Genomic DNA, 72,089 nt, shown 5'->3' with positions numbered 1-72,089 from the left:
GCAAGCGTAAGTGATTGCATTGGGAAAATTGGAAAGAGGCCTTCGCTATCCCATGAGAACAACAAAGAACAACGTTGAAACAGCCACGTTGGGCTTATTTGTAATAGTGATGACAGTTCGGACATGAGAACTTCTCATCCTTTTGTGAGTCTGCTTGATGTGTTTCATAAGTATTGCTTCTTACCTAGAGTTGTTAGTGGATTTGTTGCCTTTCTGTGGACATTGTAAGGGCACCACATTTGCCATACATATAAAGAAAAGCCCTGCTAAGAACAACCTGTTTCTGAATATCTTGTGACTGACTAGCACTCTCATCATAAATTAAATTCAGATAGACAGGAAGCTTGTCGAGCTCTTGCATAGAGCCACATGCCTTTAATATGTAAGCGTAACATTCAAGACGAAAGTATAGGTGACTGAGTTTTGATAGATACACTTGCTTTTGCATCCGCTGAAAACAGCCTAGAGATTTTTGGCGCTGCTCTTGTTGCGCACATCCCGCAGTTAGTGCATTCCAAGAGGTGGCATTCCAGACAGGAAGCTCCTAAAGCACTTTTTGTGCTTTCTCAAGCGCACCACATTAAGCATACATATCGACCAGGACAGTGCCAAGCACGACAACTTTTTTCTTGCATAGAGCCACATGCCTTCAAGATGCATGCATAGGTGATTGCATCTAAACAGAGGCCCTCGCCTCGCATCTGCTAAAAACATACTAAAGCTTTCTCCTGTGGGGCAAATCTTGCAATCAATGCATTCCAAGAGTCCACACTCTGGATAGGAAGCTCAAAACAGCCTAGACCTCTCTAGCCCTACTCTTGTGGTGCATATCCCGCGACCAATGCATTCCAAGAGATGCCATTCCCATCACATTTCAAGCAAAATGATCATCAAGAACATGCCCAAGTCGTATTGCATCTAGGAAAAGCATTTTTCAGCATCCTCGCCTACCCTTGCTTGGCATATCTGCGTATAAAAGCACTCCAAGAGACTTTGTCTGGTGAGAAACCCTCACTTTTCATGTGGTTAAAATAGCCGAGAACTACCTTGCCACAACCATGTCGCTCGTATCCACAGCAATCAATGCGCTCCAAAAGGCGACAATTTGTAGTAAAAGCTTATCCAGAACTAGAACCACATTCAACATACATATAGATCAAAACACTATTAAGCATATCTTGCAACCAACTCACTCTAGGGGACGACATCCTTGCCACAGCCAGGTTAAGCATATCCTACAATCAACATGTCCCAAGAGACAACATTTCACACGGAAATCCCATCAAGAAAGTCCTTTGCTCTTTCATAAGGGCATCACATTTGGCATACATATCAACCAGCACATTGCCATGGACAATTTGTGTCTCCAGCAGACCTTTTATAGAGTCTGACTGGATAGATAATTGTATTTGAAGAAAGGACTTTCCTTTACATCTGATGAAAACATCTCAGTGCTTCCTTGCCACAGCCATGTTGCACATATCTGGTGAAAACATCTTAAAAGACCATATTAGGTAAAGTGGGAAAATCCCAATTCCCAGGTTGGACAACTTTCAATATATCATGTATAAAATATAGAGATTTTGTCAAAAATTTGAGTTTTCTTAAGGTCTCATTCCACTTTATGCACATACAATACACAATGAAAAAAACTAAAATATCATGGTTTCAATCAATTGGATTATTAGGAGAGGAGTATATTGCATCCATTATCGTTGTCTATGTTCTACTGTCCTACCTACAACTTATCTCAACATGGAGAGCTTGGTTTCTAGGTCCACCACTTGTCCAAGTTAATGTAAAAGTGACTCAAGGTTCACAACTTGTGAAAGCAAGGATCCATTGAGGAATACAATCCACTTGACTATTTTTCCTTAATTTATTGCATGTGACATTTAAGCAAGGTCCACTTCTAATCTATAACTTCTTAATTTGAGGCATGGGGCATACATAAAATATGTAGCATATGCTCTATTGCCTCATAGGAAGGTTGGTTTCAAGGTGCACTTATCCATGCTAGCCTATCTTGGAGAAATGATGGAGCTTGCTTCTCTCCTTGTTTCAATGGAGACTAGCTTGGACAAGTGGTGGACCTTTGCTTCTCTCTATGTTTCAATAGAGTTAGCTTGGACAAGTGGTGATCTTGGAACAAAACCCCCATGTAAAACATATCATGGGTATTCCAAGTGATTAGAAAGATTACCATTTAAGATATAACCTTATAGGTTGGACAACTAGATCTTGGCTTGGAGAAATGGTGGACCTTTGATTCTCTCCATGTTTCAATGGAGTCTATCTTGGAGAAATGGTGGAGCTTGCTTCTGTCCATGTTTCAATGGAGCCTAGCTTGAATAGTTGGTGGAACTTTGCTTCTCTCTATGTTTCAATAGAGTTAGCTTAGACACGTGGTGGATCTTCAAAATAAACCAACTACTATCAATGTTGCCTAGCTTGGACAAGTGGTGGAGTGTTTCTCTACTCCATGTTTCAATGGATCTTAGCTTGGACAAGTGTTGGACCTTAAAACAAAAACCCCATGTACAACATAGAATGGATTTTCTAGATTTCAATGGAGTCTAGATTTAACAAATGGTGGATCTTGTCTTCATCCATGTTTCAATGAAACTAGCTTGGACAAGTGGTGGACCTTGTAACAAACCCTACCATGTACAACATATCATTGGTTTTCTAAGTGATGGGAAGGAATACCATTCAAGATATAAACTTATAGCTTGGATAAGTAGTTGACTTTAAAACCAAATTCATCATAATACAATGAAATACAGGTCAACCAATTCCTAAATCTTGAGACCAAACCTCCCATGCTATTAGAGATAATATATTGGATAAGTGGTGGACCTTCTATTATTTTCCCATGCCTAGTTTAGACAACCGGTACACTTCGCAGCTATAAAGGTTGGACGAGTTGTGGAGCCTTGTTTCTATCCATGTTTTAATGGATCCTAGCTTGGACAAGTGGTGGACCTTGGAAAAAAGCTTCCATGTACAACATATATGAGGTTTTCCATGTTTTAATGGAACCTATCTTGGACAAATGGTGAAGCTTTCTTCTCTCCATGTTGATTTTGGAACTACCTTAGACAAGTGGTGGAGCTTTTCTTTTCTACTCTTCATAATACAATGAAGTATATGTTGGTTACATGGTGAATCTTAAGGCCAAACCTCCCATTTTACTAGAGATGATAGGTTGGACAAGTGGATCAACCTTCTATCATTTCTCCATGACTATATTGGACAATTAGTAGACATAACATCTCTCTATGTTGTCTAGAGATGAGCTTGGACAAGTGATGGACCCTGCTTCTCTCTTCCCTTGGTTTACTAGTTTGAAGACTCAATATATATACTTTCTTAGATCTAGCTTGAACAAGTGGTGGACCTTGCATTCACAATCTTAATTCAGTACAAAAAAGTATATGAAAAAATAACATAGGAATCTTGGTTTGAAGGTCAAGCAATTAGGTTCCAAATGCACATAATAATATATTTTCCACCCATATTAAAAGAAAGTTAAATATGTTATTACCAAATTGACAAAGGTAACGTCCAAGAATTATATCTTTCCATCTTGTCAGATCTAAATCTTCATCAAGGCGACATGCATGTATACATCAACTTTCAAGCCATTCAAGAATACATGCACTTAGATTCCATAGTTTTGTTTTCAAAGTCTTTTAGGTTCTAAAACTCTTTCACATAAAGTATGTAATGACAAAATTCTTGAAGCAAACATTTGTGCCCAAGAAAAAGATCCCTCTCACATATTTAAAGTCCATGAATTCTCTGATCCACACTTACAAGTTTTATTTTGACATCAAACATCAATTCTTTCATAGTTCCAAATAAATGCAACCTCGATATGAATTGACAAAAAATGAATTTCTTTTACTATATGACCCAACATAGGTCCCAATCAAATAAAAAATGAGTCCCCAAAAATTTGGGTGCACTCTAGCAATACATCAGAGTCCCCTTACAATAGGATGCACTCCAATAGTACATTGAAGTCCCCTTAGAGTAGGGTGCCCTCCATTCAAGTGTTCATAAAATTGACACACCTTTAAAAAAAAAAAAAAAGACTATATCAAATTATACAAATGTTGAAAGATACACACTAGAATAAAAAAAGCATCTTATAGCCATATTTATTCAATGCTTTCGTGTTGACAAGTATACACCAAGGACATAATTTGTCTTAGAATCACTATACTGATTTACAATTGTGCTGTATGTATAGACTCTCTTATCTCTTGCATACAACCATCCTACCAACCATGGAATTATGGTTCTCTGCAAGAAGTTTTGAAGTTGCTCGGAAGTTTGCCTCCACATCTTTGGAAATATAAGATATGTCCCTGGCATGTTCCACATCACCCTATATGGAGTGTCATCAACAATTAAGGTATTGTTTGCATCCAAATCCTCAAATATCTTCCAAATATCACTCAGATTTTTGTGATAAACCCTTGTAAATCCTAACATGATATTTGGATTTTGGAAATTTTTGTTACTCATAAACACCTTGAACTTGGTATACTGCTCAGGAAAACACTTTTGTGTGATGCGTTGCACCCTTGTTAAGTTATAGCAACTCCATATCCATAGCTCAAAGTATTCAGCACAAAAATCCAAAAAACTTTGTGCGTCTGGTCGCACCACATGATAAACTTCATCTTTGTCCTCCACAAGTCGCATGTGTTGAGCCCAAGATGGCATAGAATCTCCATGTTTCATTTCAACTGTCTTGAGAAGTAACCCCTCTAGATCCAAGATAAGTACTCTTTTGATGTCCTTGAAAGCAAGTGGTAGGTGATAAGGAGGTGATTCATTCCTTGGACAAGGTCTTGGAGGAGGTTGGATGGGTAATTCAATAGTTTTCTTCAATTTATGCCAGCATATAGCCAATCCATTTTTCTGTAATGGTTCTGAAATTAAAGAACAAGAACACTTAATGCAAACACAACAATAGACATGAGTTTTACATTGTCTACCCTAAGGTTTTATTAGATACCAAAATCCATCTATGATCTACTCATTAATAGAAAGACAGTCAAATCAAAATCCTGACTCTTTTTTATGCTACACTCTCTCTTAGTCTCAATACCATGGAGTTCAACTAGACTTAAGTCAACTAATAACTACTACTTGTTGTTAAAGGTATTCTTGAAGTGTATAAGGCTTAACCAATGCTCTAGTGTAGAATGGGTATTTAGGTCTCAAGGTCTACCACTTATCCAAGCAAAGATCCATTTAGATATGGAAACCCAATTTTTCTTAATATAATGATATAGAGTGGACAAGTGGTGAATCCTGAGACCAAGCCACTCATGCTACTAGGGATAATAGGTTGGACAAGTGGTGGACCTTGAATGTAAACCCCCCATGTACAAAGTATCAGGGGTTTTGGGTATTTCAATGGACTCTAGCATCTTGGAAACATGGTGGAGCTTACTTCTCTCCATGTTTCAATGGAGTCTATCTTGGATAAATGGTGGAGCATCATTCTCTCCATGTTTCAATGGAGCCTACCTTGGACAAGTGGTGCACGTTTGTTTCTCTCTATGTTTGAACAGATTTAGCTTGGACAAGTGGTGGACCTTGGAACAAAATCCCCATGTAAAACATATCATGGACATTACAAGTGGTGAGAAAAAATACCATTCAATATATAACCTTATAGGTTGGAAAAGTGGTGGACCTTAACACCCAATTATTATTAATATAATGACATAGAGTGGACAAGTGGTGAATCTTGCGACCAAACTACTAGGAAAAGTACGTTGGACAAGTGGTGGACCTTGAATGCAAACCCCCCATGTACAAAATATTACTCATGCTACTTGGAATAATTTGGTATTAAGGTCCATGTTTCAATGGAGCCTAGCTTGGAAAAGTGGTGGACCTTTGTTTCTCTCTATGTTTCAATAGAATTTGCTTGGACAAGTGGTGAACCTTGGAACAAAACCCCCATGTAAAGCATGTCATGGGCATTACAAGTGGTGAGAAAAAATACCATTCAAGGTATAACCTTATAGGCTGGACAAGTGGTGGACCTTAGCACCCAATTCCTCTTATTATAATGACATATAGTGGAAAAGTGGTGAATTGTGAGACCAAACCTACTAGGGATAATAGGTTGGAGAAATGGTTGACCTTGAATGTAAATCACCCATGTACAAAATATCATGGGTTTTGCGTATTTCAATGGAGCCTAGCATCTTGGAGACATGGTGGAACTTACTTCTCTCCATGTTTTAATGGAGCCTATCTAGGAGAAATGGTGGAGGTTCCTTCTCTCCATGTTTCAATGGAGCCTAGCTTGGACAAGTCGTGGACCTTTGTTTCTCTCTATGTTTGAATATGGTTAGCTTGGACAAGTGGTGGATCTTGGAATGAAACTCCCATGTAAAACATATCATGGGCATTTCAAGTGGCGAGAAAGGATACCATTTAAGATATAACCTTATAGGTTGGACAAGTGGTGGACCTTAACACAATAGAGTGACATAGAGTGTACAAGTGGTGAATCTTGAAACCAAACCACTCATGCTACTAGGGATAATAGGTTAAACAAGTGGTGGGCCTTGAAATAAAACCCCCTAGAGTGTTTCAATGGAGCCTAGCTTGGAAACATGGTAAAGCTTGCTTCTCTCCATGTTTCAATGCAGCCTATCTTGGATAAATGGTGCAGCATCATTCTCTCCATGTTTCAATGGAGCCTAGCTTGGACAAGTGGTGGACCTTTGTTTCTCTCTATGTTTGAATAGAGTTATCTTGGAAAAGTGGTGGACCTTGGAACAAAAACCCCATGTAAAACATATCATGGGCATTACAAGTGGTGAGAAAAAATACCATTCAATATATAACCTTATAGGTTGGACAAGTGGTGGACCTTAACACCCAATTATTCTTAATATAATGACATAGAGTGGATAAGTGGTGAAATTGGGACCAAACCTACTAGGGAAATAGGTTGGACAAGTGGTGGACCTTGAATGTAAACGCCCCATGTACAAAATATCACTCATGCTACTAGAAATAATTTGGTATTAAGGTCCATGTTTCAATGCAGCCTAGCTTGGAAAAGTGGTGGACCTTTGTTTCTCTCTATGTTTCAATAGATTTATCTTGGACAAGTGGTGTACCTTGGAACAAAACCCCCATGTAAATCATGTCATGGGCATTACAAGTGGTGAGAAAAAATACCATTCAAGCTATAACATTATAGGTTGGACAAGTGGTGGACCTTAACACCTAATTCCTCTTAATATAATGACATAGAGTGGACAAGTGGTGAATCATGAGACCAAACCTACTAGGGATAATAGGTTGGACAAGTGGTGAACCTTGAATGTAAACCCCCCATGTACAAAAAATTATGGGTATTGGGTATTTCAATGGAGCCTAGCAACTTGGAGGCATGGTGGAGCTTATTTCTCTCCATGTTTCAATGGAGCCTATCTAGGAGAAACAGTGGAGGTTCCTTCTCTCCATGTTTCAATGAGCCTAGCTTGGACAAGTGGTGGACCTTTCTTTCTCTATATGTTTTAATAGAGTTAGCTTGGACAAGTGGTGGACCTTGGAATGAAACCCCCATGTAAAACATATCATGGGCATTTCAAGTGGTGAGAAAGGATACTATTTAAAATATAACCTTATAGGCTGGACAAGTGGTGGACTTTAACACATATTTTTCTTCATATAATGACATAGAGTGTACAAGTGGTGAATCTTGAGACCAAACCACTCTTGCTACTAGGGATAATAGGTTGGACAAGTGGTGGACCTTGAATGTAAACCCCTCATGTACAAAATTATGGGTTTAGGGTATTTCAATGGAGCCTAGCTTGGAGACATGGTGGAGATTACTTCTCTCAATGTTTCAATGGAACTATCTTGGAGAAATGGTGGATCATCCTTCTCTCCATGTTTCAATGGAGCCTATCTTGGACAAGTGGTGGACCTTTGCTTCTCTCTATGTTTTAATGGAGTTAGCTTGGACAAGTGGTGGGTCTTGGAACAAAACCCCTTTGTAAAACATAGCATGGACATTACAAGTGATGAGGAAAAATATCATTCAAGATATAACCTTATAGGTTGGAAAAGTGGTGATGGACCTTGACAAGTGGTGAAGGATACCATTTAAGATATACCCTTATAGGTTGGACAAGTGGTGGACCTTAACACCCAGTTATTCTTAATATAATGACATAGAGTGGATAAGTGGTGAATCTTAAACCAAATCACTCATGCTACTAGGTATAATACGTTAGAGAAGTGGTAGACCTTGAATGTAAACACCCCATGTACAAAATATCATGGTTTTAGGGTGTTTCAATGGAGCCTAGAATCTCGGAGACATGGTAGATCTTGATTCTTTCCATGTTTGAATGGCACCTATCTTGGAAAAATGATGGAGGTTACTTCTCTCCATACTTCAACGGAGCCTAGCTTTGACAAGTGGTGAACCTTTGCTTCTCTCTATGTTTGAATAGAGTTAGCTTGGACAAGTGGTGGACCTTTGCTTCTCTCTATGTTTGAATAGAGTTAGCTTGGACAAGTGGTGGACCTTGGAATGAAACCCCCGTGTAAAACATATCATGGGCATTTCAAGTGGTGAGAAAGGATACCATTTAAGATATAACCTTATAGGTTGGACAAGTGGTGGACCTTAATACATAGTTCTTCTTAATATAATGACATAGAGTGTACAAGTGGTGTATCTTGAGACCAAACCACTCGTGCTACTAGGGATCCTAGCTTGGACAAGTGGTGGACCTTGGAAAAAAGTCCCCCTATACAACATAGATGAGTTTTTTCATGTTTTAATGGAAGAGAGATTCGACAAATGGTGGAGCTTGCTTATCTCCATGTGGATTTTAGAACTAGCTTGGACAAGTGGTGGAGCTTTGCTTTTTTACTCTTCATAATACAATGATGTATAGGTTGGTTACATGGTGAATCTTAAGGCCAAACCTCCCATCTTACTAGAGATGATAGGTTGGACAAGTGGTCAACCTTCTATCATTTCTCCATGCCTATAATTAGACAATTAGTAGAACTAGCATCTTTCTATGTTGTCTAGAGCTGAGCTTGGACAAGTAGTGGACCTTGCTACTCTCTTCCCTTGGATTATTAGTTTGAAGACTCATTATATATACTTGCTTAGATCTATATAATTACTCATTAGTTAGGTTACAAGTGGGTATGTAATTTGTTAGCCTCAAGGGACTTTGAATATTGAATAGTAAGAAAGTCAAGTGCTGGTTTGAAGATCTTTTGCTTATCTAAACTAGACTCTAACTCAATAATAAGTTTCATAAGTTCCACGAATTGTCCTATCTAGGCTCCAAAAGAGTCTTAATTGGTTTGTGCTAGATTCTAACTTCCTTGATGGGGTAGAATCCTAGAAAAATGAGGCACTATAAGTTTTACCTTAGCTCAAATGGATTTTTCACTTAAACTCGACTGCAATTTGGCTATCTAGTCTTTGTCTCGATGGAGTTTAACACTAGATACATAGTAGTGATATTTAAGCTTCATGTCTCTTCACTTGATCGAGATATGAGACCATACTTTCAAGGTCACCACTTGTCTTACCTAAAGACCAATGTGAGACATGGGAGCAAAAAGCCATCCGATATTGTTTTAAGGACTATTACATAGGCAATCAATAACTTAAGTAAAGCAAAAAGACTTGGATCTTTCACAATTAATAACTTAAGTAAAGCCAAAAAGACTTGGATCTTTGACAGTTTTTTTCAAACTAAAAAAGCACAATCTCATGCTAACAAAACTATAAATCACAATTGAAAGGTTTGAACAAGAAAAAGATCAACAATCTTAATAAGAAGGATACTTTTCATTTCATTTGATGATTACAAACTAAAATAAAGTCTCTCAAGAAATTGATAAACAAAAAATGTAGGTGACTGCTTCATTATTTTGAGCAAAAATATCAAAATCTCTATTGATTGAGCTCCATCTAGTAGTATCCTTTGTAAGATCCTGCAAGAAGGAATAAAAAGAAAGATTTGTTAGATACCATGCACATGAGTGTTCAAGCATGTGTATCAAGAATATATGACATGTCACTAGTACCTTAGGGTTGCTTTCTATCCAGCCTTAGAAGATTGTTCTCAGCTTTCACCTTATTTATATAAGCCTTTGCTGTGGTTGCCTTCAAAACTCCTTTTGTGTTACAACCCAATTGCCTAGCTAAAGTGGTCAATTGTGACGCCTTCATGCTTTCAATGGGTGTACGCTCCTTTGCCAAGATCTCTTGTATTTGGGCTCTTCTCATTTCATTGCGGTGGCTTGTGTCACTTGCATCTTCAATGATAGTTTCATCTCTGTCACCTTTTGCAGGTGGTATTCTTCTTGTAAAGAACACCTTAGCTGACCAAACATCATTTTTGCTTCCAATACTCCATGATTTGTTTGTATTCACTATCATTTGTCACTATAGGTTGTCCATAACGATTAGAAGCAATTAAATCACGCACATCCCTTCTCTCATCAAGCTGAATCAAGTATGGCAGTAGCTCCTCCAAGAGCATATTGTCAACCATCTTCTCAGCATCAAATTGTGGTGGAAAAATGCAATTGTTTGCTGGTGAAATACATCCCTTGTAAGGAGAGTCATCAATAAGCACTGTTCTTTGTGGATCACATTCAAACCCCATGGCAATTTTGGCTAGAGGCTTGAACATTGCCTCAACGTTTGGATTGTCGGGTCTAAACAATTTTTGAGTTTGAGCGGTGTAGCAAACATCTTGCGACCAAATTGCAAAGAAAGGCAATGTATCCTCAGCTAAGTTGTTTAGTGCTGCAAGGATTTGATACACATTATTCCTAGTAGCTGTCGACCAAATTGCAACATTAAACCTTTGTAAAATAGTCTTCAAGAATTGGATGCAACCTGGCCTGAGTATAATATATCTTTTTGAATCCATTTGCACTGAGTTGTGGTGTGAGGATGGTTGAGGGGAACGTTTCAACAATAGACCATTTAAATCCAATATAATTGTAAGCATGGATTTCTCAACATCTACGCTACATGACGTAGTACCAATTGGCAATAGCTCGTGAGTGGACTTTTCAGTCTCTTTTGATGTATGTTGCATTTTTGAAGCATCGATTTCTTGGTTCTCATTATTGGAAGCTTGCTCAAGTTGCACAACACTAGACTCTAGTATAGAAATATCATCCATCTTGGGCACTTTAGAAACCATAGAATCTATGGATTCTATAGTTGTTGACTGAACCATAGGAGCATTATCCATCCCAGTTTGTGAATCTAAGAAAACACACACACAAATGGTATCTCAAAACCACTAGAATTTTATTCACCATATTTATATGTAGAACTCCTAGTAAGAAATTTATTTAAGGTAAAGTCGTTGTTAGAATCCTTGCAACCATTTTCAGCATTCGTACACCAAACACCACTTGTCTAAAATACAATCTACTAACTCAACATTTTCCATCCTACACTTTATTAAAGATGAGTACTTAAAGTGAAAACTAAAAGCCACCCTTGTTGAGGAAACATGGATACAAGGTCCACCAAATGTCCAACCTAGACTACAAGAAAATAATTAGAGATTTGGCTTAGATTTGGATTCAAAGGCCACCACTTATTCAAGTAAGATAACTCCACTTGTTTAAGACAGTAATGTTTGAAGCCCCACCACTTGTCCAACCTAGACATTGATTAAATTTTGGTAAGATTTATCACAAATCTAGAGTAGAATCAAGATTCTATGGCCAAGGTAGTCAAATATGTTAGACAACACACAAAGCATAAGAGCACTCTAGATTCTCGTTGAGCATAAACTAAACAATAATCAAATGTTATATTTACTTGAGATTTCATCCATGAAAAATGAAAATGATGCATGTACTTGAGATTTCCATCCATGTACAATACTTTACAATGTCAAGTAAAGTTATAGTCAGCAAACAACTCTTCTCCTGCTTCAACTTGACAAATAGTCTCAATGCATACATGGCCATATTCTTCTGACTTGATGTGTGAAGAGGTGCATTTATGCCAAGGTGGAAAATTTGGATCAAATGTATAGCGTACGTTGGGACAGACATTTGTACTGTGAGAACTATTTATATAGCCCGACACGTTTCCTTCTTCTACACAACCAATAATGTATGATTGATCTTCCTCTTCTTCTATGTTTGGATCCTCTAGAAGAGAATATTTATAAGCTCTTGGAAATATTTTGCATATCTTTTTCCAGTCTTGAAATCTATACTTATGCCCTCCATAGTTTAGAATAGTCAAACCACTTTCCAGGGTAGTATGCACAAATAGCCCATAACCAGCTCCTTCAATACATGAAAGTCGCACTTCAAAATCCACACCGTTAATATGGAAAATTACATCTTTGGGAATAGGAAAAGTTGGTGTCCCAAAAGGATCTTCATGCCAATCATAGTGTGAAATACATCTAGTTTTTATATCACTTAACTCCTTTGTGTCTGCAAAAAGAAGAAAATATTATGCATAAAATAATGACAATATCAAAGAAAGATATCATTATTTTATAGTCCAATAGGTCCATTGTATGGAAGACTTAGAGTGCCTCTTACATGGTGCCTCCAAGGTTTCCAAAAAATAAAATCATTGGAAAAAAAAGGCCACTGTGTCTCCAATCTATTGCCCATTTGAAGCATAGAGAGAACCAAGGTCCACCACTTGTCCAAGCTAGACATGGAGCATTGACACAAGATCCAACACTTATCCAAGAACCCTATAGTATATGTGGTAACATGGGATGCATTGATGCAACAAAAGTAGTCTAGCCTCCTCATCCATCTCTTTTTTCTTGTAGCCTAGAGGGATTAGTTTCAAGGTCTATCACTAGTCAAAAACTACACATAGAACATTGATACAAGGTTCCACCACATGTGAAACCTATCATCTCTAGTAGCATGGATGGTTTGATATCAAGGTTCATCGCGTGTCCTACCTATACTCTATTGTAGCATATAGATTCTGGTTTGGTGGTACTACACTTGTCCAAACTTGGCTTGTTGTTGATATCTGGAGGTAATCAAGGGTCCTCCACTTGTCCAAGTTAGGCATATAAAACAATTGCAAGGTCCACCATGTGTACAACATATGATTGATTATAGCATGCATGGTCTTATTTCATGGGCAACCATCTTCTCTCCAACATGTGTCCAACCTCGGCTCCATTGAAGCATGGAGAGAAGCAAGGTCCACCACTTATCAAAGCTATTATTTTCTCCCAGTGCTTTCAAAACCCATAATACGTTGTACATGGGGGGGGGGGGGATTCTTGTTTCAAGGTCCACCACTTGGCTAAGATTGGATCCATTGAAACATAAAGAGAAGCAAGCTCTACCATTTGTCCAAGCTAGGAGCCATTGAAACATGAAAACCCCATAATATGTTGTATACGGGGGGTGTTTTTCAAGGTCTACCACTTGTCTAAGCTATGGTCCATTGGAACATGGAGAGAAGCAAAGCTCCACCACTTTTCTAAGCTAGGATCCATTGAAACATGGAGAGAAGCAAGCTCCATTGTTTGTCTAAGCTAGGCTCCATTGGAACATGGAGAAAACAAGCTCCACCACTTGCCTATTATTGCATAGAGATTCTGGTTTGAAGGTCCACCACTTGTCCAACCTTGCCTTCATGTATGGAGATAATCAAGAGTGCAATGCTTCTCTAAGCTAGGGACATAAAAGAGTTTCAAGGTCCACTACATATACGATCTATGATGGGTTGTAGCATGGGAGGTTTCATTTTAAGGTTGACCACTTCTCCAACTCCGCTTGTCCAACCTCAGATCCATTGAAGAATGGAGAATAAAGGTGTACCAACTCTCCAAAATAGGCAAGACAATCTCTATAAAACCCATGAATTGTTAATATATGCTATGCTGTGGAGTTTTGTTTGAAGTTCCACTCCTTATCCAAGCTACAATCCATTGAAGCATGGAACTAATTAAGATATATCTCTAGTCCAAGATAGGATCCATTGAAACATAGAGAGAATCAAGGTCCACCACTTGTCCAAGCTATGCATGGGTAATTGATATAAGGACCACTACGTTTTCACCTATACTATGCTCTATCATGGATGGTTTCATATCCCACCAATTTTCCAACCTATTTAGTAGGTTGTATTATGGGGGTTTGGTTTCAAGGTACTTCACTTGTCTAAGGTGGGTTCCATTGAACCATGGAGAGAAACTATGTCTACCACTTGTCCGAAATATGCTCCTTTGAAACATAAAAACAAGGTCCACCACTTGTCCAAGCTAAAGTTTCTCTCCATTGAAGCATGGAGAGAAACAAGGTCTACCACCTGTCCAAAATATGCTCCATTGAAACATAAAAGCAAGGTCCACCACTTGTCCAAGCTAATATAACAAATGGGTGTTGGTTACAAGGTGTACCACACTTGACTAAACTAGTCTTCATGCAAGGTCTACCACATGTCCAAGCTGTAAGGTCCACCTTTTGTCAAGCTATGCATTTAATGAGTACTAAAACTAAGTAAATTGCAGTACTTAAATACCTTTCCAAGCTCATTAAGATTTTGGTCTCTAAGGCCGGCCACCACCACATGTCTAATCTATGCTCTAATTGATTACTTATGCTAGTTCTCAAAGTCCAAACATAAGCTCCCTTCTAGCAAGGTTAGTTTAAATTTAGGCTCGAGCACCTGTCTAAGCTAGGCTCAATTTATGAAGCATCACCATTTAACCATGCTACGATCTAATGTATCATATCAAGGGGGTATTGATAAAAGGTCCAAAACTTATTGAGTTCAAGCTCTTAAGTAATTAAGTCTTTGTGAGTATTAAATGTTATAGTTTTAGTCTACAATCCACCATTCAAAAACTCAAGTAATTTACTATTTACATTCAAACCTTGAATGCTTGAGATACAAAATACAAACTCAATCAATACTATATAAAGCAAAATCTAACATTAAGAGTATCAAATCAGTAACAAGAAACACTAACATGCACAAGAAACTCAAAACATACGTGTCTCCATTTCCAAAAAGTCCTCCATTGACAGAGGATGGTGTTGTTGTTGTTCTTCTTCTCTTTGTGGAGAGCACTCCTCTGTAACAGGCACAATGTCGCCTGATTGCGAAGTGGATTGTTGAAGTCCAGCCCATTTTTCTATATCTTCATGAGACTTAACAAAGTCTAGCAGCATGGTCTCCACGCTTTTTGCCTCCTCCACACTATCAATTAAGCAGATAACTTCTTTTTTCTGTTGTATTCCTTCTTGTGCAACCAAGGAGCCATCACCAAAAACATCAACAAGCTTGCGGTCTTCAAAACAATATGTACGAATGTAGTGCTTGACCAAAGCTCTTTTTTTGGCCTCCAAATATTGCAAATCTGACATATCGTTATCTGCTACTTGAAGAAGAGAACAATCAATTGGCATGGGATGTTCCTCTAATCTTCTTCTCAGGTCTTCAAATGCATTGCCTTGTCCCAAGAAGGCAATAACTGTTAGGAATTGAATTGCTCCTTTGCAAGGAGCTGATGGAAAGTGATGCAATGCACCACAACAATGGTAGCTCAGATTATCTCCCATGGCGTCAAAGGCACATTGCAATTTTGTGAAGTTAGTGAAATCCACAAATGCAAGAAAGACAAATCCAGGATCTGTTGACCCTCCAGCAATAGCCAAGATCCCATCCAAAGCATTGTTAAATGTCTCCTCACTCCACTTCAAATTGCCTCCAACGTTTTTTGTCATATCTAAAACACATAAGCCAATAGGCACTTTATTATTGAAGTGGCGCATCAAGTAGAGATTGCCTTCCATTTGTAGGCTCACCACATAGATTGACCATGGCAAATCTCTAGGCTCAGTTTTCTCCTTTTGAAGGTGAATTGCCCATTGCATGTATTTTATTGCTCCATCTGGAAAAGCCATTTTCTTTGTTCCACGCGTCAAACTAGATCTGATCCATTCCTCGCATAGCATTAAAATTGTTTTATAAACAACATCATTGATGTTATACATTTTGACCACCTCCTCCCAGTCTTTACATGGTGAAGACTCATTCAAATTGTTGAAGCCTTCAAGAAGTGCATCTTGAATCAATTTGTCTTGCTTCAACTGCTTGATTCGATCATACATGTCAGTTGCATCACCATCCTTTGCACTCTTTGACAGTAAAATCTTCTCATCTCTAATCTCTTCTTGAATAGTCTTTACCTCTGATTCCTCAAGGCCACAAAGGTATCTAAATACAGTTGTTGGGGGTTTCTTATTCTCCTCTTCTAGATTTTCAATGATTTCTATCCAGCAATCATAAACTAAATCAGAGTACGTGACCATGTGTGCCTGTTTAGCAATCCAACTTGCTGCTGCACTCATTCTTGCCAATCGAAGAAAAGCCTAAAAAGAAATAGAGAAATAATTAAACTATTGAGCAAGATTTGTTAATTAAACACTATCAAAAAGACAAAGAAAATAACTTACATCCCATCCGGCACGAGATGCATGTCCCTCTGCAATTCCACTTGCTGCCTTTGGTGGTCGTCCTGAGAAGATCCATTGACTCCGTAAATGTCTCAATATTTGGCTGTAAGGTTGCTTGACATACAATGCCTGAGCCTCCTCATTTGCAATGGCAGATATAGCAGTTGCAACAAATGGAGGAGCATTCACAACAATGCGAGCCTTTCTAAATTTATACACGCTAATCAGTCTTTCAAAGATCTCTTTGTTGTTTTGTTCATTGTGAAGCAAAACTTTTGCAGCATAGATTGAATGCTGCCCATCAAGAATCCAATAATGATAATCTTTAATTTTTTGCTCCTCTACCTCTTCTACTGCCAAAGGAGTCCCCTTCTTTGATTTTGCATTTCGAACAGGCATCAAATATGCACATGCTGCAGGCTTGGTCGTACTCCGTGAAAATCCAAATAACACACTTTCAGCGTGTTTTTTATCCATAATACGTGCATTATAGTGATCAGGAGCAAGCCAACAATTTTGAATAGGGATATCAAATTCCCTATATTGGAAAGGAAAATAATTTATGTACTTATTCATTCCACCTGTATCTTTTTCTTGTCCTTTCATGGCCTCAGCTTCTAAAACATTGGATCCACAATTCTCATCTTTGACATTGAACCCTCTGTTGATGAGGATGCCAAAGATGCCTTGTCTACATCCAAAATGGAACTAGTTCGCTTAGCTTCTACTTTCTGCACTTTTGCTTGCTTCTTTGTGGATGGTGGTCGTGAAGCTTTCACCTTTTTTCGTTGTAGTGTGGCAATGATGGAGCTTTGAAGTTGATCTGCTGTGATATTTGGATTTGATTCTGCAAACTTCCATCCTCGAGAAAACATTGTCTCTTCTTTGTTTCTAGACATGCGCTCCAATGCATATGCTCCTGGAGATAGTTGAAATTCTAGATTCATTGGAACTAGAATGTCAATGCATTCCACCTCTGGATGACTATCAACTACAGAGACAGATGCTTCCACAACTTGTCCAACATCTTCAAACAAGCTGTCATTCTCCTTTTTGGCAATAAATAGATGCACCTTATGAAATTGTGCACCCTCTATACCATGTATGTCCAAATACCATTTCCTAAGATCATTGCAAGTATAGTCAACTGAGACAGCAACCCTTGCAACCTGTTTTTTTGGAGCCATCTTTCCTGAAACAAAAAAAACCAAATGTTATTTTAACATATACTTTTTTGTAATGGATTAAGTTTGTGTGAATACAAGTTCCACCACTTGTTCAAGCTAGATCTAAGCAAGTATACATAGTGATCATTTAAGCTAGTAAACTAAGGGAAGGGAGAAGTAAGGTCCACCACTTGTCCAAGCTCAGCTCTAGACAACATGGAGAGATTCGAGGTCTACTAATTGTCTAATATAGGCTAACTATATTGAAACATAGAGAGAAGCAAAGGTCCACCACTTGTCCAATCTAGGGTCCATTGAAACATGGAGAGAAGGATGCTCCACCATTTGTCCAAAATAGGCTCCATTGAAACATGAAGAGGAGCAAGATGCACCATGTCTTTGAGATGCTAGGCTCCATTGAAATACCTTAAACCCATGATATTTTGTATATGTGGGGTTTAAATTCAAGGTCCACCACTTGTCCAACCTATTATCCCTAGTAGCATGAGTGGTTTGGTCTCAAGATTCACCACTTTTCCACTCTATGTCATTATATTAAGAAGATCTGGGTGTTAAGGTCCACCACTTGTCCAACCTATAAGGCAATATCTTAAATGGTATTATTTACCACCGCTTGGAATGCACATGATGGGTTTTACATAGGGGTATGGTTCCAAGGTCCACCACTTGTCCAAGCTAACTCTATTGAAACATAGAGAGAATCAAAGGTCCACCACTTGTCCAATCTAGGGTCCATTGAAACATGGAGAGAAGGATGCTCCACCATTTGTCCAAAATAGGCTCCATTGAAACATGAAGAGGAGCAAGATGCACCATGTCTTTGAGATGCTAGGCTCCATTGAAATACCTTAAACCCATGATATTTTGTACATGGGGGTTTAATTCAAGGTCCACCAGTTGTCCAACCTATTATCCCTAGTAGCATGAGTGGTTTGGTCTCAAGATTCACCACTTTTCCACTCTATGTCATTATATTAAGAAGATCTGGGTGTTAAGTCCACCACTTGTCCAACCTATAAGGCAATATCTTAAAGGTATTCTTTACCACCACTTGGAATGCACATGATGGGTTTTACATGGGGGTTTGGTTCCAAGGTCCACCACTTGTCCAAGCTAACTCTATTGAAACATAGAGAGAAGCAAAGGTCCACCACTTGTCCAAGCTAGGCTCCATTGAAACATGGAGAGAAGGATGCTCCACCATTTGTCCAAGCCAGGTTTGATTGAAACATGAAGAGAAGCAAGCTGCACCATGTCTCCAAGATGCTTGGCTCCATCGAAATACATTAAACCCACGATATTTCGTAGATGAGGGGTTTACATTCATGGTCCACCACTTGTCCAAGCTATTATTGCTAGTAGCCTGAGTGGTTTGGTCTCAAGATTCACCACTTTTATTAAGAATATGTGGGTGTTAAGGTCCACCACTTGTCCAACCTATAAGGCTACATCTTAAAGGTTATTCTTTCTTACTACTTGGAGTGACCATGATAGGTTTTACATGGGGGTTTGGTTCCAAGGTCCACCACTTGTCCAAGCTAACTCTATTGAAACATAGAGAGAAGCAAAGTTCCACCCCTTGTCTAAGCTAGGGTCCATTGAAACATGGAGAGAAGGATGCTCCACCATTTGTCCACGGTAGGCTCCATTGAAACATGAGGAGAAGCAAGGTGCACCATGTCTCCAAGATGCTAGGCTCCATCGAAAAACATTAAACCCACGATATGTCGTAGATGAGGGGTGTACATTCAAGGTCCACCACTTGTCCAAGCTATTATTGCTAGTGTCCTGAGTGGTTTGGTCTCAAGATTCACCACTTTTCCACTCTATGTCATTATATTAAGAATATGCGCGTGTTAAGGTCCACCACTTGTCCAACCTATAAGGCTACATCTTAAAGGTTATTCTTTATTACCACTTGGAGTGACCATGATAGGTTTTACATGGGGGTTTGGTTCCGAGGTCCACCACTTGTCCAAGCTAACTCTATTGAAACATAGAGAGAAACAAAGGTCCACCACTTGTCCAAGCTAGGGTCCATTGAACCATGGAGAGAAGGATGCTCCACCATTTGTCCAAGCCAGGTTTGATTGAAACATGAAGAGAAGCAAGCTGCACCATGTCTCCAAGATGCTAGGCTCCATCGAAATACATTAAACCCACGATATTTTGTAGATGAGGGGTTTACATTCAAGGTCCACCACCTGTCCAAGCTATTATTGCTAGTAGCCTGAGTGGTTTGGTCTCAAGATTCACCACTTTTATTAAGAATATGTGGGTGTTAAGGTCCACCACTTGTCCAACCTATAAGGCTACATCTTAAAGGTTATTCTTTCTTACTACTTGGAGTGACCATGATAGGTTTTACATGGGGGTTTGGTTCCAAGGTCCACCACTTGTCCAAGCTAACTCTATTGAAACATAGAGAGAAGCAAAGTTCCACCCCTTGTCTAAGCTAGGGTCCATTGAAACATGGAGAGAAGGATGCTCCACCATTTGTCCAAGGTAGGCTCCATTGAAACATGAGGAGAAGCAAGGTGCACCATGTCTCCAAGATGCTAGGCTCCATCGAAAAACATTAAACCCACGATATGTCGTAGATGAGGGGTATACATTCAAGGTCCACCATTTGTCCAAGCTATTATTGCTAGTAGCCTGAGTCGTTTGGTCTCAAGATTCACCACTTTTCCACTCTATGTCATTATATTAAGAATATGCGCGTGTTAAGGTCCACCACTTGTCCAACCTATAAGGCTACATCTTAAAGGTTATTCTTTATTACCACTTGGAGTGACCATGATATTTTACATGGGGGTTTGGTTCCAAGGTCCACCACTTGTCCAAGCTAACTCCATTGAAACATTGAGAGAAGGATGTCCACCATTTGTGGAAGATAGGCTCCATTGAAACATGACGAGAAGCAAGCTGCACCATGTTTCCAAGATGCTAGGCTCCATCGAAATACATTAAACCCACGATATTTCGTAGATGAGGGGTTTACATTCAAGGTCCACCACTTGTCCAAGCTATTATTGCTAGTAGCCTGAGTGGTTTGGTCTCAAGATTCACCACTTTTATTAAGAATATGTGGGTGTTAAGGTCCACCACTTGTCCAACCTATAAGGCTACATCTTAAAGGTTATTCTTTCTTACTACTTGGAGTGACCATGATAGGTTTTACATGGGGGTTTGGTTCCAAGGTCCACCACTTGTCCAAGCTAACTCTGTTGAAACATAGAGAGAAGCAAAGGTCCAACCCTTGTCTAAGCTAGGGTCCATTGAAACATGGAGAGAAGGATGCTCCACCATTTGTCCAAGGTAGGCTCCATTGAAACAAGAGGAGAAGCAAGGTGCACCATGTCTCCAAGATGCTAGGCTTCATCGAAAAACATTAAACCCACGATATGTCGTAGATGAGGGGTTTACATTCAAGGTCCACCACTTGTCCAAGCTATTATTGCTAGTAGCCTGAGTGGGTTGGTCTCAAGATTCACCACTTTTCCAGTCTATGTCATTATATTAAGAATATTAGTGTGTTAAGGTCCACCACTTGTCCAACCTATAAGGCTATATCTTAAAGGCTATTCTTTCTCACCACTTGGAGTGACCATGATAGGTTTTAAATGGGGGTTTGGTTCCAAGGTCCACCACTTGTCCAAGCTAGGGTCCATTGAAACATGGAGAGAAGGATGCTCCACCATTTGTCGAAGCTAACTCTATTGAAACATGGGGGGTTTACGTTCAAGGTCCACCACTTGTCCAAGCTATTAGTGCTAGTAGCATGAGTGGTTTTGTCTCAAGATTCACCACTTTTTCACTCTATGTCATTATATTAAGAATATTAGGGTGTTAAGGTCCACCACTTGTCCAACCTATAAGGCTATATCTTAAAGGTTATTCTTTCTCACCACTTGGAGTGACCATGATAGGTTTTAAATGGGGGTTTGGTTCCAAGGTCCACCACTTGTCCAAGCTAACTCTATTGAATAATAGAGAGAAGTAAAGGTCCACCACTTGTCCAAGCTAGGGTCCATTGAAACATGGAGAGAAGGATGCTCCACCATTTGTCCAAGATAGGCTCCATTGAAACATGAAGAGAAGCAAGATGCACGATGTCTCCAAGATGCTAGGCTCCATCGAAATACCTTAAACCCACGATATTTCGTAGATGGGGGTTTACTTTCAAGGTCCACCACTTGTCCAAGCTATTATCGCTAGTAGCATGGTTTGGTCTCAAGATTCACCAGTTTTCCACTCTATGTCATTATATGAAGAATATCTGGGTGTTAAGGTCCACCACTTGTCCAACCTATAAGGCTATATTCTAAATGATATTTTTTTGACCACTTGGAATGTGCATGATATGTTTTACATGGGGTTTTATTCCAAGGTCCACCACTTGTCCAAGCTAGATCTATTACATATATATTATACATACAATATTCAACTAGATTCCCTACCTATCATGTCCAGTAGCATTGATTCTCTAGCTTGAAGGTCCACCACTTGTCCAACCTATACTCTCTTATGTAAGGGAGATCTCGCTATAAATTCAAAACCTTCCCGCCTAAATTTAAAATATCCCTCCCAAAAAATAAAATTTTAAACTATCCGCCCAAATTTTAAAATTCAAACTTTTTTATAAAAATTTAAATTTTACTATAAATTAAAATATTCCACGCAAAATTGATTTTAAATTCAAGTTTACCACAAAAATATATCATTATACCACCTAAATTCAAATATGCAAACCTCAAATCATTATATTGTACATAAATTTAAACAAATTCAAATTAACAAGCCTAAACTGATATTAGTTTGCATAGATATGAATTTATCACACCTAAATTATGTCACCATGTTAGAGAGAGTGTTAGAGAAATTTGAACAAGGTCCACCACTTGTCCACCTAGATACCAAGAAGGATTGATGTACAAGGTATTGTTTGGAGGTCCTTATAGTCCATTGGTCTCAAGGTCCACCACTTGTGGTAAGGGTCACCAAAAAGTGTATATATTCATCCAAAGAAATACACGTATTTTTGGTCTACATGTCCTAGTTTAAACCATTTATGTCCATTAGGTGTATCACTAAACACACACTACTTTTTTGAGAAACAGAAGTTACAATCATATCTACAAATGGATTAGAGGAAAATCAGCTCAGCATACATCCAGAACTCGCTACTAGAATCGACTTTAACAGATCACGCAAGTAAGTCTTCCATTCAATTTTACTAGTATTACAATGTGTTAGTTATTGTGATATTTATGTATGTATATATACTATGTGTGCATATCGTAATTAAGTGTAATTGTGTATCTGCATTATGTATGAGTATTACAATGAAATAACACAAATATACATACATACACATAGATAACACAGACGCACACATACATGAGCATGTATTTTCAAGAGAGAGATAGCAAGATACAGAGATAGAGAGAGAGAGAGAGAGAGAGAGATAAATACCTGTTTTTTAGAGAGAGGAGAGAGAAAGATACAAATTTCACTGTGTTTATGTATGTGGAAGAGAGGAAGACGATGTATGGGAATATGTGCACGTATTTTCAAGAGAGAGACAACAAGTAACAGATTTCATTGTGGTTATGTATGTGGAAGTGAGGAAGACGATGTGTGGGAATATGTGCATGTATTTTCAAGAGAGAGACAGCAAGATAACAGATTTCACTGTGGTTATGTATGTGGAAAGGAAGACGATGTGTGGGAATATGTGTATGTGTGCGGGGATACTTTTAAACTATGTATCTCTGTCTTTTGACGAGAGAGTGTGTGTGCAAGAGAGTTACAGAGAACCATCTTCTCTATATGGAGAAAGACAGAGAGTGAGAGAGAGAGAAATACCTGTTTTTTTTCTATTCGTGAGGTGTGCAATGTCTCCTGAAAGACTGCCCTATCCTGCCCTTCTGGAAAGCGTTGTGTACGCTGCTGTTTCTTTATCTTGTGCGCGAACTTTCAATCCTGTGCACTCCACCTGTGTGTTGTGTACGATGCCGAGCTTGCTCCTCTACGCGCGCGTATACTCCAACTATGTGCGATCCGTGTGCGCTTTCTTGTGTTTTGCTCTCCTGCTTTCTCTTTGTTTTCTTTCTCGTACGCTCTCTGTTTCCTAATCTTGATAGGGTTTAATTAGAATCCGCCCCTTGACCCCGCCCGGGGCGCTGCCCCGTACCCCGCCTAGGGCGCTGCCCCAGGACCCTGCCCAGAACAATTCCCAAATCAACCTCCCAAGCCCCGCCCATCGGAGCGCTATATTCCACATCCCCATCAAGAGCGCTACCCCAAACCTCACGTGGAAGCGCTGCCTTGTCACCCCATTGTGGCATTGCCCTAAGACCCCATCTGAGTGCTAAATGGGAACATTCTTCATTAGTGAAATTTTGAACATAAATTATATTAGCATATACTTAAATATAATACAAATATTAACATATTAGCTATACTACTAATTTACTATAGCAGTTCTAGATTATGTCCCATACTATATTTAAGGTGCCAAAGGTTTGGCCTTATGGTCCTAGATTTAGCCAAGTGGTCAACACATATAGGACCAAGTGCACACTGTGCCACAAAACTTGGCCACCACTTCACTCCAAGTTTAGGCCACATGGTCAATCCTAACTTTCCAATGTTCTTATTATGTCACCTTTTGCCTCGTGGAAAACTAGGCTTGTTTTCACATACTCAGGCACTTCAAGCCACAATAAATTGTCATTACTCTTCGACAACCCTTTTGTTCAAGTCTTTGAAAAAACAATGTTTAAGGCCACCCTAAACCATTTTCATTTAGGGGTGTCTAAAACTAGCTTTTGGCAATTCGAGAAGAAAATGGTCAAAGTTTTATACTTAGTTTTAACCACTTGACCAATTCAAATATTGGAAAGCAAGGTCTTGTAATACTTTTCTTTGGACATCACACATTAAAACTAGTCCCTCACTTGTCCAAGCTATGCTCTAATACAATAAAGGGCTTTTGGTTTCAAGATGCACCACTTTCCCAACCTTGATTCCATTAAAGAAGCTAGCTCTACTTAGACATTTAATAGCAAGGTCTTGCAGCAGTTCAGATTGAACATTTTCCATGGCAGCTAGGTCCACCACTATCTAAGCTATGCTCTAATAGAGTAAGGGGGTTTGGTGGTTTCAAGATCCACCACTTGTCCAAACTTGATTTGGAAGCAAGGTCCTATAATAGTTTGCTTTGGACATTCACCATTACAACTAAGTCCACCACTTCTCCAAGCTATTTTCTAATACACTAAGGAGGTTTTGGTTTCAAGGAGAACCACTTGTACGACTCTGTTTTTGGAAGTAAGGTCTTTACATAGTTCACCTTGGACCTTGGACATTGGATACTACAACTAAGCCCACCACTTGTCCAAGATATCCTCTATATATAGCCAAAGGGTTGGGTTTCAAGATTCACCACTTTTCAACCTTTCTTCCATTAAAGAAAGGAGGGGCTTTATAACTAGGTCCACCACTTGTCCAAGCTATGCTCTGATATAGAAAGGGGATTTTGGTTTCAAGGTCCACCACGTGTTCAACCTTGCAAGACTCAAGGGATACTTGGACATTGGAAAGCATAGTCCTATAGTAGTTGATAGGTGGCAGTGGGTATTACAACTAGGTCCAACCTATGCTCTCATATAGCAAAGAGGCTTTGCTTTCAAGGTCCACCACTTGTCCAACCTTGCTTCCATTAAAGAAATGAGGGGCTACGTAAACATTGGCAAGCAAGTAGCAAGGTCCTAAGGTGTTTCACCTTGGATATTGGGCATTATAACTAGGTCCACCACTTGTCCAAGCTAATGCTCTGATAAAGAAAGGGGATTTTCGTTTCAAGGTCCACCATGTGTTCAACCTTTCTAATATAGAAAGGGGATTTTCTTTTCAAGGTCCACCACGTGTTCAACCTTGAAAGACTCAAGGGATACTTGGACATTGGAAAGCTAGGTCCTATAGTAGTTGATAGGTGGCAGTGGGTATTAAAACTAGGTCCAACCTATGCTTTTATATAGCAAAGAGGCTTTGGTTTCAAGGTCCACCACTTGTCCAACCTTACTTTCCATTAAAGAAAACTGAGGGGCTACGTAAACATTGGCAAGCAAGGTAGCAAAGTCCTAAGGTATTTCACCTGGAATTGGGGCATTATAACTAGGTCCACCACTTGTCCCAAGCTAATGCTCTGATATAGAAAGGGGATTTTTGTTTCAAGGTCCCACCACGTGTTCAACCTTGAAAGACTCAAGGGATACTTGGACATTGGAAAGCATAGTCCTATAGTAGTTGATAGGTGGCAATGGGTATTACAACTAATTCCACCACTTGTCCAACCTATGCTCTCATATAGCAAAGAGGCTTTGGTTTCAAGGTCCACCACTTGTCCAACCTTGCTTCCATTAATATAGCAAGGAGGATTTGGTCTCAAGGTTCACCACTTGTCCAACCTATGCAAACCTTTTTCATGTTGTAGCATGATTTTTTGGTTTGAAGAGTATTTTTCTATAACTATGGATTTAACAATGTAATCTTTAACTTACAGGATGGACTTCGAATCTGGGAGAAAGTACATATGATACTTGACAATGAAATCGTTGGTATTGGTTGTGTGTGTAGAACAGATCCAGATTCCACTTGTGGTGGTACAAAGATAGGGCTGGGAAATGTCTCCATACTAGTGGAGGAATGCTTGAAGGATGTGGTCCTACCTTTTCTACAATGGATACTTCATCTCTCCAAGGCTCATTATGAGTGCTGTTCGATGGTCAAAGCTTCTTTTGCAATCTTTTGTATTAAATGAGAACTTAATTGATCCACACGAAAGCTACAATGGTGATGAAGAACTTGATCATTCTGATCCTCTAGTTACAGATGCAATACCTATGACAAGCCCAGAATTTGAAGCAATGATTCGAGAGTCTTGGAGAAATCAGAGGGTCCTTTTAAAGATGACACAATGATGCAAACCATGAATGAAGGGACCATCTTATATGTATTTCCACTGATTATGTCAACTTTCAGGAACTTGGTCCTGATTGTGTGGGTGTGGGTATTGAAAGAGAAAATGCAAGCATGATGATGTGGTTGAAGTGGGTAGCATCACTTTGCTAAAGTGGCCCATCAAGCAGACAACAATGTTTGAATGGGAGCCCATTACAACGCTTTGTTCCTGTTGATGGCATGCATGCTACATATGAGATGTATCCAACGATGGCAATGTTGGAAAAAAACTTGATGGGAGTAATGTTGTCCAGTTGTCAAGGAAGAGACGATACACTTTCATGAACAAGACTCAAAAATCAAAAGCAGCACCAGCTTCGACTTTTTACCTTTCAAACAAATCAATTCAAAGGGTATCATGCATTGATTGTTGTGCACAAAAATGCTGCCAATTTGCAGATCGTGATATGGTGACAAGGTTACGACAACAATTTTGGGGAGAGTCTCAAAAATCACGCACTAATTATGTTTATGATGTTCTTTCTATATGTTATCAGAAAGATGAGAAGTCACGATACCAATTCAGGCTAAATGGCTCTATTGTTTGTTGTAGAGCATGGTATGAGCTACATGGAATACCAAAGACATCATTTTATCGATACAAGGAGAACTTTGAAAATGGTGTGCGCCATATGTACATGGGAACACATGTACATTGAGAAGGGGACTTCAACATACTAGTTTAGCAAGAGCACTACTAAATGAGTTTGTGGAAAACAACTCTGAGAAGATGCCACATAGAAGTAGAACACTGCTAGATGGCTCAAGAGAGACTCAATTGGTGATTCCATCAACATACAAACAAGTGGATATTTTATGTGAAATCAACACGACACTTGACCAAATGGGCTATGAGAAGAAGCTATCCCAATCTTCTTTTGGTAGAATTTGGAACAAAGAGTACCCACATGTCACTTTAACAAAGACGAGTGAGTTCTCTAAGTGCAATATTTGTAGCTCAATCAAGGCAAGGTTAGAAGCTAAACCTTCTCTTGAAGAGAGAGCTCTTCTCTTGAAGGAGAGAGAAGTTCACATGGCACAACAAAAGAGTTGTAGAAGCCTATATTATGCATGGCGCACGTATTCAGAAACTCAACCACAAAAATATGTATGCATAATCCATGATAAGATGGATCAAAAGAAGACTGCCATTCCTAGATTACGCATTGTTCCCAAGGGTGTGGATTCAGGATATAATCTGCAGGTGGCATTGATTGGCATGATCACTCATAGAAATGGAGAAGGTCATTACGGACACTTTGTCTTGAATGGTTTGTGGCCAGCTAATCCAAATCTTACAATTGGCTCAATTGCTAATTGTTTACATAACCTCGAGAGGATAGATAAGCATCCTCTTGGTGATCTAGTAACAAATGGACTTCCAAGGAGCAATATTTCACTACTACATGCTTTGAACTCAAGGGATGCTTTGGACTACCATAACTTGAGTGATGGAAAAGAGCCCATTGTGCAGTCGTCAGAAATTGCAGAAGAGGAATTGGGGTCAACATTTCGCAGATTGCCAGAGAACTTGTTGCTACAATTGGATAATTGTGCAGGGGAAAACAAAAATCGATACTTATTTGCCTATTTGTCAATGCTTGTTGCAAGGGGTGTTTTAAAAACCATCCAGCTGGGATTTTTAATGGTTGGGCATACACATGAGGACATAGACGCCATGTTTAGTAGGTTTTCAGAGAAGTTGAGAGTTACACAAACCTATACTTTGCCACATTTGATGGATACATTACGAAACAACTCATCTTCATCTCCAGCTCCATTTTTTCTCACAAAGATCCCCGATTTCAAGCAATATTGTGATGGCTATCTTTGTGATGGACAAGACATACTTGTTGGACATTCCAAACCGCTTTAGTTCAGGTTCTTTATGCAGGATGAGACACCAATGATGCAATATAAGGCACATGTAGGTGTATCAAGTTGGAGTGGAAGTATTCGCCTTTGGAAAACAGACACAGAAGGCAAGCCAATGTTACCACATGGAGATCCACCTCTAGTACAAATGGCGGAGTATGTCAAGGCCCACGAAGAAGTCATTTTGGGGCTAAAGAACTATATAAAATTTTGGAAAAATTTAGGGAATGGTTCAAGTATTCCGCGATATTATAGACCCATGATAGATTATTGGAGTAAGGTAATTGAAGAGATTGGAAAAGCAATCATATCAGAGGGAGTCTTGTATGAAATGTTTTGGCCAAAAACTCAAGAATATTCTCACCTACAAAGCACTACAATGAATTTGCAACAAGGAGCAGAAAGATTCCTAGGCCTTGAAGAGTTGAACGATCATTTTTGTGGGCCTCAACGAGATAGGCCAAGGGAAGAGTTTGACCCTATGTCTGATGTGCACCAAGGTGACTTTCTTATGCTTGTTCCGAGTGACACAGAAATCTATCCAGTGTGGCTTGCAATGGCTTTATCTGACATTGATAATGAGCCTACATCACCAAACTACAGAAAACTCTTGATTCAATATTGGGCACCTTGCGCGAGAAAAAGTGGGATGACAGATACTCAAGCTTACAGTAATTGTTGGAAGGGTTATTGGGTTGTCAACTATAAGGACCCACAAGTGTGAGAAACTATAGATGCAATTGTTTGGTCCTGGAGACCCAACAAAGAAGGACCATTTTCTAGAATAAAGATTCCAGAAAGACATGCTCTAAAAGCCAAAGAAGGCCTCACTCGTGCACATCAGCCACACTTGGATCAAAGTTCAGATATGGTATCAAATGTGGAGTAGAATTATGTGGAGCTTCTATTGTGACTATACTAGTCAATTTGTAAACAAAATCTTTTTTGTATCTTCCTTTGTTTTATGTAATTTATAGTTATTATTCAAATCCATGTGTTGTACATCCTCTTGACTTTTGGTGTTTATCAACACCACAATCCTATGAGATTTTCACTTTATTTACTAGCCACACACCTCAATTTTTCCCACTTTAAGTGGAAAATTCCCAAATTACATGAATTCGGTCGATTTGGAGATTCCCATAATGTGAGATTTTTACCAAAATACCTAATATGGTCTTTTAATGTTTCCTTGCCACAACCATGTTGAGCATGGATAGAAAGCTCATCAAGAACTTTATGTGCTTTCATAAGGACCCCACATTTGACATACATATCGACCAAAGCATTGCCAAGCATATGTTTTCCCAACAGCCCCTACGTAGGAATCTCATCATGAATTCTCTTTCCCATGTGAAGATCTTGTAGAAGGTGAGAGGCCTTCAAGGTGCAAGCAAAGGAGATTGCATTTAGAGAGAGGCCTTCGCTATGAAGAACGAGACCTTTCAGAACAGCCCTTGACTAGCACTCTCATAATGAATTCTCTAACCCATGTCAATAGGAAGGGTGATGCTTTCAAAGTACTTGCCTGTATAAAGAGTTCTTTGCTTCGCATCTGGCCGTTGCCACAGCCATGCTGGGAAATCAACGCGCTCGAAAAGACATCACAGAAAGGATTCCCATCAAGTGCGAACGAAAGGCCTTTCTTCATGGCTTGCTCAACAACCTACTTATTAAACCCTGCAATAATCAGCCATGCTGCATGACAGCTCTCCCAACAACAATGCCAACGCAACCCTCAATGAGAGGGATCGATACCATTATCCACTGCAGGCACCAAAGCTCAAAACAAATGAGAGCGAGGGACTCATGCCCTGCTATGTTGGCTCTGCTCCCTGAATCCACTTGACAATGCACAGCTCATGGTCCCATTGTTCGGTCAGCTCGTAGCGTAAAACAACCATCGCAAGGCACTGATGGAAGCATCCCAGGAAGGGTCAGCCTGTAACCCAACGCAAAGACGTGCAATGCCGAGACTTGCGTTTCTAGCTCGTTTGCGACCTATTTTCTGCGTTGGAACCTGCAGGTTTCTTCATAACCTTATTTGTATCTCTTAAGATTGGCACTGGCTCGCTGCCTTAACTCCTTGCATTCATCTCTGTGAGATCCGCCATTGCTTGTTGCATCATCGCTTTTTCTAATATCACCAATATTGCTAAAGATGTGTGCCCTTCTTCAGCGGATCTGATCGAGGTCATCCTTCTTGAAGGAGTCGGAGTATTGTCGCCAATGGAACCCTCCCTTGTTCTTTGCCTAGTCGCAAGCTTGCTCAACAACCTACTTATTAAACCCTGCAATAATCAGCCATGCTGCCTGACAACTCTCCCAACAACAATGCCAACGTAACCCTCAATGAGAGGGATCGATACCACAACCCACTGAGGCACCAAAGCTCAAAACAAATGAGAGCGAGGGGCCAATTCCCTGCTATGTTGGATCTGCTCCCTGAATTTTTTTGACAATGCACAGCTCATTGTCCCGTTGTTCGGTCAGCTCATAGCGTAAAACAACCATCGTAGGGCACTGATGGAAGCAGCCCACGAAGGGTCAGCTTGTAACCTGACGCAGAGACCTGCAATGCCGAGACCCACGTTTCTAGCTCATTTGCGACCTATTTTTTGCGTTGGAACCTGCAGGTTTCTTCATAACCTTATTTGTATCTCTTAAGATTGGCACTGGCTCGCTGCCTTAACTCCTCGTATTCATCTCTGTGAGATCCGCCACTGCTTGTTGCATCACCGCTTTTTCTAATATCACCAATATTGCTAAAGATGTGTGCCCTTCTTCAACGGATCTGATCGAGGTCATCCTTCTTGAAGCAGTTGGAGTATTGCTGCCAATTGAACCCTCCCTTGTTCTTTGCCTAGTCGCAAGCTTCCGAGAAGATCAAGTCTTCAGAAGAAGATGTAACTGACTAAGAAGAGAACTCAGTAAATGTGATGATGGGGAGGCTGATGATGACAAAGAAGACACAGAGAACACTTGTGGTGATGGTTCCAGATGCTGCAGAGTGAAGCTTCACCACCATTGTTGTAGATTTTGAAAGCTTATATCATATCAAACCCAGAAAGGAGAGAGCTATTGGAAAGCCTTGCAGAAGAAGAAGCAAACGGATTTACAGAACGGCATTAATAAAAGCATAGGAGCTATATTGGAGCTCATTCATGGGAGGTGGTATACAAGTGGTGGTGAGGTTAGGGGGGGAATCTAAGCAAGATATGTCATTGCAACATCCAGGAGCTGCATTGACAAGCAGTGCGATAGCTGAATTAGCTATTGGAGCATATAATTACCCTGAATGGATCGACATACTGTTGTGCTTTCCAAAGATTTGACACCTGTAAGAGATCTAGATCGTACAACGAACTAAATCATGCATGATACGAAGACCTCCATCTTTGATATATGTCAATCAGCATACCAAAGCATCCCTATAGTAGAGCTAGAGGAATGGGTCCTCAAAGACAAAGACGGTGCGTGGAATGCTTTGATATCATTGGCAGACAACAAGAATGTCATATCTAAACACGGCCTGGATGGTAGGGAGGCAATGGTCATCTAGTGAATTGGACCGTTTTGGAGCTTCTAATTCCACAAGAGCTCAAAGGTTCTGCAGAGAGCTAGATGCAAGCCATGCGCAAAATATAGGATGAGTTCTTAGAGCCAAAAATGGCAAGAGGCATTCACTTGCTCACGCAATCAGCCACGATAAGTGGTTCAACAAGTGATCATGAAAGCAAAGCAGAATTTCTTTAGAACAACTTCCAGATGGCCCATTTAAACTCGTTTGTGACATCATATGTTCCAACATGGATTGCAGGATTTGGACACTTTGACACTGCTTGTGAATGAAATTGGGAAGAATGTGCATGAGATGAAACAATGTTTGCACCAAATGGAGTTAAACATAGTCACAAATTTCTCCTCTTGGCTTCTCTCCGAAGTGCTTATAATTGGCATGGTCCCCATGTTCCCTTACTTGATTGCAGCTGCATATGGGAAGCTAAAGAGGCTCAAGGAACTTAATGAAGAAAACAACTAGATTGCATTTTCTATGCGAGTCGGCTAAGCACAATCGCACAAAGTGGAAGGGCAAATAGGAAAGGTGGTGGTCTTAAAGGAGAGAATTCTCACCAAGGCAGCACCAATACTTTGTGCCCGCTTGGAGAATTATATGTTGTGCTGCCAAGTTTGTTGCTGATGTGTCCTTTCCGGACACTGCACCTGAGATTTTCAAACCATTTGAAGCTCTGTTAAAATCACTCTGGTGGCATATCCTCTGAAGACATTTAGTCAAAGATTTTGACAAAAGCATTAGATGAGGTCATTGTTGTTCAAGATGTAGACTCATGGATGGCATCAATGGCAGGATATGCCCAAGCTCGAAAGCATGAGTCTGTGTTTTGTTTAATTGATAAAATGATTGGCCCATGGCACATCGTCCAATTTGACCCTTACAAGCTTCCGCCCTTACCATACTACTCGACTTTACTTCCTTCCCCTTCTTGTTCTTCATCTTCACCAGTCACTTTGCCCCCCTCCTTATCTCCTCCCCGTGCGTCGTCGGCACTGTCAATGCCATCGCCATCAGCCATATCCCGTATATGTAGTTCACCCCCCACCTCCCCCACCAACACCCATCCTGCTCCTGCTCCTTCCGTGTATATGCCAATCCTCTCGCCAGCACCTCAAGCGGCATCTGCTGTGCCAGCGCCTCAACCTGCTCGCTTTCCATTAGCCTCCCCACCAATTCCATCACCCTTGCAGTCACATCTGCAGTGGGTGGATCATTCATGGCTTTCAAATCCGCAAAGGGCACAGAGTTGAGCCAGCTCTTATCATTGTCTATGTCATAGGCTGCCTACCAATGTTGCTTTGCATGGTGTTAATCCAGTCCACAACACATGCAATAGCCCCGTTTTTAAACTCTTCCTTATTTAGCTTGAAGAATTGGAATGCCCACCTGCCCGGCGGCAAATAGCCTGCTTTGCTTTTGTAGGACCAGTCTATGTGCTTGGTGATTTGCTTTTCTAGGAGCCACTCTCCAGCCTTGCAAAAGGCTGGATGGTCTGGCAGAAGCCCGGACTCGACAAGAGCTCTTACCAAAAGAGCTGTATCCCAGACAGGTGATACGATAGATTGAACCACACAATGTTCTTTCCTTTCTATTGAGAACATCACCAAACCAGAGAGAGCTCTGTGGAGTACGGGGTGTGTCACATCATAGCCCCATATCTTTATGCAAACCATCGCATAAAACATGGGAGGATAGTAACCAAGAAACTCTTCAGAATCCTCTTGCCTCTTTGGCACCCACCTCTCTGCTTCCTTCAAACCCCATCGCCGGAATGGTACGAGCCCCATCTTCTCCATCACCTCGAAAGTATATTCTATCCCTACAAAGAGCTTGTCAGTCCAACTCCCCCCAAAAGTAAAGCCAAAGCGCACATTCTTCCTCCCCTCAGCATAAAGCTCATCAAAGGACATCTCTGGCTTCAGCTTAAACACAGGCTTTTTGTCGCAAATGATCATCAAAGACACTACGCACTCGTGCACCCAACACGCCATGTTGTATAAGCTGAAGGGAAACTAGCCAGGGAAGAGCACAACCCATGGAGGCGGAGAAGGAATGCCTTTCCAATCATAGATACCTATTAGAGCTAGCAAAATCTTGGTGAAGATCCGGGCTTTAAAGATACCTCCTCGACTGATGATGTATGTATAAGCTTTCAGAAGAACAAGATCTATTTCTGGGACATGGAGAAGAGACAATGTTATGTAGGCTTCTATAGTGGCACTGAGATGGTCTTCATCTCCATAGTACAGCTCCCACCCACCATGATCACACCATCACAGCTTAAGGTAGTTGACCCATTTTCTGCACGGGCTTTCAGTGGCCGATGCCAAACATCTTGTAGAGGATGATGGTCTGTGAGGTGATGGTTGTATTGGCTTCAAGCTCTCCCCACCAGTATCCTTGGGGGAACTGCAAGGAAAGCAAGAACTCCTGGCTTTGCTGGATGCCATCATAGAGCGAGATGGGTTCGATGTTCCACATATCATACTCCTCCTTGAAGTACTCTTAACAGTAGGGCTCCATCCTGGCCACAGCTAATCAAGATTCAGTAAGGCACTCCACTCTGATCAATTAGCTAGCCTGCAAAGCATATATATTATCAAGACCTTGCTTTCATTGATGCCACAAGAAAATTACACATATAGATTATCAAGATCTTGCTTTCCTTGAAGTACTCTTGACGGTAGGGCTCCATCTTGGCCACAACTAATCAAGATTCAGTAAGGCACTCCACTCTGATCAATTAGCTAGCCTGCAAAGCATATAGATTATCAAGATCTTGCTTTCACTGATGCCACAAGATCTTACCAGAGTTTTGTTGCGCTGAATGAGAACATATGCCTGCATTATAAATCGAAGCAAGGTGCAGGCCCGCTTGTAGCTTGTTGCTGCGAAGCTCTCTTCCGGTGTTCCTCATGTTCAGCATCTGCGCCTGCTCTTGGCTTATGCCCTTTCGCTGAGATTGCACGGGCTTGAGAAAATGTACAAGTAGGCCGTTGTGAGGCTGTGCGCAGAAGGAATCGGCACCGCAATTAGCAATAGCTTGGATAGGAAAGCGCATCCGCTGGTCAGGGCGTAACTTTCGCTGGTTTTTGGCCACGTCATTTGCAGAAAAAAGAGACGCCCCCCCGTGGCAGGCGAAAAAACGTTGCCACGTGGATTACTGAGAGGCCAGAGTTTTGTATTTGCCTTCTACGCTAACGAAGTAAATAGTGGGCTTTATTTTTAAGTATTTTTGGTTTCTTTAAACAAGCCATGCATTTTAAAAGACCTCCTCTTGACTTTAAGAGCTATATCTTTTCAAGGCTCCACTCACCTTTTTGAGTTTTCTTTCGTTTTACCTTAGAAAAAGGCAAACATGGAAATAAACATAGATTTTTTTATAGCTTATCTTAATAGAACATTGAAAATTTAAGTACGTATTTGTAATTTTGTACATTATTTTCCAAAGTTTACATGGAACTTATTATATAATTTCTTCTCACAAACTGTTCAAAATATAGTGCAAAAAGCTCTCAAGAAAATTTTCCCAAGATAATTTGGCTTTGTGTGTTTCTTTCTAATCTATCTAGACAATTGAGCGTGAGGGCGATATAAGTCTCGATAACAAAGGGCATCGATTCCAACCCTTCGCAATTAGCGGAAGAAGTTTGACTTTTCATAGTTCCAATGCAATACACCATCTGGGAATGTAAGAAAGGAGGGCTTTAGCCTAAAATTTTCTAGAGCTAGAAGAAAGAGTTTATCTTCCATATTGGACCACCACAAAGTCACACCACAATATCTCTGAGAGGTCGAAAATTAAAAAAATAGCAAGGGCAATGTATTGTTCGTATGACTTCACTTTGTGAAGATAGCAACAATAGCTGACCTTTCTCACAATTAAGCTGGGTCATTGTAAGCTAGAAACTATTGCTACTAGTCTAAATGGGAAAATGAAATTATACAAAGGCATCAATGATAAGTGATAAATAAAAAATGTTACCAGGGTGAGTTTTTTGAGTTTCTTATGAAATCTAATGGTAAAATGATGCTTGCAAGCTCCTAGAACAAGCCTTGTATCTCGATCAAAACAACGGCTTGGGCCACCACAGTCATTCATGACAAATTTTGAAAATTTGATGATAACTTTTATATACAAGATTAATCCTCCCACAATCTCTTGAGTATTCACTGTACTCGAATCTTCAGTGTGTAATTAAGGTGTGATTAGCATGTCAATACCATGAATGGTTCTCTATTTTATCCTTCCTAATCACTATAAATGGTTTCAAACCATTAGAAATGATTACCATCTCCTAAACATCATTAAAATTCTAAACATCTCTCTTCGAGTCGCCCCATTGTAAAGCATATCCGTAGTTACTGTTCAATTGGTCGCCATGAGGATGCGATTGAGTTTAAATAATTTTGAGTTACTACTCAAAAGCTCATTAGAAGCCTAATCAACATTGTGACTCACACTATAGGAGGAAAAGTCTAGAACTGCTAGCATTGCCTCCGACAAACAAAGGAAATTACTAGAAAGAGAAAATATTTTGTGTGTGACAATAACAACGACAAAGGCCGCGATAACTACTCAAAAGCTAATTAGAAACCTAATCAGCATTTTGACTCACACTATAAGAGGAAAAGTCCAGAATTGCTAGCATTGCCGTCGATTAACAAAGGAAAGTACTAGAAAGAGAAAATATTTTGTGTGTGGCAATGACAGCGGCAAAGGTCGCGATAGTGGCTTAGCAACAATATACACAATAATAGGAGCGATAATATAGCTGCAATTATTATTGTGAGTGTTGCCGCATATATTACCACGCTTATTATCGTGCATATTACAGCCATACGGCTTCTCAAAAATAAAGATGCTCATTTGGGTCATCCAATTTGGATGGCCCATATGAGCATCTTTATTGTTGACTTGCATAAATTCATTTGGTCTCTGACTATCTTCTTCAAGCACATAGTTGACATCAACAAATATTGGTCGCCTTTTCTTAATACTCTTCTCTCACAAGGGAGCTCTATTTATCTCATGGAGTTTGTATACTCATATTTGACATTGAAGAGTGAGTCACATCAGCCACTGATTTGGCAATTGATGCAATTGATGATTGACTTAAGAGACTCTCTGCATGATCATTAATTCTAGTACTAGGAGTAGAACTATAACCTTTAAGATAAGGATGGTATTTGACACTTTCTAGCATTGCCACTTCCATTGGCATGTTTGTGCCAATTACCTCATACAAGCTATTTTTTGCCTCAATACATGCATGCATGGTAGCATGTTTGGTCTTAGGCAAGTTTGAACACATGTGGCTGATCCTTGACTCCAAGTTGCCTACGAAAAATAACACTTTCTAGCATTGCCATTTCCAATGACATGCTCGTGCCAATTTTCTCATATAGGCAAATTTTCACCTCAATTATGCATGCATGATAGCATGTTTGGTCTCAGACAAGTTTGAACACATACGGATGATCCTTGACTCCAAGCTACCTACAGAAAATAACACTTTGAATGAAAGCATACCTACACCTCGCCTTGAGATGCAAAAATGACCTTAACCCTTTTGCACTTATATGCTTTGATCTTTTGGTAGAATCAAAGGTCCTCTCTGCTGGAGCTATATGGAGATCCCACACTTATGCTACATATAGCTAGGAGTCCCCACTATATATGTGTTCAATGTGTGCTCTCCATACACTTTGGGGTTTGCAGATATGGAGTCATCTCTCTCTCTCTCTCTCTCTCTCTCTCTCTCTCTCTCTCTCTCTCTCTCTCTCTCTCTCTCTCTCTCTCTCTCTCTCTCTCTCTCTATTTTCCTCCCTCGTGAACATGGTGTCAGAGCATCGTGATACAAAATTCAACAATCTTCCACGACATAGAATCAATGATAAGTTGTATTTATTACAATTTCTTTAAAAGTCATGAGCATAGCATCTTAAGCATGAAAATGGCGTTGCGTGTTTTGCAAGCGGATTGGATGTGTAGCTTGCTTGTATCGACTTGTGGCTTTCATGGATCTCTCTCTAAATCACCTTCTTATTAGTGCCCATTCACAATAAATTACCTAGTGCTTGGCAATATAAGTGCAAAAGATGGTGGCAAAAATGAGGGAGAGCCTGACGGTACGGTGGTGATCTCTAAAGAAGGAGAGAAGCTAAGTCATGCAGATGAAAGAAGCTGCCCAAAGTTTCTAGCTGGGTGCCTACAAAAGGCGAGGTCTTGGGGTCGTGGCTATGGAATTGCAAAAACCTATGCAGGCCGACCCAACTCTCCACCAGAACGACCCATATCACTACAACCAATACAACACCTAGTGCAGAGCTAACATGATACTCAGGAGTTTGCATGCGGGAACTCTGGATTTCTTTTCTGACTGTGCTAACGATAAGGTCGTCATATCTGTGAAAGATACAGTATTTGAAACAAGATTCCTTTGCAACTCTGCCTCACAAGGGCTACTGCAACCGCCGGTCCCAACAGTTTGTTTTTACTATGCCTTTGCAATTGGCAATATATATAAATATTTGTTTAGAAAAGAATTAGATATCGTGTTAGTTTGAGTCGAGTGCCTATGCCATACTACATAGTATCCCATGCTATTACTAGCATCCAAAAGCAAGGCATGTGGAATACACATATGTTTATCAACAATCTTGGTAGCATAGATGTATAATCCAGCCAAGATGTTGTAGCCTAATGGTTTAAAAAGCATCCCTTACTTCATCATGTTATGTGTAGCACCCAGAAGCAGTGCTAGCTTCTACCCAAAATAGCACCACATGTGATTTGTTGGTGTAGTGAAGGCTGAAACACATTGTCAAGGAGCACAAACTGAAATTTGCATGCATCAATATTCAGATGCACAACAAAGATGTTGATTGATTTGATCATATCTTCATCATCTTTGCTTTTGTCACCATGAACTTGAAAGAGTAACTCATCTGGAAACTTAACTTACATTTTCATTTTGCTCATTCGCATGTGGTGGAATCATAGCTTGTCATCTCAATGAATCTTGCTTTATGATTTGTGCTACCATGATAGAGAGCACCAACTTCAAAAGCTAATGTTGCAAGCTGTGGTAGTTCTCTTTCTCATCAATGACATATCTTGATAAGCTTGCAATGGATAGTGCTCATAAAGTCTTTTGGACTCTTGCATCCAAGGCAGACAAGAAGTTTTCTAGACTCCGTCATCATCCTCCTTAAAGTGGCAAAAAATGGTATTATTATTATTATAAAGCGTTCTAGGTCTATACAAAACTATAGAAATTTAAGTAGGAGAATCGTCAAACTTTAGTTGATGCAGGTTTGAGAAGATGGAATATTGGTAAAATTGCATCAAGAATTGATCAACTTTATTACATTTACTACATGCATACCAAGCACACATACGTATTTACGAGGCAATTATAAATAGAGACTATTTCAATGACATTGTCAAGGATGTTATCGTTGCTATTAGGAATCTTAAGTTTTATGCTCACTTCATAGTAGTTTGCCTACTCTTGAATCACAACCATGTGGGTTTTTGTTTCGATGTAAGCAAAGGAATTGTGGAACTTGATGTCCCCCTCCCCTTCCCAATCGCTTGGAAGCTTGCCAATGAAAACATTGTGGGTGCATCCTCTTGGAATTGTCATTCATGTAGCATGGACACTACACAATCTTCAACCTTATGAAAGATTATATCCCACACTTGGATTTTGAACTCCTTTGTGTTATTAATCTTGATTTCCATATGTTACATCTCTTACTTTTTGTGGTTCTCAGGTATGGTGAGTTGATCCTCGATGAAGATGAGTCTATGCTTCAGCTCCTCATTCTCCTTGCGAATCTTCTCGACTTTATTTTGAAGGTGTGTTATGTTTTTTTGTCTTTGGGGGTGTTTCCACAACCCCTGCGGAGGTAAACATTTGTGCCCAAGAAGAAGATCTCTCTCACGTATGCAAAGTCTATGAGCTCTCCATTCCACACTTGCAAGTTTTATTTTGACGTCAAGCATAACTTTCTCCTAGTTACAAGTAGCTTCAACCTTGAGATGGACTGACATAGAACTACTTCAGAAAAAATATTTATCTTTGTTACTACATGATGAGACATAGACCCCAAATTAATAGAATTAAGAACCCAAAAAACAATGTCCACTCTAACAATACATTGTATTCTCCTTACACTTGGATACACTTTAATACATTGAAGTCCCCTTGAAGTAGAGTGCACTCCATTCACACAACTTTGATCTTAAAAACAAAATGCACTTTGAAAATACATTAGATTCTTCTTACAATAGGATGCACTCTAGTAATACATTGGAGTTTCCTTAGAGTAGGGTGCACTACATTGAAATGTTCATCAAACCGAAGCAATTTCGAAAAAATATTGCTTTAAAATAAATAATCATTCAAGTATAGAAAGATAACCATTACACTAAGAAGGACATAGAGGAGATCATCTTATGACCACAAAGAAGATCATTGCTAAACATTTTTCAATGTTTTCGCCTTGCGAAGTACACACTAAGGACATTATTTGTCTCAGGATCACTATACTGACTTATAATTGTCTTTAAGGTATAGTATCTATTGTCTCTTGCATAAAACCATCCTAGCAATCATGGAATCATTATTTCTTGTAAAAATCTTTGAAATTGCTCAGATGTTTTCCTCCACATCTTTGGAAATATAAGATATGTCCCTGGAATATTCCACATCACCCTGTATGGAGTGTCATAAAAAATTAAGGTTTTCTTTGAATCCAAATACTCAATCAAATTTTTTTGATAAACCCTTTTGAATACTAACATGATGTTTGGGTTCTGGAAGTGCTTATTGCTTATAAACACTTTGAGCTTTGTATAATGCTTTGGGAAACATCTTTTTGGAATGTGTTGCACTCTTGTTAGGCTATAACAACTGCATATTCATAGCTCAAAGTATTCACTACAAAAATCCAAAAATATATCTGCATCTGGTTGAACTGCATGAAAAACTTCATCTTTATCCTCCACAAGTTGCATGTGTTGAGCCCAAGTTGGAATAGAATCTCCATGTTTTGTTTCAATTGTCTTGAGAAGTAATCCCTCAAGATCCAAGATAAGTACTTCTTTGATGTCCTTGTTGACAGTAAGTGGTAGGTTAAAAGGAGGTGGCTGATGCATTAGACAAGGTCTTGGATGATGTTGGTTGGGTAATTCAAAAGTTTTCTTCAAATCATGCCTACAGAAAGGCAATCGAGTTTCCTATATAATAAGATTGACTCAGAAATTGAAAACATGAAAGTTTATTGTAGATGAAACAATAAAAGTGAGTTTCTAATGTCTACCCTATGGTATTATTAGATTCCAAAGTCTATCTACAACATACTCATCGCTAAAAATAAATATAAATAGAAAACTTGACCTTATTTATGCTACACTCTCTCTTTGTCTCAATATCATAAATGCCAACTACATTTAAGTCAACTAGTAAGTACTACTTGTCAAAAAAATGCTCAAAGTGTGTAAATTGTAAATCAATATTTTACTAAAAAATGAGTACATCCTCTCAATTTCCATGGATAGATTAGATAAATGGTGGAATTTGCTTCTCCTTATTTATCAATGAAGCCCAATTTAGGTAAGTGATAAACATTGAAATTAAACCCCCCATGGTACAATAAATCATAAGTAGGACAAGTGAGAGTACAAAACACACTTTATTCTATCACATAGCATACAAGCTAAACTTTAAAGCAGGTGGCTACCCTTATAGCTTGGACAAGTGTGGACCTTTTCTCAAAATTCCAATCTTAGCTTGCACAAAGTGGTGGATCTTTTCTCACTTTTCCATGATTATCTTGGACAAGTGGTGAACCTTGCTGCACCCTATGCTGTAATGGAGCCTACCCTACACAAGTGGTGGCTCTTACTTCTCACCACTCTCTCCATAAGATCCTAACTTGACAAGTGCTAGACATTGAAAACAAAAACTTCGTGATACAAGATAGAAAGGATTACTGAAAAACCAATGGACCCTAAACAATAATTTTTTTAAACTAGTTGCAATAGTTGGTGAATCTTGCTATGCTCCAATGAATCCTTGCTTGGACAGGTGGTGGACCTTGATATGTTCCAAAGTCTACTAACAAGTTCAATTGCTCCTACTTAATTTAGTGCAAATTTGACAAGTTTGTACTTGCAATTGTTTTGAATTTAAGTGGTCTATTAATGAGACATTTTCCTCAAACATCCTTACATCTTGAGTCAGTGTAGATAGATTCAAAAAGATATATTATACTCAGAGGTAGTATCTAGAACTTGAAGGCTATATTGAAGATGTTTCATGTTTCATTATGGTTGACAAAGGCTAGAATCAATGTGCTTTAAATCATTGAACCCACCATGCTACAAGAGATCATAAATAGGGTAAGTGAGAGCACAAAACACTCTCTATTCTAAAAATAGCATATGTGTTGATGACTTTAACACTAGTCTTGTAAAAAATAGCCACTTTTGTGGCTTTTGAAACTTTTGTAGAAAATTCTCCAACACTATGTTATATATCTAAATACAATTTTTTTTTAGGGAATTATGACCAACACTCAATATGAGTTGATAAAAAATAGTATAGAGGTAAATGAAGGTCTAAAGGTGTCTTACCATTGCAATCTTCTAAGACTAATTTGTGAGGAATCGATGGACAAATTTTTTCTATTTTTTTAAAAAGTAAATCAAATCGTTGTTAAGCAGGTCCATACTTCTTTGAAAAATCCCTCAATAGGTATGTGATGTAGATGTACCAAGTTTTTTTAGCCCATATACAAAGACTACCAACATTTTTTACTTCTCCAAGTTAAGTAGTGAAGTGCAATTTTACGTAAAATTTGCTAATTTTAGAAAAGTAATATTTTTATTTTTGAGCTTTTCATGTAAATTGTATATGTAGAAACTTTTTTCATATCTTGAACCCATAATTAAGAATTTTCATAAATTTTGATGTCATGTACAAAAGTTATATTTCATTTACTAGAATCATAATGTGAGGCATTTTTGTGGCTTCAGCCAGTTTTGTGGCTCATTATACAAATCTACTATTAATTAATGCAAGTGGCTAACCTTATAGCTTGGAAAAGTGGTCGACCTTTTCTCAATTTTCCATGCTTAGCTTGGACAACTGGTGGACCTTGCTTCTCCCTATGCTTTAATAGAGCCTAACCTATAAAATTGGTGGCTCTTACTTCTCATCACTCTCTCCATAAGATCCTAGCTTAACCATTGCTCCTAAACTTTAAAAAAAAACCTTTCATGATATTAGATAAAGTGGATATTGGAAAATCAATGGACCTTGCAAAATGGTTTTCTTTAGAATAATAAAGCCAAAAGACTGAGATGTTTAACCTTTTTTCCAACTAAACAAGTACAGTCTAACATTAAAAAACTTTAAACTACATGTAGAGTTATACAAGACGAAAAATCACAACAATGTTTCGAAGAAGAATAATCTTATTTTTCATTTGTATGATTACAAATTAAGGAAACATACATCAAGAGACAGAAAAACAAAATCTAGGTTGTTGCATCATTATTTTGAGTAAAGATATCAAAAGTTGTATCGATTGAACTCCATCTAGAAATAGCCTTTGTGAGATCTTGCAAGATGAAATAAAAAGAAAAATATCAGATACCATGCACATAAATATTCAAGTATGTGTATCAAGGTTTGAGACATTTAATAGTACCTTAGGGGTGTTCTTGATCCAGCCTTAGAAGATTGTTTTCAGCTTTCACCTTATTTATATAAGCCCTTGTAGTGGTTGCCTTCAATGGTCCTTTTGTGGTACATCCCAATTTCCTAGCTAAAGAAATGAATTTGGAGCCTTCATGCTTTCAATGGATTTACCTTCCTTTTCAAGTATCTCTTGAATTTGGGCTCTTCTCACTTCATTCTGGTGGCTTTTATCACTTGTTCGGTCCAATTTGTCTTCAAGGATAGTTTCTCCTTTCTGATATTTTGTAGGAGGTATTCTTCTTGTAAAGAACACCTTGGTTGACCAAGCATCATTTTGAGGCTTCCAATAGTAATTGATTTCTTTATATTCACTATCATTTGTCAATGCAAGCTGTCCATAACGATTCAAAGCAATGAAATTGCGCACATCCCTTCTCTCATCAAGCTGGTACAAGTAGGGAAGCAGCTCCCCCAAGAGCACATTTTCAACCATTTTTTCACCATCAAACTCAGATGGAAAAATACAATTGTTTGTAGGTGGAACGTGTCCCTTATAAGGAGATTCATCAAGTAGCACCATTCTTTGTGGATCAAATTCATAACCCATGGCAATTTTGGCCAGAGGCTTGAATATTGCCTCAATGTTTGGATTGTTGGGTCTAAATAATTTCTAGCTTTGGGAAATGAAGCAACCTTCTTGATTCCAAATTGCAGAAAAAGAAAATGTATCTCCAACTAAATTTTATAGTGCTCTAATGATTTGAAGCACATTAGTTTGATTCGATGTTGAATAATTTGCGACATTAAACCTCTCCAATATAGTCTTCAAGAATTGGATGCAACCTGGCCTTAATATAATATATCTTTCGGAATCTACCTGCATTGACTCATGATGTGAGGATGATTGAGGACGTTAGAGTTTCAATTATAGACAATTTAAATTAAATATGTACAATTGTAAGTATGGATCTCTCAACATCTAAACTACATGAAGTAGCAACAATTCTTGCATCACTAATTCCTTTTTTCTTGTCATTGCAAGCTTCCTCAAGATTCGCAACACCAAGATTTGGTATAGAAGTATCATCCATCTTGGGAATTTTAGAAATAATAGAACCAAAGGGTTCTACAATTGTTGACTGGACTGTAGGGCCTTTATCCATCCCAGTTTGCAAATCTAAGAAAACACACATAACTTGGTTTCTCAAAAATCACTAGAAATTATTTCACCATTTTTACATGTAGAACTCAAAGTGAGGATATTACACAAGGTATATCAATATAAGAGTCCTTGCACCCATTGATACACAAGGCACCAATTGTTCAAGTTGACAAATAGTCCCAATATATACGTGGATACATTCTTTTGGTTTGATGAGTGAAGGTAATCCTTGATGAGAATTAAGGTAATAAATTTTCATCAAATGTATGGCTTACTTTTGAATGCACACTCATACAATGAGGATTATTTATATAACCCAACACATTTCTTTCTTTGAAAAAACCAAGAGTCACTACAAGAGGTTGTGTGCTCTTGTGACGCTCTTAGCGACGGAAATACATTGGGTTTTTATAACCCCCGGCGTCGCTATAACCGTCGCTAAAAGCGTCGCTACGAGAGCGTCGCTATAGGCGTCGCTATCTGCGTCGCTATAGGCGTCGTTATGAGCGTCGCTATATAGCGACGCTCATAGCGACGCCTATAGAGACGCAGATAGCGACGCTCTCACAGAAGAGTATAGCGACGCATATAGCGACGCTACAGAGCCATAAATAGCGACGCTTATAGCGACGCCTGAGAGAATATTTTTTTGGTGGCAGGGCATTGAATGCCCTGCCACCCATCAACCATATTGTACTTGATTCACTTTTTAAAAAAAGTGCAAAGGTAAATAATAGACCCAAAATAGTCACCCACAAGACGCATTGTTTGCAAAATTGACAATTGTACACATCATAGACAAACTGAATTGATTGGCAAATGTAATAATGACAATTGTACAACATCATAGGCATAAAGAATTGATTGGCAAAAGGAATTGCGGTGACAAATGTAATAATATACATGGTTCAAAAAGACGTATAAAATCCGTCTCATGATACATAAGCTATGAGAAACCCTAAACTAATGCTATCTAGCTACGGCTAAACTGACGTCGTCTAATCAGACGTCTCATCGCGTCCAAGCGGCGTATCTGTCGGATTCTGCAAAAGAAGACAATAAGACAGCTTTCAGTAAGTATAAACATATAACGACATTTATAAAACAATACAAAAAATAAAAAAGAGTAAACCCTAATACTAACCATGCCACCGCGAGAACTGAGAATGTCCATCAGGGCGTTTAAGCCCTTCCTGCCTGCGTACTCGCGCTCGTACGGTGTGGGATCACGTCCTGTCATCGACCACTGTCAAAACATACAAAGATTTCATTATGTTAGAACTAAAAAACTCATAAACCCTAAACTATCGAACATGCATAAAGAGCAATGTGAAAAGACTTACAAAATCGGCCTCAAATGATGCCCATCCACCGCTCCCCAAGTGGTGCGAGCTCCCTGCCTCTACTCGCGCTCTGGCTGCATCCTTTTGTTGCTTCCACTTGTCGGGATTCTCGCGCGCTGCTTTCTTCGCATTCTTCCAATCTTCTTTGGCCAGCCAATCTGGCCTATTCCACCCATTCTTGATTGCTTTTTGCACTTCCGAACGCTTGTGTTTGCAGTATTCGCGCATTCGAATCTTCATCAGGTCTTCATTGAAGCGCTGATCCCGTGTTGGAACGGGAAACTCATCATGAAGTATGCTGATGACTCTGTTTTTTAAATCACTTGGTACTTCACTCCATTTGTTTAGTATATAGTGTCTAAACAGCTGAGAGCAAAGACCACGCATGCGCGAGATCACCTTCTTGCCGTCATCATCCATGATGATGCCGCCGCTGATGTCGACGGAGTAAGGCAAGCCCTCTGGCCGGTGACGCGTGAACCTGGGTGTCCCGGCAGGAGTCTCTAGCGGCGTGTCGATGGGGGTACGGACGTCAGGTGTCTCCACCGGCGTCTGGGCCCCGAAGCGAGGAGTGTCGAGTGGGGTGGCTCCTGGCGGAGTAGGTAGAGGTGTGTAGCTTCTAGGAACAGTCAGCCGTGCAAAACCTGGCGTAGATGGCGATGCTGTGGCTGGTGTGGGGGCGGGCAAAGAAGGGGAGGGCAAAGAAGGGGAGGGTAAAGAGCCTCGTCGAACACGAGGCGGTGTGGAGGCATCGGTGGCGGAATCCCCACAACAACCGCCACCACCACCACTAGAGCGCCGGTGTCTAGACGAGTGTGACGCTCGTCTCGTCGACGCCGAAGCTTCGGAGCGCGCCGAATGCTCCGAAAGAGAGGGAGATGCGGATGGTGTAGGAACGCGCGATGATGCGCCAGAGCGATGACGCTCCACGTACCACTGTCTCTGCTACGGTGACAAAGAAGAAAGAAACTCCTCATCATCCATACCTGCATTAAACACAGGAATATTTAAACTTAATATTGAATGAATAGAGTAGACAATGACGCAAAGACCATTAAATACAATGACGTAATGACGCATATAAATACAATGACGCAATGAATCGAGTGGTAGAAGAGGCAAGTCGAAAACTCAGAATTTTCAATCAAAAGATGTGAGCGCGAGTAGAAAAGAGCGTTACACACCATGGAAGCTACTTAAAGAGCTAGAGCTTTTACAGCACGGAGCAAAATTGTTCAAATACAATATTTGTGGCTTTAAGAGATCTCTCTCTCATCTCTCTCTATATAGAGCTCTCCGTTTAAACACATATCCTCTGTTTCATTTTGTAGCTCCTCTGCATGCACCCCATATAGAGTAGTAGCATCTTGATGCTCGTCTGGCACCACCGCAGCGGCTTCTGATTGAGCATCTTCTCTGATCTCCTCCATTGATGTCGTTGTGATTGGCACATGGTAGCCTTCATACGTCCTTGCACTACGAGGGGCTACCTCTATGACGTACCACCAGTTTGATGTAGACTTTGTAGGATGAAATACTACCTGCCAGAGCCACATAACTTACATGAGAGCTTTCAAGCACATAACTTGTAAAAGGGGGATGTTAACTATTTATATACTTACTTGTTCACAATGCTCGGGTAGTACGAAAGTGTCTCTTAGGTCAGTCCATTTCTTAGTAGAATCCACCTCAAGAAAACCAGACTCTCCTCTACGCACAGTAGCGTTTCGACCCTCCATGATTATCTTGAACCATTGCACGTCGAACAAGTCGACAAAAAATCCTCTGTAATCGATCCTCAAAATCTCTTGCAGCGTGCCGAAGTAAGTGAGTTCCGCCACCACGAGATCTGCATCAGAGGAACGTCGTCGACTAGACTGTTCAAATTTTGCCATGATTCCACAATCTTGAGTAAAACGCTTTTTGTCGATTCGTTCCACCCTAAAATGTCGACCTTTACACCATGCTGCTGTGTATGACTTATACTACAACGAACAAAGATTATGAGTGGCCGTTCAAACGTTTATAAATAAAGTCACTTGCTAGTCGTACATTGCAAACTTACCTTGGTCGCGCAACCCCGAGAGTACTCCCACTCTTCTTCAGTCACTTCGTCACCGCATTGTTGTGCGCTTTTCAATTGGTTGTGCAACCATCTTAAGCTCATGAAGGTTGGTAGGCTCTCCAGAACCGCTGGATAGTGCATCGGTGGTCGTCTTCCCCGTCTCCACTCGATTCGTGCCCTTTGTCGCTCTTGCTTTGCATCCTCATATTGTGAAATCCACTTTTGCATCACTGGATTGTGAAGCATGCAAAATCGGTTGATTTTAGCCTCTAGATCTTCCGTCATCTTCTTCTCAACACCGAGATTGCACATGACAATCCCAGATATGCGCTCATCATCTATGGTTCGCCATAGCGTGTCCCGGGATTTATCAAATCCGTCTAGCCACTCTCCAATGTACACTAGGGACTCTGATACCAACCAACCTTCTGCCATGCTACCCTCCGGACGTGCCTTTTGACGCACATATCCCTTAAGCGTTTTCATGAAACGCTCTAAGAAGAACATCCATCTGGAATGAACTGTGCCAGCTATTTCCACCTCATCAACTATGTGAATAAGAAGATGCACCTGAATGGTTAGCATTGTAGTAGGAAAATGTTTCTCAAACATGCACACAAGCTCCGCAGCATTTAGTTTGGCGAATGGTATGGAGTCTACGTCGATCTCCTTTTGTGAGATCCATTGCACCAGCTTTGCAAGTTTGTAGATTGTGTTACGGATGTCGAGAGACAAACATCCCTCAATGGCAACCGGTAAAATAAACTGTAAAGTATGTGCAGCAATGATATTAAAGTCCACATTTTATGCAATGATATTAAAGTCCACTATGAACGTACCTGACACATTTTATGCCAATCGTGTGACTTCAAACCGGTAAGCTTTCCTTCTTTAGTAAAACACGTTCGGAGCGAGTGCATTACGCCAGTGGGGGTCCGCAAAGATCGAATGGCCTCTTTTACTTTGCGTTCTTGGGCTCCTGTGAAAATCCATGGTGCTTTAGGAAGTTTTATCGATCCATCAGACGCTGTTTGCGGCCAATATTGCTCCATACGATCCACATTTCTAAGGTCAACTCTGGCTCCCAAAGTATCTTTCTTGCCGGTCAAATGGTCCCATAGTAGATTACCCACATTCTTGAATATGTGCATTGGATCGAGCAAGTGATTGATCACGAGTCGGGGCCAGTATGGTAACTCGTACCATAGAGATAGTCTCTTCATCCCTGGAGGCAATCCGTCATCGCACATCTCCTTCTGCTCTAACCATGCTTGTGCAGACATCCTTGGTGGCTCTCTTCCCAAAAAGCCGTCGCGTAACACATGATTCTCCGGAAGATACGCTTGATGACCTTCGTAGATTTGCTTCTTCAGTGAGGGTGCCCTACGTGCATTCAGTCTAGGTCCACATGTGACACATGCTCTGTATCCGCTTGTTTGAAGCCCTGCATGTATACACATGATAATAGATCAACTATGGGGAAAAACAAGATTTACAGTGTCTGAGAGAGGAGTGTCAATAGATCACCTGAGCATTCTGTTAGCCCGGGATAGTCATGCATGGTCCACATTAGAATACCTCTGATCAAAGCATTCCGTCGTCCTGTGTGTCGGCTCATATCCACCACCTCTATGCCAATCCACAATTGTTGTAGCTCTTCCAATAGTGGACGAAGATACACATCCATATTCCCCACTTTATATCGCCCTGGCACAATCAAGCTTAGCCATAGGTGCCCCTTCTTCGTAGTCAACCACGGGGGAATGTTGTAGTTGACGATGACAACGGGCCATACACTGTAAGATGTTGATCTTTGACCAAAGGATTTACGCCATCCATAGCCAGGCCTAAGCGCAAATTTCGAGCTTCCCTGGCAAAATCCGACCATGTTCCATCTATATGTTTCCAGGCTGCGCAATCTGCAGGAATTCGTAGCACACCATCCGAAGATTTATTCTCCTCATGCCATGATGCTAGGGCGGCCATGGACTTACATTCGAAGAAATGCTTGATGCGAGGAAGCAAAGGAAAATGTCGCAAAACCTTTTGTGGAATTTTTGTCCCGTGGAGATCTACTCGATATCTTTCGGAATCACATTTCGGACACTTCTCCATGTCTGTGTATTCCCCTCTGAAAAGAATGCAGTCATTAGGACAAGCGTGGATAGAATTGTAATCCATCCCCAAGTTTCGCAAAATCTTTCTTGCTTCATCTCGGGAATCTGGCATCACATTGTCAGCTGGTAGAATGTGCTCTTTCAGCAATCTACACAACATAAAAATATGATACAGTCGTGTAAAAATCTATCAGATCATTATACATTTAGAGTTCTATTAAAGTAAACTAATTGTAATAGATCACCTGAAAAGCGCTGTGACGCTAGTGTCACTCCATCCAAACTTTGCCTGCATGTTGAGAAGAACCAGGAGTGCTTTCAATCTAGACATACGTGCTCCATTATACAATGATGTATCGGCTTCACTTTTCATATCATCATAGATAAGCCTTTCTGAATCCATGATCGTCTCGATCATTTCATCAATCTCGGGCTCAAACATTGTCTCGTTGGGAATGTGCTCTGCATGATCATCCCCCGAGCTGTCAGAGGCTACATCTTGTGGCCTCACATATGCTGCTTGACCAAAGCGCCTGCGAATACGTCTATTGGGTTGCAAGATTGCTGCTTGTTGGCCAGCGTCAGAGTCCGACGAGTTATAATTGGCAACAACTCGATCTATAATAGATGGATCGAACTCGCCAAATTCGCGAACGTGCTGCAAAGAAACACGTCTTGTCCGTCGCACAGCATGCTTGCATTGATTACAAGGACATAAGACCCTCGTTGAGAGATAGGTGTTTCGGTTGGACGGTCCCACATCCTCGTCGCTACTCATAATGAGGATAAAAAACTTATAACCTAGACAACAAATTTAATATTCTATTGGCATTCTTCGTCTTATCTCTCTCTCTCTCTCTCTCTCTCTCTCTCTCTCTCTCTCTCTCTCTCTCTCTCTCTCTCTCTCTCTCTCTTACCTCACATTCTCTAGTCATGTCCAATCCCCGCACACCTCGGTCTAGAGGTGCACGGAGATCAGAACCACCGGGTTATAATCTCGTCTTTATTGGTCAATACCTATATTTGTGGGTACAAGAAATCTAGACACCCACGTCTACATGATACTGCATGTAGTGGACAAAATCCCTTTGCCTCTTCTCTAGCTGTAGCACTTCACTTCATCTTAACATCTTTTCACAGTAGATCTCTTCACTGTTCGTCTAACTCTAAACCCTAAACCGTAAGTAATTCTTGCGTGGACTCGATCTAACGTAAATAAGCGTAAATCTAAATAAACGTAAATCTAACTAAAAATAAAGCTAAATCTAATTTAACGTAAGTCTAATGACTAGAGGTTGTCTAGATGGTCATTGTGTCGGGGATGTAGTGACTCTTGCCGCCCTGAAGATCCACCTTCTTCCCTATCTTCTGAAGACATTTCACCAGTACTTTTGGATCGACGGAGCCCACCATGAGTGAAGGCAGCAATACCCTATATTCCATTGAGGGCTTTCTTCACCCGCTTCATGCAGGCATCGCAGTCTATGGAGACCCGCATCTAATCTAATATAACGTAAATCTAAATCTAACTTAAATAAACGTAAATCTAGTTAAAAATAAACCTAAATCTAATTTAATGTAAGTCTACATATAACCTAATCTTTAACGTCTTTTAAGATAGTTTCCTACGACGTTATAACTCTCTTCTTCCTGTGTGTGTGCGCGTGTGTGGATGTGTGTGCCAATAAAAAGAGATAAATGGTATAACCTTTCTATCACCCATGCCAAGTATGATAGATTGATTATGCCATTTCTCTCTTGAATAATAGGTCTTCAGTTCAACTCCTCGTCGGCTAGATCTTTAGGTCTTTTAATTTTAATTAGTTTCCTACGACGCTCCCTTAGTTTCTCTTTCTTTCTCTCTCAATGTGTGTGCGTTTTTTTGGATCATATGCATGTTTTCTTTCTCTTTTCCTCTTTCAATGTGTGCGTTTTTTGTTTATGCATGTTCTCTCTCTCTTTTCCTCTCTCAATGCGTGCGTTTTTTGTTTATGCATGCTCTCTCTCTCTTTTTCTCTCTCAATGTGTGTGTGCATTCTTTGTTTACGTATGTGTGTGCGTTTTTGCACTCTCTCTCGCTCTCTCTCTCTCTCTCTCTCTCTCTCTCAAAAACACTATGTGTGTGTGTGTATGTGTGTGTGTGAGAGAGAGAGCGAGGGAGAGAGAAATAGGGGAAGGGAACATGAGAATGAGGAGAGGGAAGGAGCATACCTGGCTCTCCTTCCTCTCCTCGTGTGTGTGTGTGTGTGTGTGTGTGTGTGTGTGTGTGTGTGTGTGTGTGTGTGTGTGTGTAAAAGAAAAAGAGAGAGAGAGAGAGAGAGAGAGAGAGAGTGAGGGAGAGCGTTACCTGCTCTTTGCTTGAGTGCGTCGAAAAACTCAGATCTGAGATCTGAGTTTTTGGGCGCGCTCGGTTATTTTTTTTACCCCAGCTGGCGTCGCTATGAGCGTCGCTATGAGCGTCGCAAACTTCTTTGTAAATTTGCGACGCTCATAGCGACGCTCATAGCGACGCCGGGATTTTTTGTTTTGAGCGTCGCTGTGTGAGCGTCGCTAATGTGAAGAGTCTCTTGTAGTGAGTACTGTGTCTATGCTTCTTTGAAACATGGAGAGAAGCAAGCTTCACCACTTAGCCAAGCTTCAATCCATTGCCACTAAGACAAAAGAAAGCTTTGCCATCTGCCTAAAGTGGGATCTATTAAAACATGGAGAACATTGAGTTTTTGGTCTGAAGGTCCACCACTCGTCCAAGCTATACACTTAATGAATAGTAGACAATTTAGTCTAGTAGTCCACAATGTGCGCAACCTTAGGAAAACAATGTATACCACTTGTCTAAAGATGTGTGTGGGGAAATGATAATAGGTCCACCACTTTTTAATCCTAGGTGCCAAGTCCAAATTCAACCTCTAAGGCTATATCTTGAATGGTGTTTTTTCACCATTTGGAGAACCCATGATATGTTGCCAATAAGGGGTTTTTTTTAAAGGTCCACCGCTTGTCCAAGCTAGCTCTATTGGAACATGAATAGAAGAAAAGCTCCACCACTTGTCCAAGCTAGCTCTTTTCGACCTAGCATAGAATAAAACCCCATCACCTATTCTATCTGTGTGTAACAAGACTTGATTTCGAGGTGTTTTAGTAATAAATTTTGTTTTCTAGGAAGTTTTTGTCATTTTAAAGTTAGTCCACTGTGTAGAAGGATGTGTGGATTGTTTTCGTCCGATAAAATGTTTTGATCCGGAAGGCACTTTCTGGGGCATTTTTGAAGGCGTTAACGTGGGATTTTGAAAAAGTGATGTATGAAGCGATTGAAGCCTGCGTTATAAGGAACAACTTTGGTTCTTTGAGTCTTTAGAGATTTTGATGTTTTGATGCTCGTTGAAGGCCAAAGATTAAGAAAAAAGTTGGATTTGCTGTTTTTGCATCGTTTTTGTAGAAAATGCTGTTTTGCAGGTTGATTTTTAGCAAATCGGAGCAGGCTATGGAAATTTCCATCACATAGCCGTCGAAGAGCGCAGCGAGGGCAACAAGATTGTATGAGACGGACTTGGGCTGTTTTGGCTCCGTTTGGGAGTTATGTTCAGTTGAAGACAGCTGAAAAATTGTGGACTTATAAAATAAAATTTAAAAAAAAACTAACCTCTACGGATCGCTTCGCGATCACGTTTTTTTACCTTGTTCTCGCAAGTATATTGGTGCGCAAGTCGAGTCGACCGAGCGCCAAAAATAGAAAAGCGGCTATTTTAAGAGGTCGCAGGCTTTTTGGAGGAGAATAGAAGGACGGGTGGCGCGTTTTGGGGGTGATTCACCATTCTCTCTTCTGCGAGTGCGAGTGCGAGTGAGAGTGAGAGTGCGAGTGCGAGTGCGAGTGAGACGCTGCATGCAAGCGAATTGAAGCTCGGGGGTGGTCGGGAGGTTCGAGCTCCGTACAACGGAGTGCGCCCATATATATATTCAATTGCTCCTCTGTTGTATCAAACACTATCAATACAAAGATTTCTTCCTCTGTTTTGCTGTCTATCTCTATTATTCGGTTCCCGTGACAATTGGTATCAAAGCAAGCGGTTGATTCTGGACATGGACGGATACGAGAAGAAGATAAAGGAGCAAGAATACCTGATTCGACGACTACGAGAGGATCTGGAAATTTCAAATCGGGAGCGTGCTGAGGCTCTGCGAGGCAAAGCAACACGAGACCCTGATATTTATGTGGAAATTAATGGTGAACAGGAAGACGGAAACCATGCTATTCCACCAGGAAACAATAATCAACGAGTGGGCGCTGGGGCACCGGGCGGTGGAGATGGTGGTGATGATGGAGATGATGATTATGGGAACGGTGGTGATGGACGTCGTGGTCGTCCACACGAAAGAGAGCGGAATGACGGCGAAGCGGAAACTAAGGAAAGGAGAGGACGAAGAAGGAAACGTGATGAAGAAGATGAAGATGAAGATTCTGAAAGGGCAGCTTTGCAGCAAGTCTTCAAGAAGGCAAAGATTAACGAGTTTAATGGCATCGAGAAAACTGGTGAAGATCTCGAAGCATGGATTGAAGAGTTAGAAGATTATTTTGCATTGAAGAAGTTCTCTGAAGAGGCAAAAGCAAAGGTTGCAGTTGTTCATCTTCGACAAACCGCAAAGCTTTGGTGGAAAGCATACCTTAAACAACGAACAAAGGTTACTCCAATCACTTGGGAGGAATTTAAAATGCAAGCGTATAAAAGGTACTGTTCTCCACACTATGAGATGGATAAAAAGATGGAGTTTTACAAGTTTCAGCAGCAACCTGAGGACGATCCAAGTCTTACTGTACATGAGTATAAGGAGAAGTTTTTGCGACTTCACAAGTATGCACCGGAAGTAGAAGGAGAGGCGTTGACAAACAAATTTATCGAAGGACTGCGTAAAGATCTGTATTATCAAGTAAAGGGTGCAGGGGCTACCGATTTTCTAGATGCTATTGCGAAGGCCGAAAATTATGAGAAGAAGGTGAAGTATGAGAGCCGCAACCCTACTCCAAGCAGAATTATACCTACCGGGCATAGAATGCAGAATAGGCCTTATCAGACAAACACTGAGTTTCTCCGAAGGAATTTTACAAATAATCAGAGAAGACCACCCAATAATTTTTCAAATCAGAATCAGAATTTCAATCGAAATCAGAGTACAAATCAGAATGCTGTAACCAACCGCAATCAAAATTTGGGACAGAATACTGTAAACAACCGCAATCAAAATTTGGGTCAAAATGATGCAAATCAGAATCAAAGAAGACGACAACCGCTGCGGTGGCAACATGATCCTGCTTTTCTAGAACGAGCAAGGAGATTTGGGTTATGTTTTCGTTTCGGTGAGCAAGGTCACAAGACGTTCGAATGCCCAAATAAGGAGATCGATCAGGCTGTTCTTGCACGAATGGAAGCCAATATGAATGCGATGGACACCACGATTGGGGAAGCGAGCGAGGAAGGTAAGTGCTCTGAAATTCCTATGAAATGCATGATAACGTCTGTCCATCATTTAAGGGCATCCGTTATAAGAATTCGGGGTAAGATAGGAACTGAAATTGTGAATTTTCTCATTGATTCGGGTAGTATGCATTGTTTTATGTCTAACAAGCTTGCGCAGACTTTGAAATTGAATTCTGATTCCCAGATTAGGAGACCTGTAGAATTGGCCAATGGGAAGAAACATTATACACAGGGTCATATTCAAAACTTACCTTTTTTGCTGAACAAAGAGAAACATTCGGGAGAATTTTATGTTATTAGCATGGGTGAACGGGATGTAATTTTGGGAATGGATTGGTTGGCTGCGAACCATGCATTGATTGATTGTGAGAGGGGTGAGTTGGTTTTTAAAAACAGAGATGGTCATGCGATTAAAGCTGAGGAGAGAAATACTAAATCACTTCTAATTTCTGCCATGAAACTTTTGAGGGGGGTGAGACAAGGGTGTGAGACGTTTCTTGTGTTTGCTAACGAGATTAAAGAGGATTCTGGGAATAAACAGAAAGGGGAAAATCCAGAATTTGTAGGGGATCTCTTACATGAATTTAAGGATGTGTTCCCGGACGATCTTCCTGGTATGCCTCCGCCTAGAGCGGTAGACCACGCCATAGATCTATATCCAGGAGCAACACCTTATTCAAGGGCTCCATACAGGTTCAATATTGATGAGCTTAAAGAGCTCAAGATACAACTTGATGACCTTTTGAAAAAGGGTTTTATTAAACCTAGTGTATCTCCTTGGGGCAGTCCTGTGTTATTCCAAAAGAAAAAGGATAGTACATATAGGTTATGCATTGACTACAGGGGGTTAAACAAACAGACCATTAAGAACAAATATCCTCTTCCTCACATAGATGAATTGCTTAGCCATTTGAGTGGTGCCACAATATTTTCAAAGGTTGATCTTCGTTCTGGCTACCATCAAATCCGCATTAAGGTCGAGGACATTCCAAAGACTGCTTTTCGTACACGTTATGGGCATTATGAATTTACAGTTCTTGCTTTTGGTTTGACTAATGCACCAGCAACTTTCATGTGCTTAATGAATAATATTTTTCACCCGTATCTTGATGACTTCATTCTGGTATTCTTAGATGATATTTTTGTGTATTCTAAGAATGAAGAAGATCATGCATTGCACTTAAAGAAAACATTTGAGGTTTTGCGTGAACATAAATTGTATGCCAAAGCAAGTAAGTGTACTTTTGCAAAGGATCAGATTGTGTACTTGGGAAGAGTGATTTCTAAAGAGGGGATTCACATTGACCTTGACAAAGTTAAAACTATTGTGGAGTGGCCAACACCAAAGTCATTAAGGGATGTGAGAAGCTTTATGGGTCTAGCACAATATGAGAGAGCACACATTAAAGATTTCTCTAAGATAGCAAGTCCTTTGACCGAATTGACCAAGAAAGACAAGGGTTTTGTGTGGACTTCTACCTGTGAGACTGCTTTTGAGACCTTGAAGGCTAAAATAGCAGAAAATTGTGTTTTGAAAGTTCCTGAGATGGGCAAACCATTTGTTGTGTCATGTGATGCTAGTGGTGAACAACTAGGGTGTGTTTTGACACAAGAAGGAAGAGTGGTTGCATATGAGTCTAGGAAATTAAGACGACATGAATTGAACTATGCAACACATGATCTAGAATTGCTTGCTGTTGTTCATGCATTGAAACATTGGCGTCATCTTTTGCTTGGTGTCAAATTTGAATTGCGTACTGATCATCAAAGTTTGAAGTATATTTTCACGCAGCCATTGTTAAACAACAGACAAAGGAGATGGATTGAATTGTTGGCTGAGTATGATTTTGACTTGAAGTATTTGTGTGGGAAAGAAAATAAAGTTGCAGATGCATTGAGTCGTAGGCCCATGTGTAATTTGTTGACTGTTGTGCGATCCAATTTGGTTGATGAGATACATGCCGAAGTTGAAAGCGATTCTTTTTACATGCCTATTTTGAAATTCTTGCGTGAGAATATTGGTGAGATGTATGAGAACAGATATCACTTGTATAAGGGAAATCTGTATTATTATGACCGCTTGTGTATTCCTGCAAATTCTGCTTTTAAGAGTCAAATTCTGCATGAGTGTCATAACTCACCTTTTTCTGGTCATCCTGGATTGAGTAAGACATATGAAAAGATTAAAAGTTCATTCTTTTGGCCACGTATGAAATTGGATGTTAAGAATTATGTGCGTGAATGCTTTCAATGTCAACAAGTTAAAATTGAACATAAGAGGATGCCTGGTGACCTTCAACCCTTAGACATTCCTTTACAGAAGTGGGAGTCTATATCCATGGACTTTATTATTAGACTTCCTACTACTCGTGGAGGGTATGACTCGATCTTTGTGGTAGTAGATAGACTCACAAAATAGGCTCACTTCTTTCCCGTGAAATTAACTGATACTGCTTTGACCATTGCACGCTTGTTTGTGAAAGAGATATTTCGTTTGCATGGCATGCCCAAGAGCATAGTGTCTGACAAAGATTCTAAGTTCACTTCACATTTCTGGAGAGCGACTTTTGACTCTATAGGTACCCAGTTACACATGTCTACTGCTTTTCATCCTCAAACCGATGGGGAAACGGAGAGAGTGAATCGTATTTTAGAAGATATGTTACGAATGTATGTGAATGAAAACCAATCTAATTGGAATGAATATTTGCCTTTGGTTGAATTTGCATACAACAGTTCATATCATTCATCTATTAGGATGACCCCGTTTGAAGCAATGTATGGCTATAACTGTCCCACACCTATAAATTTTCTTAGCTCAAGGAATAAGGTAGAACTGTCACGTGAGATGCTTGAAAAGATGGATAACGAGTTGGCCAAAATCAGGGGGAATATTAGAGAAGCCCAAAAGAGACATAAATTGTATTATGACAAGAAACATCGGGTTGTGGAGTATGAAACTGGGGAGATGGTTTTCTTAAAAGTTATTCCCGAGAAGTCTCATTTAATTCTTGGGAAGGATAAGCGATTGTCTCCACGATTTGCTGGGCCATTTAAAATTTTGAAGCGCATTGGTTCATTAGCTTACAAATTGGAATTGCCTTCTCATGTCAAAGTGCATCCTGTATTTCATGTGAGTTTATTGAAAAAGTATGTTCCTAACGTGCACCATGTTTTACAGGACAACTCTAAGTTGAAAGATGACGGAACATTGACAGTAGAACCAGATTTAGTGCTAGATAGGCGTGTCAAACATTTGAGAAATAGAGACATTGTGGAAGTTTTGGTTAAGTGGCAGAACTATCCAGTAGAGGATGCATCTTGGGTTGATCTTAGTGTTTTGCAAAGCGAATTTCCCTCCTTCCAACTCTGAGGACAGAGTTAATTTTGAAAAGCGGAGATTGTAACAAGACTTGATTTCGAGGTGTTTTAGTAATAAATTTTGTTTTCTAGGAAGTTTTTGTCATTTTAAAATAGTCCACTGTGTAGAAGGATGTGTGGATTGTTTTCGTCCGATAAAATTTTTTGATCCGGAAGGCACTTTCTGGGCATTTTTGAAGGCGTTAACGTGGGATTTTGAAAAAGTGATGTATGAAGCGATTGAAGCCTGCGTTATAAGGAACAACTTTGGTTCTTTGAGTTTAGAGAATTTTGATGTTTTGATGCTCGTTGAAGGCGAAAGATTAAGAAAAAAGTTGGATTTGCTGTTTTTGCATCGTTTTTGTAGAAAATGCTGTTTTGCAGGTTGATTTTTAGCAAATCGGAGCAGGCTATGGAAATTTCCATCACATAGTCGTCGAAGAGCGCAGCGAGGGCAACAAGATTGTATGAGACGGACTTGGGCTGTTTTGGCTCCGTTTGGGAGTTATGTTCAATTGAAGACAACTGAAAAATTGTGGACTTATAAAATTAAAATTTAAAAAAAAAAAAAAAAAAACTAACCTCTACGGATCGCTTCGCGATCACGTTTTTTTACCTTGTTCTCGCAGGTATATTGGCGCGCAAGTCGAGTCGACCGAGCGCCAAAAATAGAAAAGCGGCTATTTTAAGAGGTCGCATGCTTTTTGGAGGAGAATAGAAGGACGGGTGGTGCGTTTTGGGGGTGATTCACCATTCTCTCTTCTGCGAGTGCGAGTGCGAGTGAGAGTGAGAGTGCGAGTGCGAGTGCGAGTGCGAGTGAGACGCTGCATGCAAGCGAATTGAAGCTCGGGGGTGGTCGGGAGGTTCGAGCTCCGTACAACGGAGTGCGCCCATATATATATTCAATTGCTCCTCTGTTGTATCAAACACTATCAATACAAAGATTTCTTCCTCTGTTTTGCTGTCTATCTCTATTATTCGGTTCCCGTGACACTGTGCCTCTTTGAAACATGGAAAGAAGAAAGCTCCACCAGTTGGCCAAGCTCAAATCAACTAAGATTGGGACAAAAGTAAGATTTACCATAGAACACATATTTCGGAATTATGGGAAAAATTTACAAAAACGGGACAATTCTTCGCATTCTCTATAGTATATCTTAAGAAAAGGTGAGCAATGTTTTAGGATGCACATTGTTTTTGTATGCAATTTTTAGTGGTTTTTAATTTGTGGACTAGTAAAATCACATGTATCAGAACTACAAGAACTACAAATTTGTTTAAAAATGACTTCTCATGAACCTTCATCTTTAAGCATGATTCTCTAGGAGTAGGCATTATGTCAAAACACAACTTTAGGCCCAAACTCTAGCTGGTTGAGAATGATCTGATGTACATAGCATTCAACCATGTGGCTATCCTTGTTGTGCTGACAAAGATGAAACAAGGAATGTTACAATTACACACGGTCTTGGGAATCAGCTTCTACATACTGTAGACACGTTCATTGATGATAGAAATCCGAATTTCAATCCTCTAGTTGTCTAGAACTAAATTGTTGTGACAAGAAAATGTGAAAGACTCTAGCTCAAACTTGAGATTAAGTGCCATTGCATAAGCATTCTAGAGTGGAGAGTGCAAAGGTTGGATAAGCAAAGTCCAAAGCATGCGTCCAAGGCTTGCTCATTCAATCTTGAGGGCGATCCCTTTCATTCAAGCTTGAGATTGAGCACAATGTTTGGAAAAGGTTCCATCAGCTTAGCCTTGAGCCGATTGAAAACCAAGATGAACCACTTGCCAACTAAGTTAAAGGAAAGCAAACTCAGCAAAATCTATAAGAAACTAGCTGAAAACTCCCACAAATCTTGAGAATTTTACTACTGTTTCCGGTTTGGATCTTGGCAAGGAGGAAACCAAGCCCCCTATGAAAAAAAACTTTCCCGAACAATAGCCGAGCATGCTTCCAAGTCTTGCTATTCGAAGTTTAGGCCAATCCTTTCACATGTTGTTTGCCTTCTAGGAAAAAAGACTTTCTTGAACACTGGTTAAGAATGCTTCCAACTCTTGCTATTCGAACTTGAGCCCGATCCTTCCAAGACTCGGGGGAACAATCTTCGAACTTGAGGCGGAACATGAGCTTTCAGATATTATTACTTTAATTTGAATTCAAAGATAACGGACGTCAAATATGACGAGTGAGAGCGGGGACGCCGTCAATGCATATCTCCAAAAAACCATTGCTACGCGGTTCCTCCTATATTCACCATGTAGCCTCCCATCATCGTGTAGCCTCACTAGTGACATTACTGCAATCGCTGCAACAGAAACAAGGGGTGGTGTATGCACTCCATCAACTATGGCGAGGTTAAGCTCCAATGCGGTGGTCATGGCTGTGGGTTATTACATGCTTCTTCATCGCCAAATTGCTTCAGCCTCAGTGGAGGGTCCCCTCCATCCATACCTCCATTACCAGATCTAGCAGGTCCCCTCCATGCGTACCTCCATCACCAGATCCAACAAGTCCTTCCTCTCCAGCAGTTCCCCTCCGTCTGTACCTCCACCACCAGCTCCAGAAGGTCCCCTCCAGAATCCCCTGAAGACCCTACCTAAAATTCCTCTCATTCTTTTGAAGGTTCCAAGTTTACTGCCTCGATTTGATCCTGAAGCCCTTGAAGGTGGTTCCCGTAGCACGTCAAAGTGAGCACGTTAATGGCACTAATCACCAAGGATGCAGGGGAAGGAGGTCAAAGCAGGTGGAATCAACAAAGACAAGCTCGTAGAGCAAATTGAGGAAGCAATAGAGGAGGTCTGAGTGCGCGAAATAATAAGCGACAGGTGGACGTGGCAATTTAAAGAGAGAGAAGGGCTGAGAGCGAGCAGAGGAGGCGGAATTTCATAAAGGAAAGGGCCATAGATGTGGAGAAAGATTCATAGAGCCTTGCCTGTGTCTCCGCCATGGCCATCCTTGCAGGTGCTGCTCATCGCCACCCGTGGAGCCGAGGGAAGAGGGGGGGGGGGGGGGGGGGGGGGGGGGGGGGGGGGGGTTGCCACATGGACTAAAAGACAAGGCAAGGCACTTGTTATTTAGCATAATTTCGCTGAGATGAGATGAAACAATAGCAACTAAAGTTTTTGTTAAGCAATGCAAATGAGAGAAACAGTTTAGATCATAAAAGTGTGGGAATACTTAGTAGCAAGCTAATACATGCTACATATACCATTCAATGTACAAGTTTCTGATGAAGGCCAGATTGGACACCTAGTCTGGCGGTAGTAGGGGCTCTGCAGCACTAGGTTTTTGTGAGTGGATAGGGTCGCATGGTGCATATCTATTCTTTAGCTAGCTTTGACACGTGACGTGATCTCTTCTCTATGGTTGGGATTGCAGGCCCTAATGGGTTTGTCTACTATGAGAGCATGTTAATTGCTTCATGTAGGGCTATAGTTGAGAGTGTTTTTGTGTAGCTCGTATATGTATTGATAATGTATGTGTGGTGCCAGATGATGTCACTCCTACTGCCATCGCAAGAGGCTCAGTCTGCTTTGCAATAGAGGTGATTCCCTACATACAGTTCATCACTTGCCTACCTTCCACTGCTCCTAAAGCATCGTATGGTGAATATTAATCATGTTGGAAACCACATACTATTGGTATTGATGCATGCTATCTCCAAGGGTGACCATGTTAGAGGCTCGAACTTAAGTTTGAGCCTACATACCTTTTTGTACATGCCATGGTAGAAGCTCGAAATTAAGTTTGAGCCTGCATATATACCTTTTTGTATGTGCCATGGTAGAGGCTTGAACTAAATCTTGAGCTAAATTACGAGCCTACATACCTTTTTGTATGTGCCATGGTAAAGTCTCAAACTTAAGTTCGAGCTTACATACCTTTTTGTACGTGCCATGGTAGAGACCTGAACTAAAGTTCGAGCCCGCATACCATTTTGTACATGCCATGCTAGAGGCTCATTACTTTAGTAATTGTTGTCATATCTAAGATATGTATGCTAATAGATTGGTGTCTATGTGTTAATTCATTTTTTTAAACCTCTAACTATAACCAAATATATGTTTTTTCTTCCAGAAAGGCCATTGCTAGTTTTAACAACTTCTCAAATTTGTGCCCAAAAAACTCACGTACAGAGGAGTTATTTGCATAGGCAACAAGCATCAAAATCCTTCCAATAGACCTCCAAGTGTCCCAAATTTAACTAATTACAATCATCAAACTTCTTCTAATTGACCTTTAAGTGCCGTAAAGTCCTTATTATATTATGACTAGAGCAGAGTTCATCACATCATCTAGAGAATATTACTCAGTGATGGGTTTCTTGAAATAGCTGAAGTATGACAAAATAAGGGTGCTATCTAGGAAAAAAAGGATTGGAATTGAGAGTGCCCACAAAAAGTAGATACTAGAAACTACACAAAATAAGTAAATTTTTCAGTAGCATTATAAAAAATGGGACTTGAATAATTCCTAAATATGTCTTATGTGTCTAAATTGAGCTCCATTAAACATGGAGAATCTAAGATATGATGTACATTGACTTGTTTGCCTAAAGGTCCACCACTTCTCCAAGCTACACTTCATAGACAGTAGAGAAAAGTATCAAATCAACAATAGAAAACATTCACATGTACAAAAACTCTAAAACATACATCTTTCCATTTCCAAAAAGTCCTCCATTGACAAAGGAGGTTGCTCTCCTTATTTTGCTTCGAGGAATCTCCTCTTTGATAGACACATTTTCACGCGATTGCAAAGCTAATTGCTAGTTTTGAAGGTCAGCCGACTCTTGTATATTGGCATCGGGCTTAGCAAAATCTAGAAGCTTGACTGCTAAGGTTCTTTGCTCCTGCACACTTTCAACTAAGCACATGACTTCCCTTTTTTGCTATAGTCCTTCTTGTGCAACCTCAGAGCCATCACCAAAGAGATAAAAAAGCTTGAGGTCTTAAAAACAATATGTATGAATGTATTGCTTGACACAAACTCTTTTTTTGGCTTCCAAATATTGCAAATCTAATATGTTTTCATTTGCTTCTTGAGGAAAATAGCAATCAATTGGCATGGGATGTTCCTCTCATGTTCTTCTAAGGTCTTAAAATACATCACCTTGTCCCAAGAAGGCAATAACTACATGGAACTGAGTTGCTACTTTGCAAGGTGCCATTGGAAAGTGATGCAAGACACCACAACAACAGTAGCTCACATTATCTCCCATACTTTGAAATGCACATTGCAATTTTGCGAGCTTATAGAAATCTACAAATGCAAGAAAGAAAAACCCAGGATCTTGTAATCCTCCAACAATAGTCAACATCCCATCCAAAGCATTGTTAAATGTTTCCTCACTCTATTGCAAACTACCTCCATGATGTATTGCCAAATCTAAAATACATAAGCCGATAGGCATTTTGTTGTCAAAGTGGTGCTTCAAGTAGAGATTTCCTTCCATCTGTAGGCTCACCACATAGATGGACCATGAAAATTATAAAGACTCTGTTTTTTCGTTTTAAAGATGCACTGTCCACAACATATGTTTCATTGCTTCATCGAGAAAATCCATTTTCTTTGTTCCACGCTTCAAACTAGATTTAAGCCATTTCTCACATATGGCTAGAATTGTTTTATAGAGTGCATCATTGATGCTATACATGTTGACTACTTCTTCCGAATCTCTACATGGTGATGACTCATTCAACTCATTGAAGCCCTCAAGAAGTGCATCTTGAATCAAGTTGTATTGAGTTCCTTGATCCAGGCATACATGTTAGTTTCATCACCATCTTTTGCAATCTTTGATAATAATATCTTCTCACTTTTGAGTTCTTGAATAACTTGTACATGTGACTCCTCAAGTCCACGAAGGAATCTAAACACAGTTGCTGGTGGTTTGTTATCCTCCTCTCCTAGCATTTTAATGATTTCTAAAACCAGTATTCATATATTGGATTGAAATATGTCACCATGTGTGCTTGTTTAGAAATCGAGCTTGCTCATGCACTCATTTTGGCCAATCAAAGAAAAGCCTGAAGAGAAATATAGCAACAATTAGAAGATTGAACACTAAATCTAAATTAAACACTAAAGAAAGAAGAAAGAATCCACTTACATCCCATCCAGCACGAGATGCATGTCCCTTTGCAACTCCAATTGTTGCTGCCCTTGGTGGTCGGTTTGAAAAGAACCATTGACTTTGCAAATGTCTCAATATTTGACAGTAAGGTTCCTTAACATACAGTTCTTTAGCCTTGTCATTTGCAATAGTAGATATAACAATTGAAAAAAATTGGAGGAGCATTCACAACAATGTAAGCCTTTCTGGATCGATACACATCAATTAATCTTTGAAATACTTTTTTTTTTGTTGATTGTGAAGCAAAAACTTTGCAGCATAGATATAATGTTTCCCAGCAGTATTCTAATAGTTGTAATCTTGTAGTTTGTCTTCTTCCACCTATTCTATTTTCATAGGAGTAACCCCCTTTTTCTTTGCATCTCAGAGAGGCATCAAACATGCACACAATGCAGGCTTAGTTATACTCCACAAAAATCCAAACACCACGTTTTCAACATGTTTTTTATCCATAATACGTGCATTATAGTGATCATGAACAAGCCATCAATTCTGAACAGGGATATCAAATTCTCTATATAGAAAAGGAAAATAATTTCTATACTTATTCATACTGCCTGTATCTTTTTCTTGTCCTTTCATGGCCTCAACCTCTAAAACTTGTGGATTTACAATTCTTATCTTTGATGTTGAGCCTTGTGTTGAGAATGCCAAAGCTGCATTGTCTGCATCGTAAATGGAACCAATTTTTTTGGGAGCTACTTTTTGCACTTTGGCTTGCTTGTTTGTAGGTGGTCATGAAGCTTTCACCTTCCTCACTTTCAGTGTGACAATGGCGGAAGTTTGAAGCTCATCAATTTTGATACCTTCAACTGATTCTTCAGTCTTTCATCCGCGCGAAAACATTGTCTCTTCTCTGCTTCTAGACATGCATTCAAATGCATATGCTCTTGGAGATAGTTGAGACTCTTGATTCATTGGAACAATAATATCAATGCATTCCACCTCAAGATGACCATCAACTACAGAGGGGGATGCTTCCACTACTTGCCCAACATCTTCAAACATATCTCCATTATCCTTTTTTCCAATAAATAAAAATGCACCTTATGGAACTGTGCACCCTCTAGACCATGTATGTCCAAATACCAACTCCTTGGATCATTGAAAGTATAGTCAACTGAGACAGCAACCCTTGTAACATTTCCTTTTGGATCCATCTCTTCCAAAAAAAAACAAAGATCAATTGTTACTATAACGTAAATTCCAAAACTTGTTCAAGATAAATGGAAGCAAGTGTAGTGAGTGTTGAAACTAGCTAGATATGAGAAGGGAGAAGCAAGGTTAACCACTTGTCCAAGCTCAGCTATAGAAAACATAGAGGGCTAGGAGGTCCACTAGTAGTCTAACATAAGCATGTGGAAATCACTGAAGTTTGGCCACTCCTCTAACCTATCTTATCTAGTAAAACAAAAGGTTTGGCCTTACAATCAACAACATTTTCAATCTATACAAAGGGTTTTGTTTTAAGGTCCACCACTTGTCCAATCTAGGATCATCAAAACATGGAGAGAAGCAAAGATGTATCACTTGTCCAAGCTAGGCTTATCAAAACATGGAGAAAAGCAAAGATCTACCACTTGTCCAAGCTAAACTACATAGATAGTAGGCGGTTTAGTATAAAGATCCACCAATTTTTCAATTTTTAGTAGCATGGTTCTCCCTAGAATGCTATATATTGAATAGTTTGTTTGCCTACCTAGATAGCCCATGATATGTTGTACCCATAAGAATTTTTTCTTGGAGGTTTACCTCTTGTCCAAGCTAGCTCCATTGAAGCATGGATAGAAGCCTAACCTCCACCACTTGTCTCATAAAGCATGGCAAGATACAAGCTACACCACTTGACCAACCTAGGTTCCATTGAACCTAGGACAAATGGAAGCTTTACCATATCTTCAAACTAGGCTCCATTAGAACACGTGGAGCCCATGCTATGTTGTACATTGAGGTTTTTGTTTGTAGGTGGACCACTTGTCCAAACTACACTTAAAATATAGTATATGGTTTAGTCAAGTAGTCCACAATGTGCCTATCCTTAAAAATACAAGGTATACCACTTGTCTAAGATGAACTTGGAGAAATAGTACTAGATTCACCACTTATGCATCCTAGGTGAAACAACCACACCCGTTTTCTAAGGATTTATCTTGAATGGTATTTTTTGACCACTTGGATAGCCTATGATATGTTGTCAATGAGGGTTTTTTATTTGAAAGTTCACAACTTGTCCAATCTAGCACTACTGGAACAAAAATAGAAGCAAAGCTCCACCACTTGTCAAAGCTCCATCTATGATTCTTTGAAACATGGAGAGAAGCAAGCTTCACCACTTGGCCAAGCTTCAACCCATTGAGACTAAGACAAAAGAAATTTTTGCCATCTGCCCAATATGGGCTCTATTAAAACATGGAGATCATTGAGTTTTTGGTTTGAGGGTCCACCACTCGTCCAAGCTATACACTTAATAAATAGTAGACAATTTATTTTAGTAGTCCACAATGTGTGTAGCCATAGGAAAACAATGTATACCAATTGTCTTAGATGGGCGTTGGGAAATGATAATAGGTCCACCACTTTTTCATCCTAGGTTCTAGGTGCACACCCAACCTCTAAGGATATATCTTGAATGGTGTTTTCTCACCATTTGGATAACCCATGATATTTTGTCAATAAGGGGTTTTGTTTGAAGGTTCACCACTTGTTCAAGCTAGCTCTATTAGTGAATATGAATAGAAGAAAAGCTCCACCACTTGTCCAAGCTAGCTCTTTTAATCCTAGCATAGAATAAAAACTCCAACACTGCTTTGAAACATGGAAAGAAGCAAGTTCCACCAGATGGCCAAGCTCAAATCAACTGAGATTGGGACAAAATAAAGATTTACCATATGTCCAAATTGGGCTCCATTAAAACATGGAGAATCTAAGATATGTTGTACATTGAGTTTTTTGCCTGAAGGTCCACCACTTGTCCAAGATACACTTCATAGATAGTAGAGGAAAGTATTAAATAAACAACAAGAAACATTCACATGTATGGGAAGTTTAAAACATACATCTTTCCATTTCCAAAAAGTCCTCCAATGACAAAGGAGGTTTCTCTCCTTATGTTGCTTTTTCTTCTGGAGGAATCTCCTCTATGATCGACACATTTTCACTGGATTCCAAAGTTGATTGCTAGTTTTGAAGTCTAGCCCACTCTTGTATATTAGCATCGGGCTTAGCAAAATCTAGAAGCCTGACTGCTAACGTTATTTGCTCTTGCACACTTTCAACTAAGCACTTGACTTCCTTTTTTTGTTGTAGTCCTTCTTGTGAAACCAAAGAGCCATCAACAAAGAGATCAAAAAGCTTGAGCTTTTTAAAAAAATATGTATGAATGTATTGCTTGACACAAACTCTTTTTTTGGCTTCCAAATATTGCAAATCTAATATGTTTTCATTTGCTTCTTGAGGAAAATAGCAATCAATTGGCATGGGATGTTCCTCTCATGTTCTTCTAAGGTCTTAAAATACATCACCTTGTCCCAAGAAGGCAATAACTACATGGAACTGAGTTGCTACTTTGCAAGGTGCCATTGGAAAGTGATGCAAGACACCACAACAACAGTAGCTCACATTATCTCCCATACTTTGAAATGCACATTGCAATTTTGCGAGCTTATAGAAATCTACAAATGCAAGAAAGAAAAACCCAGGATCTTGTAATCCTCCAACAATAGTCAACATCCCATCCAAAGCATTGTTAAATGTTTCCTCACTCTATTGCAAACTACCTCCATGATGTATTGCCAAATCTAAAATACATAAGCCGATAGGCATTTTGTTGTCAAAGTGGTGCTTCAAGTAGAGATTTCCTTCCATCTGTAGGCTCACCACATAGATGGACCATGAAAATTATAAAGACTCTGTTTTTTCGTTTTAAAGATGCACTGTCCACAACATATGTTTCATTGCTTCATCGAGAAAATCCATTTTCTTTGTTCCACGCTTCAAACTAGATTTAAGCCATTTCTCACATATGGCTAGAATTGTTTTATAGAGTGCATCATTGATGCTATACATGTTGACTACTTCTTCCCAATCTCTACATGGTGATGGCTCATTCAAGTCATTGAAGCCCTCAAGAAGTGCATCTTGAATTAGATTGTATTGAGTTTCTTGATCCGATCATACATGTTAGTTACATCACCATATTTTACAGTCTTTGACAATAATATCTTCTTAGTTTTGAATTTTTATTGAATAACATGTACCTGTGATTCCTGAAGACCACAAAGGACTCTAAGCACAGTTTTACTGGAGGTTTGTTACCCTCCTCTCCCAGCATTTTAATGATTTCTAAAACCAGTATTCATATATTGGATTGGAATATGTCTCCATGTGTATTTGTTTAGAAATCCAGCTTGCTCTTGCACTCATTTTGGCCAATCAAAGAGAAGCCTAAAGATAAATAAGACAATCAGATGAGCACTAAGATAAATAAGCTAAATGAAAGAAAGAGAAAGCCTTTATTTCCAAACAAAACCAGGAGGCATCTTCAACTCCAATTATGCCCTTGGTGGTCGGTTTGAAAAGATCCATTGACTTTGGAAATGTCCCAATATCAGGCTCTAAGGTTGCTAAACATACAATGCTTTAGCCTTGTCATTTGCAATAGAAAATATAGAAGTTGAAACAATTGGACAAGCATTCACAACAATGTGAGTCTTTCTGGATCGATACACATCATTGATCTTTGAATTACTGCTTTGTTTTTTTACTGATTGTGAAGCAAAACTTTTGCAGCATAGATAGAATGTTGCCCATCAATATTCCAATAGTTGTAATCTTGTAGTTTGTCTTCTTCCACCTATTCTATTGTCATAGCATTACCCCTCTTTTTCTTTGCATCTCAAAGAGGCATCAAATACGCACTCACTACAGGCTTAGTTATACTGCACAAAAATCCAAACAACACGCTTTCAACATGTTTTTATCCATAATACGTGCATTATAGTGATCAGGAGGAAGCCATCATTTTGAACAGGGATATCAAATTCTCAATATAGAAAAGGAAAATAATTTCTATACTTATTCATACTATTGAGAGGCGGAAGTGAAAAAATAGACCCGGTGGCCTCTACACCAAGACTATGCACAATGGCCTTATCATGGGGAATACGCAATAGGGGCACCACCTAGCAAGATATGCGGCTAGGACGCATACATATACACAATGAAACATGCCATGGAAAACAATTTCAAGATCCACACCCAAATGTGGAATGGGGTGGTCAGAGAATAAGGTGAGAGGAGTGGTGAGTGAGTGAGAATGGGCTCTCTACTCGTGCATGTAGTAAGGAAGATAATGAGGTCAGGGATACATGCAAGTATGCTCACTTCTCATACAAAAGGTGGCGAATCCGCACACCTCAAGATGGAAGTAGCAAGATGATAGGAATATGAGAGGGAGAGAGAGTGTGTGTGTATGGTGGCGAATCCGCACACCTTAACATAAGCAGAAAAAAAAAGGCAAGGAACAAGCATAAACCATACTCACAATGAGATGTATCCAAAGCGACACAAAGTATGGCACCAAGATGGAGTGTGTTGATTGCTTGCAAAAGATGAATACAATAGGTAGCGTATGGCAGGAAAATGAGAAGGTAACAAGATCGTAGAAGGCATAATGGAGAGATGGGAGTTGATGGAGAGGAATATCATGAGTGTGTCCACCCTTCTTCTTCTTGAAATTGTGCCTTCAACCCTTAATTGTAAGTGGTGTGGAGGTGTGGTGCTCATCTTTTGTGCATGGTGATGGTGATGATGATGGTGTTGTGATTATGTGATTAGGGTTCATGCTACAAGCATGTAGCACAAGAGTGTGTATGGATAGGTGTGTGTTTTTTTTTTTTTTTGCTTAGTGAGCTCTCATGGCCTCCTTATATAGGGAAGGAGGGAAGGTTTTAGCAATATTTCTAATTGAGGTGAGTGTCCCACTCTGGTGACTAGGAAAATGGGGTGCATGTGACTGTGGCTCCCATCTTGTCTCCTCATTATTTAAAATACCAGAGTCAATAGAGAGAGAAGAAGAGAGAATGTGGGTAGGATGTAGAGGATAGGAGATATTTACAATAGTCTAACTTCGGCTAGACATATGCTTATTAGGGAGAGAAGAGAGAGGTAAGAAAATTATAAGAGAGGTTGTCGAAGGTGGATAATTGTTGATGAGGATGGATCCTCCAAAAATTCTAGACTAGCCAAGACCTCATTAAAAGATCCTTGTCTCTTGTAATCATGCTTGAAGACTTGTAGAACCATAGCCATTCTAGAGGGAAGAAAATTGGGGATGGCTTGTGTCACCATTACACGAGAAAACTGGGTTCCACCACAAAAATCATAGCTCCGTGTTGATAACTCCAGAAATTCTGAAAAAAATTGAGCTAAAAGTTGAGCTCACGAGCTACATCTTTCATATATGTTGAACACTCCTTCAGATTCGGGGTTCTTCTTTAATTAAAAAATTCAGCCAA

At 39.9% G+C, this 72,089-nt stretch overlaps 1 protein-coding gene and 2 pseudogenes across 2 annotated transcripts; 1 reads left to right on the top strand and 2 right to left on the bottom strand.

The window, feature by feature from the left end:
- The first annotated feature begins 30,314 nt into the window (after positions 1-30,314).
- LOC147431618 (uncharacterized) lies at positions 30,315-32,280 on the top strand (annotated as a pseudogene).
- Positions 32,281-32,350: 70 nt separating this feature from the next.
- Positions 32,351-35,257, bottom strand: LOC147431617 (dammaradiene synthase pseudogene; annotated as a pseudogene). Its single transcript, XR_015185713.1, has 2 exons — positions 35,038-35,257; positions 32,351-34,948 (listed from the first exon to the last, which is right to left on the bottom strand). The product of XR_015185713.1 is annotated as a dammaradiene synthase pseudogene (transcript).
- A 12,647-nt stretch (positions 35,258-47,904) lies between these two features.
- LOC147431616 (uncharacterized) lies at positions 47,905-48,733 on the bottom strand. Its single transcript, XM_086493068.1, has 2 exons — positions 48,484-48,733; positions 47,905-48,403 (listed from the first exon to the last, which is right to left on the bottom strand). Exons 1-2 carry the CDS (start codon positions 48,727-48,729, stop codon positions 48,029-48,031), a joined length of 621 nt encoding a protein of 206 aa, XP_086349194.1. The 5' UTR covers positions 48,730-48,733; the 3' UTR covers positions 47,905-48,028.
- Positions 48,734-72,089: the final 23,356 nt, after the last annotated feature.

The sequence above is a fragment of the Adiantum capillus-veneris genome, chromosome 21, assembly GCF_014529385.1.
Source record: "Adiantum capillus-veneris isolate H3 chromosome 21, ASM1452938v2, whole genome shotgun sequence".
NCBI lineage: Eukaryota > Viridiplantae > Streptophyta > Polypodiopsida > Polypodiales > Pteridaceae > Adiantum > Adiantum capillus-veneris.
Note: the sequence above shows the minus strand (reverse complement) of the source record. Positions and strands in the feature narration are given on the sequence as shown.

What these genes read in the sequence shown, in the direction of transcription:
- LOC147431616 (XM_086493068.1), bottom strand. Translation starts at nt 48,729, where the DNA reads ATGCTTCACAATCCAGTGATGCAAAAGTGGATTTCACAATATGAGGAT. An exon ending in CTCGGGGTTGCGCGACCAAG is followed by an intron (nt 48,404 to 48,483) that starts GTAAGTTTGCAA and finishes TGTTCGTTGTAG; the next exon opens with TATAAGTCATACACAGCAGC.